Here is a 72,089-nt window from a genome sequence, read left to right on the forward strand (position 1 = left end):
CCGGTGTGCTTAGAGAGAGAGAGAGAGACAGTGTCATTTCATTTGAGTTAGCTAGATTAGGCAGGACAGTCAGTCAGTTAGCTGCACTTAAAGTGTATTGTGTATATATATGCATCCCAGGTGTTGCATATATATATATATATATACACTGTATTCAGTTTAGCTAGATCCGTTCCTGTTATCTTCTAGACTATTTACATTTAGTGCAGTGCGTCCTGCTCACAGTGTTCAGCTAGATCCGTTCCTGTTATATTCCTACTGACAGGCAGGCTTGTCTTGTTACAGTATTTTGAAGAAAATTACTGGTGTTCTTTTGATCTTATTAGTACCACAGTCAGGCAGCTAGACTATTTACATTTAGTGCAGTGCGTCCTGCTCACAGTGTTCAGCTAGATCCGTTCCTGTTATCTTCTTACTGACAGGCAGGCTTGTCTTGTTACAGTATTTTAAAGAATATTACTGGTGTTCTTTTGATCCTATTAGTACCACAGTCAGGCAGCTAGACTATTTACAGTTAGTGCAGTGCGTCCTGCCCACAGTGTTCTGCTAAACCTACAAGTAAGTGGGGTGCATCCTGCTCACAGTGTTCAGCTAAACCTACAAGTTAGTGGGGTGCATCCACCTCACAGTGTTCAGCTAAACCTACAAGCTAGTGGGGTGCGTCCTGCTCACAGTGTTCAGCTAGATCCGTTTCTGTTATCTTCTTACTGACAGGCAGGCTTGTCTTGTTACAGTAAATACAGCTACCTGAAGAAAATTGCTGGTGTTCTTTTGATCCTATTAGTACCACAGTCAGGCAGCTAGACTATTTACAGTTAGTGCAGTGCGTCCTGCCCACAGTGTTCTGCTAAACCTACAAGTAAGTGGGGTGCATCCTGCTCACAGTGTTCAGCTAAACCTACAAGTTAGTGGGGTGCATCCACCTCACAGTGTTCAGCTAAACCTACAAGCTAGTGGGGTGCGTCCTGCTCACAGTGTTCAGCTAGATCCGTTTCTGTTATCTTCTTACTGACAGGCAGGCTTGTCTTGTTACAGTAAATACAGCTACCTGAAGAAAATTGCTGGTGTTCTTTTGATCCTATTAGTACCACAGTCAGGCAGCTAGACTATTTACAGTTAGTGCAGTGCGTCCTGCTCACAGTGTTCTGCTAAACCTACAAGTTAGTGGGGTGCGTTCTGCTCACAGTGTTCAGCTAAACCTACAAGTTAGTGGGGTGCGTCCACCTCACAGTGTTCAGCTAAACCTACAAGCTAGTGGGGTGCGTCCTGCTCACAGTGTTCAGCTAGATCCGTTCCTGTTATCTTCTTACTGACAGGCAGGCTTGTCTTGTTACAGTAAATACAGCTACCTGAAGAAAATTGCTGGTGTTCTTTTGATCCTATTAGTACCACAGTCAGGCAGCTAGACTATTTACAGTTAGTGCAGTGCGTCCTGCTCACAGTGTTCTGCTAAACCTACAAGTTAGTGGGGTGCGTCCTGCTCACAGTGTTCAGCTAAACCTACAAGTTAGTGGGGTGCGTCCACCTCACAGTGTTCAGCTAAACCTACAAGCTAGTGGGGTGCGTCCTGCTCACAGTGTTCAGCTAGATCCGTTCCTGTTATCTTCTTACTGACAGGCAGGCTTGTCTTGTTACAGTATTTTAAAGAAAATTGCTGGTGTTCTTTTGATCCTATTAGTACCACAGTCAGGCAGCTAGACTATTTACAGTTAGTGCAGTGCGTCCTGCTCACAGTGTTCTGCTAAACCTACAAGTTAGTGGGGTGCATCCTGCTCACAGTGTTCAGCTAAACCTACAAGTTAGTGGGGTGCGTCCACCTCACAGTGTTCAGCTAAACCTACAAGCTAGTGGGGTGCGTCCTGCTCACAGTGTTCAGCTAGATCTGTTCCTGTTATCTTCTTAATGACAGGCAGGCTTGTCTTGTTACAGTATTTTAAAGAAAATTACTGATGTTCTTTTGATCCTATTAGTACCACAGTCAGACAGCTAGACTATTTACAGTTAGTGCAGTGCGTCCTGCTCACAGTGTTCTGCTAAACCTACAAGTTAGTGGGGTGCGTCCTGCTCACAGTGTTCAGCTAAACCTACAAGTTAGTGGGGTGCGTCCACCTCACAGTGTTCAGCTAAACCTACAAGCTAGTGGGGTGCGTCCTGCTCACAGTGTTCAGCTAGATCCGTTTCTGTTATCTTCTTACTGACAGGCAGGCTTGTCTTGTTACAGTAAATACAGCTAATTGAAGAAAATTGCTGGTGTTCTTTTGATCCTATTAGTACCACAGTCAGGCAGCTAGACTATTTACAGTTAGTGCAGTGCGTCCTGCTCACAGTGTTCTGCTAAACCTACAAGTTAGTGGGGTGCGTCCACCTCACAGTGTTCAGCTAAAGCTACCTGTAGAAGGTTGGTGGTGTTCTCATACTACAGGCAGGCAGTTGATTTTGCTAGCTGCAGTATCAGTACATATATATATATATATATATATATATATCTATCCCAGCTTAGTGCAGCTACAGGCCATTAGTATGTCTGGAAGGCCAAGAAGGAGAGGCAGACAGTCACAAGCCAATAAGAGAGGGCAAGCAGGCTCTGTGTCTAGTGCTGGTCGTGGAGACGGTGCATCCTCATCAGCACGTGGCCATGGGACACGCTTGGCCTTTTTTTCGGCAGCTGGCCATGTTGAGCCGCAACATGCGGAAGACTTGGTCGAGTGGATGACCAAGCCGTCCTCATCCTCATCCTCTCTCACCCATGCCCAGGGTACTTTGTCTGGCAAAGCAGCGGCCTCTTCCCTCGGCTCAATGTCATCAGTGACTCCTTCCCTAGCCCCACCATGTCCTCCTGAGGAGTCCCTCGAACTGTTTGACCACAGTGTTGGGTACATGCTCCAGGAGGATGCCCAGCGTTTGGAAGGCTCTGATGATGATACTGAGCTCGATGAAGGCAGTAACACGAGCACGGACAGAGGGGGTGCCCAAGAAGGACAGCAATCTGGCAGTCATGCTCCCCCTGCTGCAGCATACTGCCAGGTTTGCTCCAGTGATGAGGAGGGAGGGGATGATGAGGTCACTGACTCAACGTGGGTGCCTGATAGGAGAGAGGAGGAGGAGGAGGAGGCGGCACATCACCAACGAGGCAGGATGCCCTCCAGGGGCCAGCCTAAGGGCAGCACATTGACTGCATCACACCCCAAAGCTCCACATGTGCAGGGCGCTGCAGTCTCTGCGCGTTATTCAAAAAGTTCTTTGGTGTGGGCCTTTTTTGAGACGAGTGCATCAGATCGCACCGCTGCTATTTGCAACATATGTCTCAAGCGTATCTCGCGTGGCCAAAACATCTCCCGCTTGGGTACCACATGCTTGACCAGACATATGTTGACCTGCCATGCAGTTCGTTGGCAAGCGTATATAAAAGACCCACACCAAAGAACAAAGAGGACCTCTGCTTGCTCCTCATCAGCTGAGATTTCCAACCCCACTAGACCTTCAGTCCTCTCTGAGACCTGCACTGAGAGGAATGAAGGTGTAGAATTAGGTGTGTCACAGCCACGTACTTGTGGGCAATCTGATTTTGGTACACCGACGTCAGATTGTACCAGGCAAATTTCCCTGCCCCAGCTGCTGCACCGCCAAAAGAAGTTTGCTCCCAGCCATCCACATGCCCAACGGTTGAATGCTAGCTTGGCAAAATTGCTAGCACTTCAACTGCTGCCTTTTCAGTTGGTAGACTCTGCCCCCTTCCGTGAGTTTGTGGAATGTGCGGTTCCTCAGTGGCAGGTACCCAAACGCCACTTTTTCTCACGGAAGGCGATTCCGGCTCTCTACCAGCATGTGGAAGGCAATGTCCATGCCTCGCTGGACAGGGCGGTCAGCGGTAAGGTGCATATTACCGCTGACTCATGGTCCAGCAGGCATGGACAGGGACGTTACCTAAGTTTCACGGCGCATTGGGTGACTCTGCTGGCAGCTGGGAAGGATGCAGGACAAGGTGCAGTAGTGTTGGAGGTTGTTCCGCCACCACGCCTCCAAAATGCTAATGATTGTGACACACCTCTCTCCTCCACCCCCTCCTCTTCTTCTTCTTCCATGGCCTCTTCCTCAGAACCAGCGGTGCTCCGTAGTCGTTCAAGGGGCTACGCAAGTACGCAGGCCAAAAGATGCCATGCGGTGCTTGAGCTGGTGTGCTTGGGGGACAGGAGCCACACTGGGGCAGAGGTTCTGTCAGCTCTGCAGGGGCAGGTTCAGAGGTGGTTGACGCCACGCCAACTTAAGGCAGGAATGGTGGTTTGCGACAATGGCACCAACCTCCTCTCTGCCCTCCGACAGGGACAAATGACCCATGTGCCCTGTTTGGCTCACGTCCTTAACTTGGTGGTGCAGCGGTTCTTGGGCAGGTACCCGGGCTTACAGGATGTCCTGAGGCAGGCCAGGAAAGTCTGTGTGCATTTCCGCCGGTCATATAATGCCAGTGCTCGGCTGACGGACCTCCAAAAGGAGTTTAACCTGCCCAAGAACCGCCTAATCTGTGACATGCCCACCAGGTGGAACTCAACGTTGGCCATGCTGCAGCGGCTGCACACGCAGCAGAGGGCCATCAATGAGTACCTGTGCGACTATGGCACCAGGACAGGGTCAGGGGAGCTTGTTTTTTTTTCCCCACGCCAGTGGGCCATGATCAGGGATGCATGCACTGTCCTGTCACCATTTGAGGAGGCCATGAGGATGGTGAGCAGTGACAGTGCATGCATCAGTGACACTGTCCCCCTTGTCCACCTGTTGGAGCACACGCTGCGTGGAATAATGGACAGGGCACTTGAGGCAGAACAGAGGCAGGAAGAGGAGGACTTCCTTAGCTCTCAAGGCCCCCTTTATCCAGACAGTGTTCCTGCGTGCCCGCCGATCACACAGGAAGAGGACGAGGAGGAAGAGGAGGAGGAGGAGGAAGAAGATTGTGTCAGTATGGAGGTGGAGCCTGGCACTCAGCATCAGCAGCAGTCTTTAAGGGATCAGTCCCAAGAAACACATGGACTTGTACGTGGCTGGGAGGAGGTGGCTGCGGACCATGTCGTCCTTAGTGACCCAGAGGACTCCGGACCGAATGCCTCAGCAAACCTACGCTGCATGGCCTCCCTGATCCTGCAAAGCCTGCGTAAGGATCCTCGTATTCGTGGTATCAAGGAGAAGGACCAATACTGGCTGGCAACCCTCCTTGATCCACGTTACAAGGGTAAGGTTGCGGACCTTATCTTGCCATCGCAGAGAGAGCAGAGGATGAAACATCTTCGGGAGGCCTTGCAGAAAGGTCTGTGCAATGCGTTCCCAGAGACTGGGAGGTTACAAACTCCTGTTTCTGGACAACGTGTTGCTGAGGCTTCGGTCAGTCAAAGAAGGAGCGGTGGAGAAGGTGGCCGTCTGACCGATGCATTCAGACAATTTTTTGGTCCGCAGCCCCAAGGTATGATCGGTTCCAGCAACCATCGCCAGCGTCTGTTTTACATGGTGCAGGAATACCTAGGGGCAAGATCAGACTTGGACACCTTTCCCACCGAAAATCCTCTGGGTTACTGGGTCTTGAGGATGGATCACTGGCCAGAGCTTGCACAGTATGCAATTGAGCTACTGGCCTGTCCTGCATCCAGCGTTCTTTCGGAACGCACATTCAGTGCTGCTGGAGGCGTGGTAACCGATCACAGGGTGCGTCTGTCCACTGACTCGGTCGATCGACTGACCTTCATAAAAATGAATGAGTCTTGGATCACTACCAGCTACCAAGCACCTGATGCTGATGTAACCGAATAATTTTTTTTGAAATCTCAGATCCCTTCAAAGACTGCCTATGCTGATGCTGAGTGACTATCCCTGAGTAATTATCCTCTTCCTCCTCAATCATCACGCTGATAGCTTGTAAGAACATTTTTGGTTCTGGGTGCCACCACCAGTGCCTAAGGCACAATTTTTCAGCCCCTGTTTAACAGGGGCGTGTAATTACGATTTTTGATGTAATACTTTGCAGCAGGGCTCGTTCCTGCATTCCAACTAGAGTGTCTGTGAGGGGTTGCAGTGTTGTGGCACCAGCACCAGTGCCTAAGGCCTAATTTTTCAGCTCCTGTTCAACAGGGGCATGTAATTACAATTCTTGATCTAATATTTCACAGCAGAGCCCTGTGAGGGCTTACAGTGTTGTGGCCACAGCAACACCTAAGGCCCAAATTTCTGCTGAGTATATAGGGCAGGACCCTACTTTCAAACAACTAACTTACAAACGACTCCTACTTGCAAACGGAAGGAGACAACAGGAAGTGAGAATAAATCTACCCCTAGGAAGGGAAATTCTCTCCTGTAAGAGTTAATATGGGAAAAACATTTCTCCTTTCCACTGATGCTTTCCAATCCATTGGGACAAAAAGTGAGGTGAAATCTTCTGAAGAGGAGGAAAGACAGCAAAACAAATGTCACAGGGGTGATAACCCTTCCCTATGTTTTCCAAAAAGCTTAAAAAAGATTTTTTGGCTGGAGCTAAACACGTTAAAAATGTACCCGTTCAAAATTACAAAGAGATTCTACTTAACAACAAACCTACAGCCTGTATACTGCTGTTCAGAGTATATAGGGCCTGGTGGCCCCACACCTTTCCTTATTTTAATTTGGGTGCGGGGTTCCCCTTAATATCCATACAAGACCCAAAGGGCCTGGTAATGGACTGGGGGGTACCCATGCCGTTTGTCTCACTGATTTTCATCCATATTGCCAGGACCCGACATTACATTAAACCCGCAAGCAGTTTTAAATGAGATTTTTTCCTTTAAAAATGACATTTGGTGCAGCGACTGTTCTAAACACGGGAAACACGCGTCACTTTACAGGCATACTATAGACACCCCTCAGGTACGATATTTAAAGGAATATTTCACTTTTTTTTTTTTTACTTTAAGCATCATTAAAATCACTGCTCCCGAAAAAACGGCCGTTTTTAAAAGTTTTTTTTGCATTGATACATGTCCCCTGGGGTAGGACCCGGGTCCCCAAACCCTTTTTAGGACAATACCATGCAAATTAGCCTTTAAAATGAGCACTTTTGATTTCGAACGTTCGAGTCCCATAGACGTCAATGGGGTTCTAACGTTCGTGCGAACTTTCGGTCCGTTCGCAGGTTCTGGTGCGAACCGAACCGGGGGGTGTTCGGCTCATCCCCAGTAATCACTATACCATCGTTGGTGTTTATGCTCCTGAGTCCTGATATTCGCCAGGGAACGTTTCTCCGTAAGTTGTTTGCTCGTTTACATAAGATCAGGAGTGGCAATTTTATAGTATGTGGTGATTTTAATTTGGTTGTGGATCAGAATCTAGACACGTCCGCCACTACAGAGGTTCAGCCCTCTTCATTACATTTTCTGTTATTCGCAGAATATATGTATGATGCATAGTGTTGTCTGCCTGCATCCCAGAAAGATTACACATACTATTTGCCCAGGCACAACTCTTATTCATGTATCGGTCTCTTCCTAGTGGACAAATGGCTCCTACAAAAAGTCACTGCCTCTGACATCTCGGATATCACATGGTCAGACCATGCTCCTGTTTCTATCACGATATCAGAGTAAAATAGTTGCCTACCTAAGTGTATTTAGCGTTGTAACAATATAATTCTGACTGACACTTAGACTGGCAATGTGCTCCTTCAGCAGCTCCAGGATTTTTTTAAGCTAAACCCCTTGTCTGATGCCTTTACTGTGTGGAATGCCCATAAGGTATACATGCATGGCATCCTGATATAAATAGGTGCTAAGGAGAAGAAACTTAAAGCTGCTAAATTACAGCAGGTGTTAACTTCTATCCACTCATTGGAAACCCAGAACAAAGAATCCCCTAACCCTATCTTAGCAAACAAGCTTGGAAATTTAAGGTTAGAGCTGTGCACCCTCCTTAACAGCAATCATGATCGGCTAATGCAACTAAACTAAACTAAACTAAAGCTCAATTATTACTCCCAACACAATAGAGCCAGAAAATGTTTAGCGACTGTAATGGAAATTTGTACGTTCTGTATATAATTGTATTGTATTTTGTATGTATTGCACACTGCCCTCACTGTGCACGGCACTAATAATGTTTTCAGTAAATGTTTACATTCTTTCGAGTCCTGATTAGAATTAGCCTGCCTATGTAACGCCCCTTGTTACCATAAATGTACAATTGTAATATTAATGCGATACCTACGTAATCATGTGCATAAAAACTTTCAATTGCGTCATAATAAGGCAGAACAGTAATTTGCAAAGATGCTGAACGTATCTTTTGTGTCTGTTCCCTACTGCAGTAGTTATTATTAATTTGGAACCACTAATCAATATGAGGATAGGAGTTGCCTATCATCAATTTAACCGAGTCATGCATGGCGAGCCAGCCAGGAGGGGATTCCAGGTGACCCTGAGTATCCGAAACGAGGAGCTTGAGACGATCCGGGAATTTCTGATAATCAGCCGGCTGAGGTAAGCCTTTTGCTTACATTTGAGTTATCAGACTTCCTTGATCGGTAAGGCATTTTTGGGACAAAGGGTACCTATTTTACTCCCCTTAATCGAACTGTATTGATTGGTGGTTATATGTTATGTTGTCCCTGTCTATTGTCCATTGGAGTGTTATAGATAAGAAAGGGAAGAATAGTACTGTTCACAGGTATATGTAGTACATCTGCTAGATAAAGTAGTTTAGAGGCAAGAGGGTATAGGCACAAGTAGAGAAGAGAGAAGACTGGCCAGTCATTATGGGCATTGAATTAAGTAAGGGAATGAAGGGTAAGAGACCCTCAAAAATGCCCAGCGCAAGAGAAGCGCTATATATGAACCGAAGGTGTGGTTCCGCCTATACTGAGCCCCTATATTAATGGTTAAAGTGGACAGAGATCCACAATAGGTAATTGGGTTACCAAGGTCCACAGGGACTAAGAATAATGCAGAGTAAACAGCTAGAGAAACAAGTTATCTATGTGAGCAGGATGGATCAAGGGTGACATTAACACTAGACAGAAAGGGACATTTTCATGTTAAGTTGTGGGATGAATTTGGGGTCAGGCACTACAACTAGTAAAAGTCAGAAACAGAGAAATGAGAGGTAAAACAGAATACTTTATATGTTGTCAGAGAGGGAAGATGGGATGAGCACTGTGGCTCCCCATCGGATCATAGAATCATAGAATCATAGAAGCTAGATATAAAAGTTATTTAAACAAAATAAGGAAAGCAGAATTTAGGCAGGGAAATATTAAAGAGTTAAAAGAAAGTGAGAGAATGATATGCACATGTTGTGTACAAATGGGAAAAATGTATGTGCGAATGCTGGGACCTTTAGTTCTATTGCTTGTGTGTGCCATGTACGCAGATGTGACCCCCTCCTTTGTGCTCTCCTGAAAGAAATGTGGCTGGGATGAGAGGTTAGTGATAAGCTGGAAGGACTCCATGCCAATTTCTGTTTTTTAGACAAAACATTTATAACAAAATGTGCCGGGTTAACGAATCTAATGGTAAACAATGTGATCACAATTATTTTGAATCTGTTTTCCAAACATGGTAAAATGAAGGTTACATTTAACCGTGTATTACACAAATTGAATATCCTTTGATAGTGGAAACAGTGCATTTAAAAAAGGGAAATTAAGTAAAATTAAGTAGTAATGAGTATTCATTTCTAATGAGTTTAACAATTTTATTAATAATATAGATATATTGAAACTGGTTTAGACAAACTTTGGTTGGAAATGAAATCCAGGTTATTGGGGAAATTTGTAAAAATGGGATTAGTTTAGATTAAGATAACAATTTTGTAATTTTACATTTATTCAATAAGCCCTTATTGAGAGAAAAAAAAGATTAAGATGAGGTTGTTATTTTGAATAAAACTGCCATAATATTTAACAAAGCCAAGATGGATGGAATACATAAGAAGTTCTTCTACAAAAATTATATTGTAAGGTTTTTGATGATAACTTGATGTGCGGTCCATGATGTAAGAGTAATAATAAATAAAATTTAAATATAACAGACCCATCACATCAAGTCCACACACCCTGTTAGGATAGATGCCGCCTGCAGCCAGTTGTTTTATAGTTTTTGATGCTTTCTGGTCCATCATACAGATTCTTGGTCCTTTTGTTTTTATTTATTTTTATTTTTGAAATCCAAAGCAGAATGTGTGGATTGTGAAATGATGTGCCCATTTTTCTTGTAAGTGCAGTGGTATAAGCAGAAGAATATTTTGGATTTATGGGCATCTCTCCATGACCGCAGGGTATTGTTATCATTTATTATAATATTGCCAGGAAGAAGTTGTCTTTTGAAACATGAAACTGGAGTTCTTACACAAATAGCATGATAGAAAACAAGCCATTGTAATATATTCATGCAAGCTGGACCCAGTAATGAAGGGTTCATCCTGATATATCAGAGCTGTAGCTTTTATGCAAAGGTGCTATTAGACAAAGTTAGATATTGTTTTGGTGAATGGTCCGACATTCTGCGCAGCAAATATACAGATAACTAAATGTTTGTCTAATGAAAGGTTTAAAATATGAGTTTGTTTATGTACAAATCTAACAATGAAAAATGCGTACATTTATACAAAAGAAAGGAAAAACCACATGTGTTAAATTGATGATGTGGGAATCAGCTGCTGTGAGCCCAGTGCAGGACACACTCCCTGAAGACCCAGATATTACATTTTTTGTAGATTTGAGTATGCAGTTTATCACCCAGAAGGATACTCTGTATTCAAAGTCATTGGATCCTTTTTCCCCAGCTCAAGAAGCAGAGCTCCATGTTTTAGCAAAGCCTGTGAGCTATAAAAAGAGTGTATATTTATATAGATAGTCGAGATATAGAGAGCTTTTGGTTCCATTTGAAGGGCCAGAAGTTTGTTTTTACTTCGGCAGGTAAACCAATAAAGCATGCCAAGTTAATTTGATTGGCTGTTTTCAGCCTTCCAGCTTCTTGCTGAGGTAGCCATATTAACTTTCACACATGGAAGCAGACCAGGTGACTCTAAGGATGCTGCATTTACAGCCCCGGACACTTGATGGGTCTGTGCAACTCACAGATTCCACCCTAGTTCTGGCCCAGTATAGCTGGGATTAATAATTCAACTTTAAGGACCCCAGAACGAGAAGAACAAGTGGTCCACAAGGGGCAACTTCTTATGAAACAGGACTTTGGAAAAGGTGATCATTTATGTCTGCCAGCCACTCTTTTCCCTCCAGATTGACACATGGACCGTGTCATGAGTCACAAGAAGTTATGGCTGCCTTAGTAAATGAGCGTGGGATAGAGCCAGGGTTCTCCACAGTTGTTTTTATAACATACCACTTCTTGTTTTACCTGTTACCAAAGGTGTTACCAAAAGCTGAACATCCCTTCCAGAGATTACATAAAAGATATATCCAGATGTCCAAGTCAGGATCTTACAAATATGCATTTTGTCTGTATGGACATGTTTTTTGGATGTCCAGTGGCAAATGCTACTGCAAAGGCCACAGTAAAAAGTGTTATCAGAAGTAGTTTGTAAGTACAGAGTGCCAGAAAGTACAGAGAGTAACAGAGGAAATCATTTTTTATAGGAGAGTCCTTACTAGAAGTTTTGCGGTTTTATTTTTACACCCCCTACTGTCTACAATGTAGCGGACAAAGTAGAGTAAGAAACTAGAAAACTTTTGCCTGAATGTTTTCTTATATTTTATGAAGCCCCTAAGGGGGATGTTGGACTCTCTCCCTATGGGATTTGGTTTGGGAGTGTGTTACTCACTTGCTAATATTTTGTCTCAGCAGCTGAAGTCCTCCATTCGGATCTCACAGAGAATGTTGCTGATCTTTTAAGGTTTTTTGACAAACTCATTTATGTGTTTTCTCCCCAATTCCAGATCCTAAAAGTTTGGAAGGATCTAAAACTAAAGCCAGGTGACTTTTGGATTGTTAAGAGACATTTATATATATAAGGAAATGTTTGGAGACTCAATACAGCATCTATTTCATGTACAGTTTTTGCAAAACTTGAAGGAAAAGTCACCTGGATCCACACCAGACACTGCAAAAATGACTTAATTAAAGAAATCTCTGTGTTTGATTTGTTTCCCTCTTGTCATCACAGTCTAGGGTACTTTTTGATTCAATTACTTTAATTGTAAGGGATATATATATTTGAAAAGTAGTTTAGCCATGTTGAAGTCATATTTTGTCTTTTGTATGTCTTCCATTATATGTAGAATTGTCTGTGTTTACATATGCTGATAAGTCAGCATGTCCACAATTCAGCTAGAAGGCCATTCTGGCCACAGGAGTGTACAGCCAGTACTCTGTAATTATGTCTTATCAATCATTTGTTTTTCACAATGAAAAGTCATTTTGTAATGAAAAAGTTGCTCAGCTATTATTTTCTCCACAATGGAGTTTTTTGCCTCTTTGGCCAGGACTACCTCCACCTAAGCGTGTGGAGGTTCCAGGTTAAAGGTGATAGCAGGTATGGTTAGTGATCAAAATATTGATCAAAAGAGGGGAGACTGTAATGGAAATTTGTACGTTCTGTATATAATTGTATTGTATTTTGTATGTATTGCACACTGCCCTCACTGTGCACGGCACTAATAATGTTTTCAGTAAATGTTTACATTCTTTCGAGTCCTGATTAGAATTAGCCTGCCTATGTAACGCCCCTTGTTACCATAAATGTACAATTGTAATATTAATGCGATACCTACGTAATCATGTGCATAAAAACCTTCAATTGCGTCATAATAAGGCAGAACAGTAATTTGCAAAGATGCTGAACGTATCTTTTGTGTCTGTTCCCTACTGCAGTAGTTATTATTAATTTGGAACCACTAATCAATATGAGGATAGGAGTTGCCTATCATCAATTTAACCGAGTCACCTCCCATCTCAAAGCACAGTGAACTAAATTTAAAATCCCATACCTATTTCATCCTACCACTCGCCACAGAGCGACTAATCCTCAAGACATGGAAAACACCTTTTGCAGATTATTATACTTCACTGTATGACCTTAACCACATCAATACCAGGCACTTAGACACCTTCCTGCCCAAGCCAATTTTCAGCTTTCAGCATTGTTGCAATTGGGCACTGATAGGTGGCCACTGATGGGCACTGATAAGTGGCACTGATGGACATTGATGGGTGGCACTGGTGACACTGATGGGTGGCATTGCTGGGCATTACTGATGTCATTTGTTACATAATGGTGCCAGTCAGTGCCCATTTGTGGGCACTGATTGGCACAGATTGGGCATTCATTTGCACATGTGGATGGCCATGGGGTACATACCTGGCCATCCACATGTTGCCCTCTTCCCTGGTGGTCCTGGGGGCTTCCCTGGTGGTCTAGTGTGGGCATCCATGGGGGGCTGTGCTGATAAGCAATCAGCGCAGACCCCCCCTGTCAGGAGAGCCACCGATCAGCTCTCCTCTACTCGCATCTGTCAGACGTGAGTGAAGAAAAGTCGATCAGTGGCTTTTCCTGTTTACATCGTGATCAGCCGTGATTGGATATGGCTGATCTCGTGGTAAAGAGCCTCCGATGGAGGCTCAATACCGAGATTGGTGTAGCGGTTTGTCAGACTGACACACTGCACCACCGATCGCCGCAATGTGCACCCCCATGGGCGCAGGGCAGCTGTTATCCTGCAGGGTGTCATTTTGCTATAGGCCGGAAAGTAATTAAAGACGATTCTGCTACCCCCAAAGAACAGTACCTGCAATTGCTGCTTTCTTAGATAATATTCAGCTTCCTGTTTCATCTCCCCTTGACCTTCAAAAACTTAACCGCCCATTCTTGAATCAGCAAATACTCAATGCTATTAAGTCCCTTCCAAAAGAGAAATCCCCTTGATTCTACTTGATTCTATGGATTCTCTAATGAGTACTACCAAATCTTTGGAGAATGCCTAGCCCCACACTTATCAAGGCTGTATAAGGCTGCTGCAGAGAAAATTTCCTTCCCATCGGAGATGCTGAAGGTGCACACCGTTGCTCTCCCTAAACCAGGGAAAGAACCTGACACTCCAGCTAATTTTAGGCCCATTTCCCTTCTTAACTCTGATGTCAAGCTGTATGCCAAGATCTTAGCCCGCCGTTTGACGGTCATTTTATCAAAATTGGTACAAGCGGATCAATTAGGCTTCATTGCAGGAAGACAAACATCTGACACTACCAGGAGAATCTTGAACATTATAAATTATGCGGGGAGAAGTCGGATGCCTTCCCTTCTTCTGTCTATAGATGCAGAGAAGGCGTTCAATGGAGTTCACTGGGGATTTATGCATAAAGTTATTAACGAATTTGGTTTTCAGGATACGAGTCTCATGGCTTTACTAGCCCTCTACCCCTCTTCCTCAGCCCAGGTTTTCACTTCCAGCATTTTGTCTAAGCCATTCACTTTAACAAACAGCACTAGGCAAGGTTGCCCTCTGTCCCCTTCGATATTCAATTTGATGATTGAACCCCTGGCGGTGAGTATCCGCTCTCATCCAAACATTACGAGTTTCGATATGGTGCATAGAACACACACCATCAACTTATTTGCGGATGATGTTATTTTAATGCTACTACTCCTGAGACATCACTCCCTCAAGCCCACTTCCTGCTGCTGGAATTTAGTTCAGTATGCTACTACAAGGTTAACTGTAGTAAGTCCCTAATCCTAAATTTGGGCACACCTCACCAAAGAGTCTCATCACTGCAAGGTCAGTTTCTATATACCTGGACATCCAACAGTATCCCCTATCTGGGAAACCAAATCACACCTTCATTTGCCTCAATTGCAGAAGCAAACTATAGACCCCTTCTGGTTAAATTAGACAAAGAGCAAAACAACATGAAACACGTAGAGCTGTCTTGGGTAGGTAGATTAGCAGCCTTTTAGATGCTCATTTTACCCCAAATTTTATACCTATTCCAAATGCTCCATATCCCCACCCCACAATCTTATTTAACATCCCTTGCCTCCCTCCTAAAAAAGTTCATTTGGCAAGGGAAAAAAGCTAGGTGCTCTCAGTCTTTACTCACCAAACATAAGTCAGTTAGAGGTATGGGTTTGGTTGATATTGTCGACTACCATACCACAACACATTTTATACAACTAAAATTCAGATTTTCCCCTTGTGAGACACCACTGTGGGTCGAGATTAAATGTTACCTTACAAAAACCAACACTTTAAGTAACTTACTACTGGCAGATCTTTGGAAGCCTCTTCCCAAGAATAAGCTACCTTTTACAACCAGAGAATCCATTCTAACGGATACCTTTCCATCCAAATGCCCAAACATGGGGAAACAATATATTTTCTTATCAGTGTTCTGGGACTTATAATTCAGCATCTTCATACTCCAAATTGGGAACACTATGGGGTCCATTGGGCTGAAGATCTCCTCACCGACGGTAAACCAGATGACCCGGAGATTCTCATAAGGAAGTATCACCTACCCAAAACATCATACTTCACATTAGGCATTTCCTACTCTCTTCGCCTTTATCATCAGTAATATTACACCACAAAGTCTGGCAATTCCTAACTTCTAGAAAAGAACCCCAAAAGGGCACTTCACTGATTTATAATTTACAAAATAAAAGGTCCATCTTTGCTAAGAGTAGATCCATGACCAAATGGGAGACAGATCTCAACATGTCCTTCTCTACCTCAAAGTGGCTATGAGCAATATACTCAATGTATTGCATTACTCATTGTGTTAATCACAGAGTGCTGGCTCTAAAGATCAGTGTAAGATGGTACCTTGCACCCTATTAATTGGCAAATTTCTACCCTGATTGTTTATCTTTATGCTGGAGAGGGTGCGGCCTTACTAGTAACCTAATGCACCTATTATGGTACTGTAAGAATGTTTGCAGCTTCTGGAGAAAAATCTTTAAAAAAAAACTTTCAGAAATTTCTGGTATTTTGACTGCCCCCAATCCTGGTCTAGCTATCCTGAACCTGGGAATTGATCATTTTCCTGTTCACTACCGTTTGGTTATAGCTAATCTTCTTTTGTCAGCCAAACTGACCATCACACGAAATTAGAAAAAAAAAATAGCTCCCAATCCGTCAAAGGTTGTGCATTCTACACAATTGTACTATTCGTATGAGAGCATAGCAATCCATTTAAATCATTTGTTTGCTTTTCAGAAAGCATGGAAACCATGGCTTGAATGGTATAAACCTTAAATTCTTGCCCTACTTTGTAACAATGTTAGCTTCCTTCAGCTTAAATGTTATCTGGTACGTCTTGTGACATTGTATCACTGTTTTGAGACTTCTGCTGTGTCTTTGTTTGCTTGTTTTCTTTTAGTTCTTGTTACTTGTTTTTCTTTTCTCTCGGCCTCTAATGTACTCCGATACCACATATGTGTACAACTATGTGCTGACATGTTCTCTGTGTACTGCGGATATGTATGTGTTAACATTGTAAATGGAATCTGTACTCTATTATTTTTCAATAAAAATATAGCATGAGTTCCATTTCTTATTATGCAGTGCTTATAGTGTGTTTTTGCACATTATTTTAATGCAATCTGGACCTCCGGCTGCAGTGTGAAGTGAAATATTTAGTAGTGGTATTCACACCACTGCTAAATGTGACAGTTTAACTCTGGGTTGGTTATTAATAAGCTGACACCCGCTGACATCCTAGGAGCCATCCCTGATGACAGCAGAATGTAAACAGAAGAGCCAACAGTAAAACATAAAAGAAAAGAGGGGAGCAGTCCCCCCAAAATCCATACCAGGCCCTTATCTGTGCATGCAGTCTGGCAGGCCAGAAAAGAGGGAAAGACCCCCCTCCTGAACCATACCAGGCCACATGACCTCAACACTGGGGGGTGCTGTGATGATGGGGGGACGGCCACCCATTATTCTCTTTAACACCTTGTCCCCATGTTGATGAGGACAAGAGCCACTTCCCCACAACTCTGGCCCATGTATGGTCAATGACATCAAATCCCCTTGTGACATCATTGACCCTGACTCATCAATTTACTTGTCAGTCGGTGGGAGCCAAGTGCCATGAGTGACTTTTTTTGTAAAAAAAAAAATATGTAAAAAAAATGTGTTTGAGCTTAGGGATGCACACCCTAATGAAATAGGCTGTGCACACCTATGATGGTCTGCCACCCCCACCGCTTGTGTGCAACTTTGATTGCTCTACATAGGGAATTTATTCCTCTTGTGGGACTTTAAAGGGAAAAGGCTACTCTTGTAGTAATTGTAAGTATACAATATTTATTATTTATTAGAAAATGTGTAGATATACAAAATGTACAATGCAAAAGGGGAATTTAACCGAGATATACTTATAAAGAAAGAAAAGAAGTTTCTGAGGGACTCCAAGGCCTTCCAGGAATTCAAAGCCTATAACTGGAAGAATACAAATTTCAGAAATAGATCCAACTTTAAACAAAAATCCAATATGAATGACCCTGACCTCTCTGACGCATCATCAGAATCCTCAGCCTCTTCTAGAAGGCCACCCAACTATAGTAGATCTAGAAACTCCAAAAGGAATTCCCAAGGTAATGGCTCCCAAGAAAAATCCCACAAAAAAAGTATCACTGAACCATCAACATTACCAACACCTTGGTATGACACCCCCGTTCCTGACAGTGCTCCCCCCTCCCACAATGTTCCAATCTGACTCTAATACCTTGCTTCCTAGAATTTCATTATCAGGTACAAAGGCATTACCACTTAATGTCCCTCTGGATGATCGCAGTAGTGGGTCTACCCTGAACGCCGAGCCTCTATGAAATACGGATCAGGTAAGGACCGAACATTCTTTACTTACCGATCCTGCAATGAAGAACCTTAATGTCATTAATTTATCTGCATACACCTTATCTAGCCTACAAGTACAAGTTTTGGCTAGGGGTTTAAGCTTCTGTCCTACCCAAGATATAGACCAGTTTGAGGTAATCAAAGACCTCCAACTCTTTGCAAGAAAGCTTATTCTGAAACAAATGTACACCAAGGAGGTACCCGCCAAACCGGACTTTGAACCGTATGAGCTTGAGGCATTAGACACCCTTGTGGAGCTCCTTGAGGAAAATGACACACCTAATATGATAGACCGTATAGGCCTTGAGCAGTTGCTTGGTCTGTTTGATCAATTAGATCTTCCAACCCCTCCACCCTCTACTGTGAAAAAGAAGTCTGACAAATTTCCTAATTTAAACACAAACCCCAATGTGTTGGCATTTGTCAAACTTGCAAGCAGAGATATATGCAAAATCAAGTCACCTGATGCCAGAAATGACAACCGGTCCAGGGCTGAGCGTGAAGCTCTCAGCTCACTTAAAGATCACCCCACAATAACCATCAAACCCTACAATAAAGGGGGTAATATTGTGGTGATGGACAATGAGTTCTATGTGGAAATGTGTACCCAAATACTCAGCAACCAGGACTGGTACTGTAAGATACTGGCAACCAGAATTGAAAGATTCCACAAGGAATTCTACAGTCTGGTTGACCGTGCCTATACTGAGAGAATTCTCAATAAGATTGAATGGGATTTCATACACACACAGCACCCCCATACACCAACTTTCTACTCTTTGCCCAAGCTGCATAAAAGCATGACACGTCCATCAGGGAGACCCATCATTTCTGGGAATGGCTCCCAAACTGAGAAACTCAGCAAGTTTGTGGATGGATATTTACGCCTCAAACTCCCAAGTTACATTCAGGACACCCCACATCTATTACAAAATATAGATGGGCTATGTATTCCCCCAAATCTGTACTTGTGGCTGTGGATGTTGCAGCTCTATACAGCTTGATACCACATGCAAAAGTCTCTCTTGTATACGTCACATGATATTCCAAAACAGCCGACATGAACCAAAGACCAACAAATTCCTGTTGGCTACTTTGGAATTCATACTATCCCACAACTATTTTACCTTCAATGTATCCCACTACCTCCAGGTACAGGGTGTGGCGATGGGGACCTCTTGTGCCCCATCATACGCCAACCTGTACCTGGGGGAGTGGGAACAAATGATACATCAATCCGCACCCCTTGCCCAATACATGGAGAACGTCATCATGTGGTTTCGCTACATTGACAATGTCCTCCTGGTGTGGAATGGACCTACTGATTAACTGCCAGCCTTTCTTGAACAACTGAACATTAACACCTTCAATTTGTAATTTACTATGACTTGGGACAAGAAATCGATCACATTCCTTGATGTAACAATCTACAAAGATACCAACGGATCCCTAACGACTAGTCTATTCAGAAAACCTTTAGCAGGCAATTCAATACTTCATGTCAGCAGTTTTCACCCCCAATCTCTCATTTCCTCAATCCCCTATAGTCAATACTTATGCACTAGGAGGAATTGCACCGATGACATAGTTTTAAAAAAAAGAGGCCAACACACTGAGATCATGATTACAGGCATGGGGATACTCAAACACGTGCCTTAAGAAAGCATACAAGCGAGTATGTGCAAGAACCTGTGGTGATGTACTCTACAAGCCTTCATCTAAAAGGAAAAAATCCAATCCCATCTCCATCATCACCAAATTTTCCAACCAGCATTTAGCTATTAAATGGGTTATAACTAAATACCGGGACATGCTGACGATGGACCCATTGACCCATTTGTACCAGCCACTAAGGATGAGCCGAACACCCCCTGCAGTTTGGTTTGCACGAGAAAATGCGAACGGACCGAAACTTCGCACGAATGTTAGAACCCCATTGAAGTCTATGGGACTCGAATGTTCAAAATCAAAAGTGCTAATTTTAAAGGCTAATTTGCATGGTATTTTCCTAAAAAGGGTTTGGGGACCTGGGTCCTGCCCCAGGGGACATGTATCAATGCAAAAAAAGTTTTAAAAACGTCTGTTTTTTCAGGAGCAGTGATTTTAGTGATGCTTAAAGTGAAAGATTAAAAGTGTAATATTCCTTTAAATATCGTACCTGGGGGGTGTCTATAGTCTGCCTGTAAAGTGGCACGTGTTTCCTGTGCTTAGAACAGTACCTGCACAAAAACATTTTTAAAGGAATAAAAGTAATTTAAAACTGCTTTAATGTAATGTTGGGTCCCGGTAATATGGATGAAAATCAGTGAGACAAACGGCATGGGTACCCCCCAGTCCATTACCAGGCCCTTTGGGTCTTGTATGGATATTAAAGGGAACCCCGCACCCAAATTTAAAAAAAAAAGGTGTGTGGCCCCAGGCCCTCTGAACAGCAGTATACAGGAAGTGCAAACAAGACAGGGACTGTAGGTTTGTTGTTAAGTAGAATCTGTTTGTAATTTTGAACTGGTACATTTTTAAAGCTAATAGCTACAGCCAAAAAATCTATTTTAAGCTTTTTGGAAAACATAGGGAAGGGTTATCACCCCTGTGACATTTGTTTTGCTGTCTGTGCTCCTCTTCAGAAGATTTCACCTCACTTTCTGTCCCAATGACAAATGTTTTTTGAAAATTTGGGATTTTTAGTGAAACAAGGATTGGTGATAAAGAATCAGTGGAAAGGAGAAACGTTTTTCCCATATTAACTCTTACAGGAGAGAATTTCCCTTCCTAGGGATAAATTTCATCTCACTTCCTGTTGTCTCCTTCCGTTTGCAAGTAGGAGTCGTTTGTAAGTTGGATGTTTGAAAGTAGGGGCCTGCCCTATATAGTCTGCAGAAATTGTGGCCTTAGGTGTTGGTGTTGCCACAACACTGTAAGCCCTCACTGGGCCCTGCTGTGAAATATTAGATCAAGAATTGTAATTACATGTCCCTGTTGAACAGGGACAGAAAAATTGGGCCTTAGGCACTGGTGCCACAAAACTGCAACCCCTCACAAAAACTCTAGTTGAAGCGCAGGAACGAGCCCTGCTGCAAAGTATTGTATCAAAAATTGTAACTACACGCCCCTGTTAAACAGGGGCTGAAAAATTGGGCCATAGCCACTGGTGGCGGCGCCCAGAACCAAAAATATTTTTACAAGCTATCAGCATGATCATTGAGGAGGAAGAGGATAGTCATTCAGCATCAGCATAGGGAGTCTTGAAGGAATCTGACATTTAAAAAAAAATTATTCGGTTACATCAGCATCAGGTGCTTGGTATCTGATGGTGATGCAAGACTGATTCATTTTTATGAAGGTCAGTCGATCGACCGAGTCGGTGGACAGGCGCACCCTGTGATCGGTTACAAAGCCTCCAGCAGCACTGAATGTGCATTCCGAAAGAACGCTGGATGCAGGACAGGCCAGTAGCTCAATTACATACTGTGCAAGCGCTGGCCAGTGATCCATCCTTAAGACCCAGTAACCCAGAGGATTTTCGGTGGCAAAGGTGTCCAAGTCAGATCTTGCCCCTAGGTATTCCTGCACCATGTAAAACAGACGCTGGCGATGGTTGCTGGAATCGATCATACCTTGGGGCTGCGGACTAGAAAATTGTCTGAACGCATCGGTCAGACGGCCACCTTCTCCACTGCTCCTTCTTTGACTGACCGAAGCCTCAGCAACACGTTGTCCAGGAACAGGAGTTTGTAACCTCCCAGTCTCTGGGAACGCGTTGCACAGACCTTTCTGCAAGGCCTTCCAAAGATGTTTCATCTTCTGATTCCTCTGCGATGGCAAGATAAGGTCCGCAACCTTACCCTTGTAACGTGGATCAAGGAGGGTTGCCAGCCAGTAACGATCCCTCTCCTTGATACCACGAATACAAGGATTCTTCCGCAGGCTTTGCAGGATCAGGGAGGCCATGCAGCGTAAGTTTGCTGAGGCATTTGGTCCGGAGTCCTCTGGGTCACTAAGGATGACATGATCCGCAGCCACCTCCTCCCAGCCACGTACAAGTCCATGGGTTTCTTGGGACTGTAAATGATCCCTTAAAGACTGCTGCTGATGCTGAGCGCCAGGCTCCACCTCCATGCTGACACAATCCTCCTCCACCTCCTCCTCATCCTCTTCCTGTGTGATTGGCGGGCAGGCAGGAACACTGTCTGGATAAAGGGAGCCTTGAGTGCCAAGAAAGTCCTCCTCTTCCTGCCTCTGTTCTGCCTCAACTGCCCTGTCCATTATTCCACGCAGCGTGTGCTCCAACAGGTGGACAAGGGGGACAGTGTCACTGATGCATGCAATGTCACTGCTCACCATTCTCGTGGCCTCCTCAAATGGTGACAGGACAGTGCATGCATCCCTGATCATGGCCCACTGGCGTGGGGAAAAAAAACCCTTTCCTGGTGTCATAGTCGCACAGTTCTCATTGATGGCCCTCTGCTGCATGTGCAGCCACTGCATGTGCAGCCGCTGCAGCATGGCCAATGTTGAGTTGCACCTGGTGGGCATGTCACAGATTAGGCAGTTCTTGGGCAGGTTAAATCCCTTTTGGAGGTCAGCCAGCCGAGAATTGGCATTATACAACCGGCGGAAATGCACACAGACTTTCCTGGCCTGCCTCAGGACATCCTGTAAGCCCGGGTACCTGCACAAGAACCGCTGCACCACCAAATTAAGGACGTGAGCCAAACAGGGCACATGGGTCAGTTGTCCCTGTCGGAGGGCGGAGAGGAGGTTGGTGCCATTGTCACAAACCACCATTCCTAGCTTAAGCTGACATTGCGTCAACCACCTCTGAACCTTCCCCTGCAGAGCTGACAGAATCTCTGCCCCGGTGTGGCTCCTGTCCCCCAAGCACACCAGCTCAAGAATCGCATGGCATCTTTTGGCCTGCGTACTTGCGTAGCCCCTTGAACACCTACGGAGCATCGCTGGTTCTGAGTACAAAGCACGGGAAGAGGCCATGGAGGAAGAAGAAGAAGAGGGGGTGGAGGAGAGAGATGTGTCAGAATCACCAGTGGTAGCATTTTGGAGGTGTGGTAGCGGAACAACCTCCAACACTACTGCACCTTGTCCTGCATCCTTCCCAGCTGCCAGCAGAGTCATCCAATGCGCTGTAAAACTTCCCTGTCCATGCCTGCTGGACCATGAGTCAGTGGTAATATGCACCTTACCACTGACCGCCCCTGTCCAGCGAGGCCAAGACATTGCCTTCCACATGCCGGTAGAGAGCCGGAATTCCGTGAGAAAAGGTGGCATTTGGGAACCTGCCACTGAGGAACCACACATTCCACAAACTCACGTAAGGGGGCAGAGTCTACCAACTGAAAAGGTAGCAGTTGAAGTGCTAGCAATTTTGCCAAGCTAGCATTCAACCGCTGGGCATGTGGATGGCTGGGAGTGAACTTCTTTCTTTGGTGCAGCAGCTGGGGCAGGGAAATTTGCCTGGTATAATCTGACGTCGGTGTACCGATAGCAGATTGCCCACAAGTACTTGGCTGTGACACACCTAATTCTACACCATCATTCCTCTCAGAGAGGACTGAAGGTATAGTGGGGTTGGAGATCCCAGCTGATGAGGAGCAAGAAGAGGTCCTCTTTGTTCTTTGGTGTGGGTCTTTTAGTTATGCTTGCCAATGAACTGCATGGCAGGTCAATATATGTCTGGTCAAGCATGTGGTGCCCAAGCGGGAGATGTTTTGGCCACGCGAGATACGCTTGAGATATATGTTGCAGATAGCAGCAGTGCGATCTGATGCACTTGTCTCAAAAAAGGCCGACACCAAAGAACTTTTGGAATAACATGCAGAGACAGCAGCGCCCTGCACATGCGGAGCTCTGCGGTGTAACGCAGTCAGTGTGCTGCCCTTAAGATGGCCCATGGATGGCATCCTGACTCGTTGGTGATGTGCCTTCTCCTCCTCTCTCCTATCAGGCACCCACGTTGAGTCAGTGACCTCATCACCCCCTCCCTCCTCATCACTGGCAGTATGCTGCAGCAGGGAGGACACGTCTGCCAGATTGCTGTCCTTCTTGGGTACCCCCTCTGTCTGGGCTCACGTTACTGCCTTCCTCTAGCTGAGTACCATCATCCGAGCCTTCAAAACGCTGGGCATCCTCCTGGAGCATGTACCCAACACTGTGGTCAAACAGTCTGGGGGACTCCTCAGGAGGACACTGTGGGGCTAGGGAAGGATTGACTGATGCCTTTGAGCCAAGGGAAGAGCCCGTGTTGGCAGCTGCTTTGCCAGACAAAGTACCCTGAGCCTGGAAGAGCAAGGATGTGGAGGATGAGGATGGCTTGGTCATCCACTCGACCAAGTCTTCTGCATGTTGCGGCTCTACACAGGCCAGCTGCCGAAAAAAAGGCCAAGCATGTCCCACGGCCACGTGCTGATGAGGATGCACCGTGTCTATGACCAGCACTGTTGCCTCTAGACACAGAGCCTGCTTGCCCTCTTTTATTGGCTTGTGACTGTCTGCCTCTCCTTGTTGGAATTCCAGACATACTAATGGCCTGCAGTGAGATGTAGCTGCACAAAACTGGGATGTATATATATATATATATATATATATATATATATATATATATATATATATATATATATACCGATTATACTGCAGCTAGCAGAATCAACTGCCTGCCTGTAGTATTATTAGTATGAGAACACCTGCACTTGTCTTCAGGTAGCTATACCATAGGTGCAACTGTGCAGGGTACACAGTACACTAACTGGAAATACTTCAAGAGCCTGCCTGTGCAATTAATAGGATCAGAAGAAGCCAACAAGCACCTGTCTTCAGGTAGCTATACTGTAGGTGCAACTGTGCAGGGTACACAGTACACTAACTGGAAATACTTCAAGAGCCTGCCTGTGCTATTACGATCAGAAGAAGCACACAAGCACTTGGCTTCAGGTAGCTATACTGTAGGTGCAACTGTGCAGGGTTACACAGTACACTAACTGTAAATACTTCAAGAGCCTGCCTGTGCTAGTAATAGGATTAGAAGAAGCCAACAAGCACCTGTCTTCAGGTAGCTATACTGTAGGTGCAACTGTGCAGGGTACACACTACACTAACTGGAAATACTTCAAGAGCCTGCCTGTGCTATTAATAGGATCACAAGAAGCACACAAGCACCTGTCTTCAGGTAGCTATACTGTAGGTGCAACTGTGCAGGGTACACAGTACACTAACTGGAAATACTTCAAGAGCCTGCCTGTGGTATTAATAGGATCAGAAGAAGCACACAAGCACATGTCTTCAGGTATCTATACTGTAGGTGCAACTGTGCAGGGTACACACTACACTAACTGGAAATACTTCAAGAGCCTGCCTGTGCTATTAATAGGATCAGAAGAAGCACGCAAGCATCTGTCTTCAGGTAGCTATACTGTAGGTGCAACTGTGCAGGGTACACAGTACACTAACTGTAAATACTTCAAGAGCCTGCCTGTGCTATTAATAGGATCAGAAGAAGCACACAAGCACTTGGCTTTAGGTAGCTATACTGTAGGTGCAACTGTGCAGGGTTACACAGTACACTAACTGTAAATACTTCAAGAGCCTGCCTATGCTATTAATAGGATCAGAAGAAGCCAACAAGCATCTGTCTTCAGGTAGTTATACTGTAGGTGCAACTGTGCAGGGTACACAGTACACTAACTGGAAATACTTCAAGAGCCTGCCTGTGCTATTAGTAGGATCAGAAGAAGCACACAAGCACCTGTCTTCAGGTAGCTATACTGTAGGTGCAACTGTGCAGGGTACACAGTAAACTAACTGTAAATACTTCAAGAGCCTGCCTGTGCTATTAATAAGTTCAGAAGCAGCACACAAGCACTTGGCTTCAGGTAACTATACTGTAGGTGCAACTGTGCAGGGTTACACAGTACACTAACTGTAAATACTTCAAGAGCCTGCCTGTGCTATTAATAGGATCAGAAGAAGCACACAGGCACCTGTCTTCAGGTAGCTATACTGTAGGTGCAACTGTGCAGGGTACACAGTACACTAACTGGAAATACTTCAAGAGCCTGCCTGTGCTATTAATAAGATCAGAAGAAGCACACAAGCACTTGGCTTCAGGTAACTATACTGTAGGTGCAACTGTGCAGGGTTACACAGTACACTAACTGTAAATACTTCAAGAGCCTGCCTGTGCTATTAATAGGATCAGAAGAAGCCAACAAGCACCTGTCTTTAGGTAGCTATACTGTAGGTGCAACTGTGCAGGGTACACACTACACTAACTGGAAATACTTCAAGATCCTGTCTGTGCTATTAATAGGATCAGAAGAAGCACACAAGCACCTGTCTTCAGGTAGCTATACTGTAGGTGCAACTGTGCAGGGTACACAGTACACTAACTGAAAATACTGTAAAAACACCTGCCGGCATGTCAGTATATTAGGAAGAGAATAATAGGAACGGATCTAAACTGAATACAGTGTATATATATATATATATATATATATATATATATATATATAACACCTGGGATGCATATATATACACAATACACTGTAAGTGCAGCTAACTGACTCGACCTGCCTACTCTATCTAACTTAAATCAAATGACACTGTCTCTATGTCTATCTATCTCTCTCCACCGCAACACACTACACAAGGCCACCACGCAGGTGGCCTTATATAATGTGGGGCGTATACTAAACCCCCTGAGCCATAATTTAGCCAAAGCCTCCCTGGCTTTGGCCAATTACTGCTCTCTGTACACACGGCGCTGTGATTGGCCAAGCATGCGGGTCATAGTGCATGCTTGGCCAATTGTCAGCCAGCAATGCACTGCGATGCCACAGTGAATTATGGGCAGTGATGTGCCACTCAAATTTGGTGCGAACGGCCCATAATGTTCATAATTTGACGAACGGCTGAACACACGATATTCGAGTCAAACATGTGTTCGACTCGAACACAAAGCTCATCCCTACCAGCCACCCCTGCATTCACTTACGGACGATCTGGTTCTCTTCGAGACCAGCTGATCTGCAGCAAATATAAAGGAGGGGGCAAATGCAACCCATGCAAGAACAAGGGGACTTTCACTTGCGGTGGTTGCAACTACTGCAGATTTTTGAATACCTTCACAAACATCATCCTGCCTAACGGTGAAAAATTCAAACCTAGGCACAATGCCAATTGCCAGACATTCGGGGTAGTTTATCTCCTCATATGCGAATGCAATAATTTCTATGTAGGAAAGACTATGCAGGAATTCTGGCGTAGGGCTTACAGACACATCACATCAATGAAAACCTGCAACCCAATCTTACCACTTGGTAGACATGTTACCAGAGTGCATGAAGGCACATACCCAAAATTCTCATTTCTAATCATTGATCGCGTGCATAATGGGATGCGAGGAGGAGATGTAAATAAAACACTACTACAATTAGAGCAGAGGTGGATTTTTAGATTAAAAGCCACCCAGCCCCCAGGACTCAATGGATGTATATCCTATAGACCTTTTTTGGAAGGCTTCTCTTCAGGGGGTTCTGAATGAGTGGCCCCCTTAAACACATTCTCTCTCTTCCCCAATTGAGCAATCAGCATCCCTTCTCACATTCTGCATTAATAGTGGATTTATGGACACTATAATAGTCCCAGTGCCTCATAGCTTCTCTATACAATGCTTCAATGTACATAATGTACATAGGTTTTTTTTTTTTTATTATGTAATACCGCTATATGCATGCAGGGACCCTTTTCTATGTCCTTATGCATGCACTAGTTTTACTTGTAACCATGTTTATAGCTGTTTTTCTTTTTGTATGTCAAGTTCCTGACACTTTGCTGTATGTGCCTTCCATACTGTACTGCAACGCTATGCTCTGGATCCTGGTGGCAGGGCCCACCTTGCTTGCCCTCAAGACTTCCCCACTCGGTGCAGGGGAGCTGTCCTGTGCACTATTTTAGCACAGGCAGCTTCCCATACAGCGAAAGAGCATGGACGGTTTCCAGCCTGTGGCTCTTCCGGGTTCTGCGCCGCTAGCCACTGATGCAGGTCTATGTCCCCGCCCCGGCACGTCCAGCGTCATCACGCCGAGCATCTCCTGTCATTGTGCCGGGAAGTGTTTCACACACACCAGCCGTTATCACCATCCCCATGCACATTGCATGGAATGGGGGCAGATTCGCATGCCAATGGCTCAGGGGGTGTACACATTATTCCCCAGCCACTCCCTGCTGTACCTGCGGGATTGGTTGTTAGCCCCATGTCATACCATATTTAACTTGGCCACTTCACTATTTTGTCTCCTGCTTCCGGTCATCCAACAGAATGGTCATTTGCTTATTGCACTCACCTCTTCCCGGAGACACCCACAGGTAACCTTTTTTCTATATATGGTATATATGCCTGTCATGGGATATTGCTGAGTATGGGGTTCTGCCCTATACTTATATCTACAATTGCCTTCATATACCTCCCTCCACCTGAAACAATTACTACACATATTCCTTTTCATCTAGGTTCCCAGCGTTTCCCTTGGACCCCGGTCAAGGCTCCTGCACTGCAGCACTTAGTGCACCTGGCCTGTTGTGCCCTCTGGTGCAAGCCAGGCCAGCTCAGTGCCTCTCCACACTACTTCTGAACCAGGATACCTCAGCAGGTACCACCAACACCATCTTTTTGGTCTTTCACTTAGCCATCCTTATTCAGGGTTCCCCCTGCCAATATGTAGGCATGGGTACTACTATTATATTATCATATATACATTTATATGCCCTGCTATGTGTCTTGAGACCTACCTGGGGACAGGGGTAAAAAACCTCCCTCCTCCCTCCATATACCCATTTACATTTAACTTATCCTCCCCTATTTTAGGTTAAACACCTGGCTCCATTGGACCTCTGTGAAGACTCCTGCATTGCGGTGCTCCCTTGCGCCCCATCGTCTGCACCTCTATGGTGCAAGGCAGATCAGTCTATTGCCCCATCTTGTATTACTCCTGAATGAGAACACCTTAGCAGGTATCACTTTGTCACTACAGTTTACCTTCCCTGTGTCATTATTTTTGGCCCTCTCTGTAGTATGCATGGGGACCTCACCCCATGTGGCCCTATGTATTGTGGGTCTACATAGCCCAGTACAAATTTATACTTTTCACTTCCACAGTGATCGTTGTCTTGCTCCCTGGACATAGACCACACCTAAGGGATTCTTATGCCCTCTGCTGGGGAATGTCCTTCTAGGGTTTTTGCTAAAAGTGCCCTGCCTACCGGCTCCAGATCGGGCGTTGCTGTGGAACAGTGGCACTCTGCTCCCCCCTCCCCTACAAGGTTTTTAAAGTAAATGCAAGAATACATGATGTCTTTAAGCAATACTGGTAAGTACTTATTTAGATACATTTTTAACTTGGATGGTATTACTGTCTGCTACCTTTACATTATTTCTCATGACTGTCTTTTCAATTATAGCCTTTTTTTATTGTGCTGGTCTCAAATTATATCCCCTGAAGAAGAGTAACACTCAAAATGCATTGGGTATTCCCCGTATATGTTCCACATGCTATTGAGTATGTGTTTGTAACCTTTGTATTGTATTGTATATTCGTTGTTGATGCATCCTGTATATCTTATATGAAATTCCCCTTTTGCATTGTAGATTTTGTATATCTACACCTTTTCTAATACATAATAAATATTGTATACTTACAATTACTACAAGAGTAGCCTTTTCCCTTTAAAGTCCCACAAGAGGAATAAATTCCCTATGTATAGACTATTTGAGATGTGGGTTAGTCCTACACTCTAGACCAGCCTAGCACCCTCTTCTTAGTTTCATAACCTTGATTGCTGAGTCTTTCATACAAAGCAGATCAATCACAGAGTAGGGCACAAGGCCAATGAAATTGGCCCCGTACTATGGGATCGCTGTGATAAATCAGAGTTGTTACAAAAGCAAACAAAGGCTTCGTGCTGAAGTCACCACACTGTTTCATTTTACACACAGCCACCTACAGTGTCTTTAAACATTAGCCACACCAGGATTAAGTGTCACTAAAGAAGTGCAGCCAGCCACAGTGTCTTTGATTGATAGCCACTGCAGTCCCAGGGTCACCACCAGTGTAGCCATCAACAGTGTCTCTGATTGCTAGCTCCACCAGTCACATTATTACCAGACCAGTGCAGCCAGCCAATGTCTTTGATTGCTCTCATATCTGTCAGTGATGACAGACCAGTGCAGCCAGCAACAGTGTTCCAAGTCACAGTCAAACCAGTGTTAGTGACACCAGACCATTATACACAAGCAGCTGCATTCCTAATTGCCATCAGATAAATGTACACCAGCAACAGCGTTCATGATTGCTGCCACACCGGTGTAGGTGTCAAAAGCCCAAGGTGAGCTAGAATCCTAATCACAAGCCACATCACCAGTCCAAAATGAGCCAGCAACAATGTCACCAGACCAGTGTGAGCCAGCAACAGTGTTCCGGATCACAGCTATAGCAGTGGAGGTGTCAACAGCTCAGTGTACATCAGCAACAGTGTTCCTGGTCACGAATTACATCAGCCAACATGTTGCCAGACAAGCATGAGTCAAATCCAGTGTAGGTGTCACAAGCCCTTTGAGCCAGCAACAGTATTTCTGATTGTCACCACACCAGTGTAGGTGTCACCAACTTAGTGTAAGCCATAAACAGTGTTCTTAATTGCTAACCACATCAGTAAAGCATCAACAGACAAGTATGAGACAGCCGAAGTGTTCCTAATCACTGGTCACATCAGTAATCGTGTTGTCAGAAAAGTGTGAGCCATCAACAGTGTTCATGGTCACTGTCACACCAATGTAGGTGTCCCCAGCTCAGTGTAGTCCAGCATCAGTGTTCCTAATCACTAGCCAAATCAGTTATAGTGTTGCTACAGCAATGTAAGTCAGCAACAGTGTTCCTGATCACTAGCCCCACCAGCTTGGGTTCACCAGCCCTTTTGTATACCAACAACAGTGTTCCCAATCACTAGCCACATCAGTCAAAGTGTTGCTAGACAAGTATAAGCCAGCAACAGTGTTGCTGATTGTCACCACATCAGTGCGGTGTTCCACATTGTTCCTGATCACTGCCACACCAAAGTGTCCCCAGCACAATGCAATCTAACATCAGTATTCCTAATCACTAGCAAAATCAATGAAAGTGTTGTTACAGCAGTGTAAGCCAGCAACAGTGTTCATGATCACTAGCCACACAAGTGAAGGTGTCACCAGAACATAATATTTATAATCTCTAGATGCATCATTTAAAGTGTCACCAGACAAGTGTGAGCCAGAATCAGCATTTCTGATCACTGCCACACCAGTGTAGGTGTCACGCCACCAGCACAATGTAAACCAGCAACTGTGTTACTTATTGATCGTTACATTAGTCACAGCATTGCCAACACACCAGTGTGAGCCAGAAACAGTGTTCCTTATTGCTGCCTCAACAGTTCTAGACCAGTGCAGCCAGCAATAGCATTCCTGATTGCCACCACACCAGTCAGTGTCACTAAACCAGCAAAAGCCTACAACAGTGTCCTGAAATGCCAAAAATTTAACCATGCCTTAAAATTTTCCCACTATAATGCCCTTATCTTTTATACTCTGCATTAAAGATTACTCACTTAGAATACCATTAACAATATGCCATTCGGACTCTGGGGTGTTAGATCGGAAATACAAGTAAGGCACCCCACCAGCCTTACAAAGGAGGGATTAAAAACTAGATCCTTATCTGCATCTTTTTCTTTGGAAAAGTCTGAAGAAGGTTGGTTGACCTGAGAAAACTCTGAGACCAGTTATTGGTTTTGGAAGGAAAACTGGACCTTGTCAGAGTAAATCACTCTTGCACAAGGTAAGTTCAAACAACTAATTTTGAGTGTTTTGACCACATGCCTAATGAATTGTGACAACTGTGTTCAACATCATCTTAACTGCTTGAACAAAACATGATTCATACCGTCATGCTTATTTGCATCTTCTTTGGAAGAGTCTGAGGAGGGTTGATAAGCCTGGGAAGGCTCTAAAACTAGTTAACTGGTTCTGGAAGGAAAACTGGCTGTTGTCAGAATAGATAATCCCTGCACAGATTGAGTGTAAACAGCTCCTTTAGAGTGTCTTGACTATGTGCTTAATGAAATGTGACAACCTTTTAGTCATCTTCATCATTGACTGCTTGAACTAAACATGATTTATGCAGTCAAGTTTATCCGCACCTTCCTTTTTGGAAGAGTCCAAAGAAGGCGGTTTGCCTGTGAAGCAGATGGGAAGAAACCGAAGGAACGCAAAAAACATTGAGCTTGTTCAATGACTATTAAGCAGCAGTGCAGTGCCTCGTCCACAAGCAAGCTCAGTATCTCAGTAATAATAAGGCAAGTGCCCATGCCAGCCATGATATGAGAGTTATTCACACCTCATAAGCCACCCCACAGATCAGCAGAGGGGCTCCCTGATAGAGGATGCATTTAGCAGATGAACACAGGAACCTCATTCCAGCAGAACAGGATGGACAGCTAAAAGTTTATTCAGGCCAGATAGGAGACATGTCACTTCATTGGGTGAGCGGAAACAACTCCTTTAGAGTGTAATGTGTTTAACCACTTCAGCCCTAGAAAGATTTACCCCCTTAATGACCAGGCAATTTTTTGCGATACTTTACTGTGTCGATTTAACTGACAATTGCGCGGGCATGCGATGCTGTACCTAAACAAAATTGATGTCCTTTTTCCCCACAAATAGAGCTTTTTTTTGGTGGTATTTGATCACCTCTACGTGTTTTATTTTTTGCGCTATAAACAAACAAAGAGTGACAATTTTGATAAAAAAACATTTTTTTTTTACTTTTTGCTATAATACATATCCAAAAAAAATATATAAAAAAAGTATTCATCAGTTTAGGCTGATACATATTCTTCTACATATTTTTGGTAAAAAAAATGCATTAGGCAAATATTGATTGGTTTGCACAAAACTTATCGTGTCTATAAACTTTTAATTTTTTAAATTGTTTTTACTGGGGACCAGTGACATTATTACATTGATCAGTTCTATAAAAATGCACTGATCAATGTAAAAATGACACTGGCAGGGAAGGGGTTAACAGTAGGGGGCGATCAAGGGGTTAAATGGGTTCCCTCAGCGTATTCTAACTGTAGTGGGAATGGGCTGGCAGGGACATGACAGAGATCACTGTTCCCGATCATCAAGTCCGCCCAACGTGCAGGCACGCTCCCTCAGCCTGCCCGCTTAGCCACCGTACAGCTACAGCAATTTGCGCAGGAAAGCCGACCTGCCGACATATAATGACGGCGGCTGGTCAGCAAGTGGTTAATAAATGTGACAGCCTATTAGGGCTGTCATCTTTATTCTTAGCTGCTTGAACCAGCAGGATTCATACAGTCATGTTCATCCACAGGTTTCTCTTTGGAAGAGTCTGAAGAGGATTGTTTACCTGGGAAGGCTAGGAAACTGCTCTTTGCAAGAATAGGTAACCCCTTCATAGGGTGAAAACACTCCTTTAGAGTGTATTGACACTGTGATTAACCACTTGCAGACTGTCCTATAGCAGTTTTACTGCTACAGGGTGGCCACACTGTACAGGAATACATATATATACACATATGCACTTCCGGGTATCAGGCCTGAGTGCGCACTGCTGGCGGCTCTCTCCCACTGAGATTCTACACCGCGGGAGCTAATTAGCAGGTCCCTCAGACCCAATGATCATTCAGTACACCAGCAGAAGAGTGATCGGCCTATGTAAACAAGGCAGATAGCAGTTCTGTCAGTAAGGAAGGCATGGATCCTGTATTCCTGAAAAGCAGGGACACGGATATATGCTTTCCCTTAGTAAAATCACCTCCCACACTACAGTAAAACACAATCTAGGCACACAGTTAACCCCTTGATCACCCCTGATGTTGAACCCTTCCCAACTAGTGTCATTAGTACAGTGACAGTGCATATTTTTAGCACTGATCACTGTATTGGTGTCACTGGTCCGCAAAAAAGTGTCAAAAGTGTAAGTTAGTGTCTAATTTGTCCACCGCAATATCACAATCCTGCTATAAGTCGCTGATCACCTTCATTACTAAAAAAAATGTTTAAAAAAATTCCATAAATATATCCCATAGTTTGTAGACACTATAACATTTGTGAAAACCAATCAATATATGCTTATTGGGATTTACTAAAAATTTGTAGCAGAATACATATTGGCCTAAAAAGATAAAAAATTAGACTTAAAAATAAAAATAAAAATTCAGATATGTTTTATAACAGAAAGTAAAAAGTCAGTAGTTTTTTACAATTGTCTGTGGCAAAAAATTTTAAATGCAGAGGTGACCATATACCACCAAAAGAAAGCTCTATTTGTACAAAAAAAATGTATTTGGATACAGTGTCGCACGACCTCGCATTTTTCAGTTAAAGTGACGCAGTGTGATATAGCAAAAAATGGCCTGGTCAGGAAGGGGGGTAAATCTTCCGCAGCTAAATTGATTATTGAATGTGACAACCTGTAAGCTGTTGTTATCTTTATCCTTGGTTGCTTGAACAAAGCAGTATTCTAAAGTCTCATACACACGATCGGACTTCAAACAAACTTTTCCGTGGATTTCTGTCCAAAGGGCGAGGGCCATGAACTTGGTATGCATACACATGGCAGGACTTTTTCAGCCAACTTTCACCAAATCACATGGTTTTTCAGCTCTTTACCGCCACCCTTTGGTCAATTTCTGTATTAATATATAATGAAAAACTCAAGCGCTGAAATGAAAATAAATAATAAATCGTGATGATCAAATTAATACATTGTGATAGAAACTGAAAATTAAGCTGCAATCAATCGTGAGTGTTCAGACACCATATGTGAAGTATTAATGAAAATTATTAATGCGCTCTAATTTAATCAACTTGTGTGCAACTCACTAAAAAAATGCTATGAATAAATCCAAACATCAAAAATTATGTAGTAATCCGAAAATATGATTAGTGAGAGCGTGATAATTTCAATACTCATCAACTAACACTTTAATGAGTAGTGCATAATAAAAAATATTATAAATAAAATATAAATAAAATGTGGTTGGAAAAGAAAAAACTGATTGGAAGGGAGAGGAAAAATAAGATGGAATAATCCTCTAGCAAAAACAGTATTCACCTATTAGTCCATCAATCAATTGCAAATGCATTGAAAGGGTTAAGTTGATTTCCAGCCTGATAGTTAGCCTACAAACATAAATGCCTTCAAAGTGTCTTTTCCAAGTTAAGAGTAAATATTTGATGGCTTGCTCTTGGTTTCACTTTCTTATAATCTCAATACAGACTATTCATGTGGAGAGAAAATAAAAGTATCTTTGCGCAATGATCAGATAAGAAACACAGAAGAGAGATAACCACAAAGCGATACACTCACATAACCTCGCAAGCGTTAAGGCATGAATGGAAAACAGTCAGACACTGCAAACGTGACTCCTCCAAAGCCGCTGCTGCTCTTCTCGTAACTCATAACAGCAAAGCTTGTCACTGGCTCCTCCCACGCGTTACGTCACAGACCACGTGACTTTCTCAAGGATATCCCTAAGATGCCATAGTCTCTGTATTTATGTATAACGGCATCCTGGTTACTCTAGTGACAGCGTTTTTTTCACAGGATCATCATACCGCTCCATTAAGCCAAACAACTCATAAATAGTATATACATCAGTCTCCACATAATTTTATTCATACAATATTTAAATTGATTTTAAAACTTAAATTAAAAATAAGATATAGATAAAAACATTACTACATATGTAACAAACTCCCTCTAGTGTTACACAATCATATTACATCTAAATGCAAAACAAGAACTGATCATTGGATCTATATGCGTTTGGCAAATCCATTTGCAATAATTAAATAAGCATGAGTAACTTTAAAATCTAGATAAAAATCATTATATATATACATGTATAAACAGCACATATAATAAATTTCATACACATTAAATATAGTATCAGGGATAATCTATATGCATATATATCCTGATCACAAGGAGCAGGCCATTAAATGACCCTAACTAAATTAAATAAAATGTTTATATTAATATGAGTCCAACGGACTTGTGTACACATGATCGGAAAGTCAGACAACAAACATTTGTTGGCGGAAAAAATTTGAAAACCTGCTAGCCAACATTTGTTGGCGGAAAGTCCGACAACAAATGTTCGATGGAGCATACACACGGTCGGACTTTCCTTCAACAAGCTCACATCCAACATTTGTTGTCGGAAAATACGATCTTGTGTAAGGGGCATAAGTGTGTATTGTCCACATGTTTAATAAATGTGACAACCTGTTAGGTGTCATAATCTTTTTCCCTGGCTGTTTGAACAAGGCAGGATTCGTACAGGGCTTTGCCTGCCAAGGCGTGAGCAGCATAGGTCCAATTTAGGCAGTGCGTGATGCATGCCAATCTGGAGGCACTAAATGACAAAGAACTCATAGTTCACTTCCCATACTGAACAAAATACTGTTACCTAAATGATGCCCCTTACCTTCTTTGCAAACTACTCGCTATCAGAATGAGTTGACACTCATGGCTTAGGATTATAAGCAAATGGCTTTGCAGCAAACTGGTAAAAAGAGATACAAGGAAGTAACAGCACACAGTTTTACTGCAGGCTGCACAAGGACCTGTCCCAGTAAAAATTAAATCCCTGACAAACAGGGATAGTGAGCAAGTCTAAAGAAGACTACTATTAGAATAAATATATTAGATTATATTACATTTACAATGCTACTCAAGTCATCTGGTAACTTAAAGATATTAAAAGTTATCTATTTACTTCAAATTACAGCCCTGCAGATTAATAAAGTAGTTAAAAAACAAAACCAGTGCAATAGGAATTTGCTTATTTGATAACAAACCCCTAAAGGGTTAACTACTGCTAAAGGGAGGCTGATACTGCAGCTTCCCAGACCAGAGCCCTAAGGTTCTAAGATTGGTTAATCAAACCCTGCCTTGCCAGAAAGCAGGACATGATGAAAAGTTTTGTTCAGGACAGAAACAAAAGGTGCGACTCTATAACAGATTACAATAATATTCTGCAATGTACATAGATCACCCAAGGGTATAGTAGATATCATTGTTGCACTTTTTTTAACACAAGTGGAGTTACATTTCAAATAGCCCACATGCATCCAGGCAGATGCCTTCATTCCACCCCAAGCTGCTGTGGAACTCAAAAATCATCAGAGCTGCCATAAGGGGATCCATACAATCTAAAGAAATATCACTGAATGAAAGTAAGATGCAGCATGCACCACGGAGACAAATAAAAAAGCATTACAAGCAGAATAACAAACAAGACAGCTACACAGCCATGGTGTCACCCTTGGGAACAGCCGTGCATTTAGCAGGGCATCAATTCCAAATTCCAGCCACAACACGCACGCAAGAAGCCTATTTAAAGGGTCTGCACCTGGGGAGCAACAGGTGGTCGGACACAAGCTTATTGCAGGCAGGTAAAGGGAGCTGCTTGGTCCTGCAAGCTGAGGAGGAAAAGAAAGGAACACTGACTTGGGAGAGGGAGTCAAATATATGACATAGATCCTGCAGGTTGGGGTATGGGCAGGGCATACCCAATGGCAGGCTGACATGGAGCCACCAGTAAGTTATTTTTTAAACATGTGTGCAAAAAACCCCAAAACAGCTCTGTCGGTAAAAAGGTTAAAACCAAAACACAACATTGAAGATATTGTAGCTTGTCAGTCCTTGTTGTGGTGGCAACATTATTGTCTTTTTCAAACCTATTTGCTTTATTTTCCACTGGTAATCCCGTGAATTACACACCTCCTGTCCCTGGGCAGCTACGACACCTCCCACTGTATCTATGGAGAGAGCCATGGTTGTTACCCTAGGCTGCTATCCTGATATAAATCACAAATATATCATTATATCTTTAGTTCTATTACATGAGGGGCAGGATAATTGGTAGTTTAAAGAAGATAACTTGGAATGAAGATAATTTTCGGTGCAGCTAACAGGAAGTGACAAGGACACTGAATTTTAGTCAAGATCATTAAGCATTTTCTATACTTGCTGAAAATGTTTTTGGCTAACGCAGTCACCACATCCTAAGAACTACAAGCTGAAATATATTACATTATTGTTTTTCAGTTTAGATTCTAAATGTTTGTAAAGTCTAGATTTTTTTTTATTTTATTAACTACTTTCAGGCCGTAGGACACCATATGATGTCCTGGACTTTGAGTGGATATATTGGAATAATGCCTTCAGTTACAGACATCATCCCGCTATCTCTTTTTTAAGCCAGTGATGCTCTGCAGTGTAAAAGCAATCCTAGCAGCTAATTAGCTACTGAATCCCTTTTACAAGCAGTGGGAGCGGTCACCCCGCCACTCTCCGTTGCCTTCCTGCCCTCTCCTCTCTGATTATGGAGCCCAAGACTGAAGTGGCACTCCTAGCAGCTAATTAGTCGCTGAATTGATTTTACAAGCAGTGGGAAGGATGCCCCCCCAGCTGCCTACCGTTGCCTTCCTGGGCTCTCTTATCCAGTCAGGGAGCCTGAGACTGAATTTGGCACTATTTCTGGCTTACCATAGAGCTGAACGGGGATATTTATCTCTATGGTATTAGAAATCAGAAGCGAAAAGTATTTTGTCACTTCTGGTTTTCCTTGATGTAAACAAAGACTCTTTCAGTAAAGATTACTTGTCACTGCTTTTTTGTTATCATAAGGGATGTTTACAATAAAATACAATAAAAGTGATAAAAAAATGAAAGCGACAGTGTACAAATTAAAAAAAACAAAACAAATATTAATAACAAAAAATTCAATAGCCCCCGTCTCCCCGTGCTTGGGTGAAAAGACGAACGGTTCTGCACACATATGTAAATGGTGTTCAGACCACACATGTGAGATATCGCTGCTAACATTATTGCGAATAATTCTAGCATCTGACCAGTAACCTGGACAGGCTTTTAAAGCATTCTCTATAGAGATTTTTAGGTACCGTAGTTTGGCACCCCCCTACAGGCGTACACACTTTTAAAATGTGGCATATTAGGTATCTATTTACTCAGCGTAACATAATCTTTTACACTTTACAAAAAATGGGTATTATATTGTATTTGTGCGCACTAAAACTCCTTAAATTGTATTTCTTCTCAAAAAATAATGTGTGAAAAACCGCTTTGAAAATACAATGCCCTGTCCCTCTGGTCCCTCAGCCCTGTCTCCCTGGTCCAGTGGCTCCTGCTACTGCCTGAGTTCCTGTGTGACGAGGAAGAGAGGGGAAAAAAGGCTGCAGCCCGGCACAGCGCTGGATTCCTGGCAGGCTCAGATAAGTGTTTAGAGAGGTAAGAGAGGGAAATAGTTAGTGATGGTTTTTTACCTTAAAGGGATTGCAAAGTCTTGTATTTTTCTATAAAATTAACAAACATGTTATACTTACCTGCTCTGTTGCAGTGGATTTGCACAGAGCAGCCCAGATCCACCTCTTCTCAGGTGCCTCTTCTGTGCTCCTGGCCCCTCTCTCCTGTCAAGTGCCCCCACAGCTATCAGCTTGCTATGGGGGCACCCAAGCCGAGTCACAGCTCCCTGTGTCCATTCAGACATGAAGTAATGGCCTGGCCCCGCTCCCTCTCCCTCCTGATCAGGAGGGAGAGTCTTGGATGGCCGAGACACTTGTGGACATCACTGGACAGAGATGGGGCTCAGGTAAGTATTAGGGGAGCCAAGAGGGCTGCTGCACACAGAAGGCTTTTTATCTTAATGCATAGAATGCATTAAGAAAAGAAAACTCTCTGACTTTACAACCCTTTTAATGCACAGAATGCATTAAGGTAAAAAACACTCAGCCTTTAGAACAACTTTAATGTCCAGATTTTTGATAGATTTTGTGTTTTATTTATAGTGATGTTTGTGTTTATTTGATTTTAATGCATTTGTTCTCACTAAACAATCTAATATTATCTAATATACTCTTTAAAATAAAGAATGTTAATAAATAGGGATGACTTGAACTGCCCTGGTTCAGTTTCTAGCATTGATCAGCGAACGTGTGTGTGTGTGTGCGTGCGTGTGTGCGTGCGTGCGTGCGTGCGTGTGTGCGTGTGTGCGTGTGTGTGTGTGTGCGTGTGTGTGGAGGGGGGGTTCTAATCTGCCTGCAAAGTGGCATATCCCTGTGGTGTGCAGAAACTGCTGCAGCAGCACTGATATATACAAAGGAAAAAGTGTTTAAAATTGGCAGAAAATGACGTTTAACTGCTGGTTTCTTTAAAAAAATACAGAACAGTGCAGACCCCTTCAGGAAGCTGGCAATTAAAATAATTTAAACGCCTGCAAAAACTCAGACAAAAAAACAAACCAAAAAAAAGCATAGGGTCAATTTTTGTGTGAATGCGGAGTTCTGCCAACAGGGAACTTAGTGGAATCTGGAAACTCTTCTAAAAATTAGGGGGGGGGGGCACAGATACCACACCCCTACATGATGAGCATGGGGGAAAAAAAGATGTAGTCTATAAATAAACATCTATATCTTTGACAAGTCGTTTAATAAAAAAAAAAAATCCTTAAAAAAAAAAATCAATCTTAAATCCATTATCAATCAATGCCGACCACTGACTGGCCAAAAAAAAAAAAGACAACCCAGCGACGGCTGCTAAAACCAATGGTACTATTAGCTGAATGACAGCTCGCTATCATCAGGTTTATAAAGGAATGGGTTGAGATAGTGGTGATATTATTGGCCAAATATGGCCATGTGGCTATATTTAGGCTCCATTCCCCATCTATTTGCTTATGTGGCTGGGGATTCCTGGCCATGTAAGGTAATAGTCCGAGTGACTTCAGTGGTTTGTAAGGATGTAGTGGGTTCAATGAAGCTGTTGCTTCATTAACAATTATTGACTGTAAAGAGATAGTGATGACATTGTTGCCCATCATTGTCACTGTTATCTCTGACCCTTTGCTTCTGTGGCCAGGGAATGGTCATGTAAGGCAGTATGCCATGATTTCAGCGGTTCCTAGGGACATGGCAGGTGCAAGCACCCTCTGCCTCCTTAGGAACCAGTGACAGTAAGCTGTCATTTTTGAAAGTGGTAGAGATACTATTTCTATGAATGATGCTTGGTTCCTTCTGAACAGGGGGCTGGATTTGGTAACCATCAATATCAATGTTTTTCTCTGCAACACCCCATGCCTAAGGCTGAGTTCACACTATTGTGAACCCCACATCCAATTCGCATTGCAGGAGATTGTGAACTGGGGCTGGATGGGCAAAAGTATTGCTGTTTATCAGAAGACCTGAACAGCCAAAATTTGGTCTGAACCTAGGTAATCTGAGGTAGATAATTTGCTTTCAAAAGTCTGAGAAGAGATAAATTCACAGTCTCTTTACAACTAGGTGCCAACACAACTGAGCATGCTCAGACCTGCAAACTACTGTCATTTTAACTCCCATGGCTTTTTTACCAAGAAGTATAGTAAATACCAAAATGAGCATTGGGTTAAAGAGCGTTTTTTGGGTGGGAGTGAAAATGAGAGTTATGTAGCCCAATGCAAGTTTCAGGCATTGATTCTAATGGTACAATTGTAACTTTCCCAAATAAATCCTTTTCATGTTGAGATGAAATGTATCTTTCTCTCAAAGAAATGGTCTTTGCAACAATGTTGTTTCTTTTTCATCTATTTTGTTTTTAAGAAATGTGTAATGTTTTTATGCTTTGGTAAAATATATTTTTCTCTGTCACTTTCACTTGTTGCTCTCCCTCTCACAAAAATCTTTACCCAAACTCACACAGGTGTCTTTATAAACCACAAACAATACTATTGCTGATGCAAATTTAAAATGAGTCTCAATTTTGTGTGTTTTTTATTATTGCCAAATAATCATAATTTGAGCACAAACAATGTGATGTGTACCAACATCACAAATACAAATATAATTCCCAATCCCAAAACAGGTCGTTCACTGGCTCTCTGGCCTTCCACAGTACATCTGCATTGATTAACTTCCTGCACCCCTGGGACTTAGGACAGTTTGACACCACAGAGATGCAGCCAAAAAACATGGAACAGAATGGTGGCTCACAGTTTAGAGCTTCAGCCTTGCAACACTGAGGTTCTTGGTTTGATTCCCAATCCTGCTAGCTGGCTAGAGGTTTATATGTTGTGGTGTTAAACTTTCTTACTTTTTTATCAGTTCTCACATTTTTGATGGGTTTCACATAATGGAACCCCAAGACATCACATTATAAATCAAGCAAGTGTGGGTTTGCACCAAATCTAGAACTGGGGTGTTTTGGCCAAGGTATGGATATATATATATATACGTCTGGTGTGATGCAACACACATATTTTAACCACTTGCTGACCAGCCACAGTACCTGTACGTTGGCTCATGCAGGCGTAGTTGCGGAGGGGTGCAAGCCGCTGGTGGCATGCTCTCGCTCCCGCTGCATGCTGCAGGAGCATGCCCATGGGTCATGCGGACTTGATGTCCACCGATGTCCTGCGATTGCCTAGTACAGAGGCAGAACAGGGATCTGCCAGTGTAAAAAAGCAGATCCCCATTCTGACAGGGGACATGTCAGAGATCTTCTGTTCCCAGTGATTGGGAACAGTGATCTCTGTCATGTCCCAGTGAGCCCATCCCCACTACAGTTAGAACACACCCAGGGAACACACTTAACCCCTTGATAGCTCCCTAGTGTTAACCCCTTCCCTGACAGTGTCATTTTTACATTGATCAGTGCATTTTCATAGCATTGATCAAAGTAATAATTTAACTGGTCCCCAAAAAGTGTCATTGGGGTCAAATTTGTCTGCAACGACAGGTACAAATGTGTGCAGACTAATCCCCTGCTTTTAACGCATACTGTTAGACAGGTTATTTGGTTGTCTGCAGGCTGGTGGTAAGTCAAGCTTGGTTTTTTCCCTTGGATTTATCCTTGGCATTGTTTGTACCTGTTGTTAGCCTTCCAATGCTTCTTACTGTGATAGCCAGCTATAGATGTGAGCAAGTGGCGTCTTTTTTGTATCGCTGTCGTGTTTTTTGGTCAGGCAATGCACTGACACCTTTGCAGCAATTGTGCTATATGCTGGGTGTTCAGTGTGCCCCTGTTCCTTTAAGAAGGGGTGGGTCCCCTTTAGTCCACCTGCTGTCATCTATCCATCAAAATGTATGTCACTGCAGGGACACTTATAAATTAGTGTTAGGTACCACAAATACCAGGGTGCCTTGACGAGGCTCTGTGGCTTACGCATGCATTTGCAAATGTGTGCAGACTAAACCCCTGCTTTTAATGCATACTGTTAGACAGGTTATTTAGTTGTCTGCAGGCTGGTGGTAAGTTAAGCTTGGTTTTTCCCTTAGCCTTGTTTATACTAGTTAGTGGTATTGTATTTGAGATTTATCTATCTATCTATCTATCTACAAGGGCCTCATCCCTGCAACCCTTGCCTGGAGGTTGTGAGGGTCTGCGGGGGGCTTATTGGAATCTGGAAGATCCCGCCCCCCATGCGAATAGATCTCGGGTACATTGTACCCCTACCCATTCACCAAAAAAGTGTCAAAAAAGTAAAAATGACACGAGGCAGTTTTCTACAATTCCTTTAATCATTTTTTAAAAAAGTGTCCCACGATGTCTATCCATCTTCAATCACGGAGCCGACGAACCCGAAAAAAAAAAAAAGCTCCATCTCGATAGGGGTGTCTTTTCACAGTGACAGCTGTTATATAGGCAAGGGGCAGGGACACCTGGTGATGTAATCGGGTGACCGCGGCCCCTTATGATGACATGCGATGTCAGAGGGAGGCAGAGTCACCCAATTATGTCACTGGGTGGCTTCGCCCTTGTGTATATAACAGCTGTCACTGTGACGAGACAGCAGTTGGTGGGGCACCTCCCATCAAGGCAGGGTTTTTTTTTCTATTTTTCGGGTCGTCGTGTTAAACAATGGATGAACATCGCGGGACACTTTTTTTAAATAAATGGAATTGACAAAAACTGTCTCCTGTCATTTTTACTTTTTTGACACTTTTTTGGTGAATGGGTAGGGGTACAATGTACCTGATACCCATTCACATGGGGGGGCAGGATCTGGGGGCCCCCTTGTTAAAGGGGGCTTCCAGATTCCCATAAGCCCCACTCCCAGTTCAGACCCCCACAACCATCGGGCAAGGATTGTGGGGATGAGACCCTTGTCCCCATGAACACAGTAACAAGGTGCTGTGGGGGGGACCCCAAAGCACCCTCCCCATGTTGAGGGCATATGGCCTGGTATAGTTCAGGCGTGCTCTCGTCCCCTCCTTTTCCTGCGGCCTGCCAGGTTACATGCTCAGATAAGGGTCTGGTATGGATTTTGGGGGGACCCCCACGCCATTTTTTTTTACATTTTGGCATGGAGTTCCTCTTAATATCCATACCAGACCCGAAGGGCCTGGTAAGGACTGGGGAGGGACCCTCACCATTTTTTTCAATGGTTTTTTATGCATATTGCATCCGGCAATACATTACAGCCGCAAGCAATTTTGAATTCAATTTTTTTCCTTTAGAAATGTCATTTTACTGCGGTACTGTTATAAACATGGGAAAGATGCACTATTTTACAGGCAGACTAAGGGGACCCCCAGGCATAATATTTAGAGGAATATTTCATTTTTATTGTTTCACTTTAAGCATAAAATCACTGCTCCTGAAAAATCGGCCATTTTGAAAACTCTTTTTTGCATTGATAATGTCCCCTGGGGCAGTACCCGAGTCCCCGAGTCCCCATACACTTTTTTATGGCAAAAACTTGCATAAAAACCTTTAAAATGAACATTTTTGATTTTTCATGTTTGTGTCCCATAGACTTTAATGGTGTTCACATGTTCGCACAAATTTTTTGTCCGTTCGCATGTTCTGGTACGAACCGAACATGGGGGTGTTCGGCCCATCCCTAGTAACAGCACTTGAGTCCACCTCAAGAGACAAAATCAATTACACTGGTGGGTGTGTCCTTTACTGGGTGGGTGGAGCTGGGCAAGCTTGTTAGGTTATTTAAAGGCCAGCATTTGTGGCGGCTGTTTGGCCTAAGAACAGGCTAGAATTTTTCTTTGCAATGTGTATATTGGGTTAAATAGATGTGGGTTTTTGGGGTTTGCATAATTCCTAACCCTGCACACCCCACTAAGGCTGTTTGATGTTGGCTTCTAAATTTCACATGTTAGACTTAAAACTGCTATGTAATGTTTGAGATAAAAAGGAATGTTCCTGCTAATTCATTCCTGCTGCGTGTGTGTCAATGTAGTTTGTGCCTTTTGTATTTTGTCTTTTTTTGCTTATAATAATTCTGTCATGTAACTTTTTTGGGGTTTAAGGTGAGGACCCGTGGTCAGAAAAAAGGTTAGTCGTGCTTGTTAGCTTGATTTGTATCCCTGCATTTCTAATGTGATTTGTTTAATGAGTAAAATTTTTTGTGTCCTACCCTTGTAGATTGTAAGCTCCTTTGAGCAGGGCCCTTCTAACTATTTTCAGCTGAATCATCATTTCCGTGCCTTTTTTTTTTTGTTTGGCCCAAGTACATTAATGTAACAAATGTTTATACTAATGTTGAAATAAAAAGTTGATTGGTTTTCGCTTTGTTTGACTTTGGCAGACTCAAAATATATATTTTATAAGTGAAAACAATTCATACCCCTTCAAATCTGTATTAAATCTAGTTGCAAAAAAAAACCTGCTCCAAGGCCGAAATTCGGGGATCTACTAATTATTTTGTGGACTAGGTAAGCCATGAAATATGTCAACTAAATGTGAATTCTCTCTAAGCACCAAATTTAAAAAATTGGCAAAAAATACCCCAAAAACTATTGTTTAAAAAAATTTGGTGTGGGGTTCCCCCTAAGATCCTTACCAGAAAGGGCCTGGTATGGATTTTAAGGGGAACTCCATGCCAAATAAAAAAAATGGCATGGGGTCCCCCCAAAATCCATACCAGACCCTTATCCGAGCAAGTAGCCTGGCAGGCCAGGAAAGTGGATGGGGGCTAGGGCCTCTTCGAACAGCCCTGACCTGTGGTTGTCAGGGTCTGCGGGCGGGGGGCTTATCAGAATCTGGAAGCCCCCTTTAACAAGGGGGCCCCCACATCCTACCCCCCATGTGAATGGGTATCAGGTACATTGTACCCCTACCCGTTCACCAAAAAAAGCAGTGAAATGTAAAAAAAAAGCTGGTTTTTGACAAGTCCTTTATTTTTAAAATAGCTCCAAGCCGTTTTCTTCCCCAAGCTATCTCTCCCGCTGTAATCTAATCCTGCTGCTGTCTTCTCCATCCGTCATCTTCTCCTCGAGCCATCTCTCCTACTGCTGTCTCACCTGCCGCTATCTTCTCCTGCTGCTGTCTTCCCCATCCGCCGTCTTCTCTTACTGCTGTATTCTTCTGCACCTCTGGTTGCCACCAATAAACAAAACGGCTCGGGGAGAAGATGGCGGGTGGAGAAGATGGAGGGTGGAGAAGACAGCATCAGGAGAACATGGCGGCAGGAGAGACGACTCGGTGAGAAGACGGCAGATGGAGAAGACAGTGACAAGAGAAGATGGTGGTGGGAGGGACAGCAGCAGGAGAAGATGGGGCGGGAGAGATGGCTCGGAGAAGAAGACGGCTCGGAGCTATTTATATAATAAAGGACTTAAATTGATGCTGAATTGATGAAACTATGATTGATGAAACTATGATATATCCAACCAATACCCATTCACATAGGAGGCAGGATCTGGGGGTCCTGTTGTTAAGATTCTGATAAGCCCCTGGCACCCCAGACCCCGACAACCACTAGCCAGGGTTGTCTGGAAGAGGCCCTTGTCTCCATCAACATGGGGACAAGTTGCTTTGGGGGGACCCCAAAGCACCCTCCCCATGTTGAGGGCATGTGGCCTGGTATGGTTCAGGATGGGGGCTCTCGCTCGCCCCCCCTTATCCTGACCATCAGGCTGCATGATTAGATAATGATCTGGTATGGTTTTTTGGGGGGACTCCATGGCAATTTTTTTTACATTTTGCTATATACTGTGAAAACGAAGCACAAAGCTTACATCTTAATCAGCGGTAGGGATGGGCTTTATGTTTGACTCGAACATTGGCTGTTCGCCATTTCGCTCAACAGCGATTTAGGGTGTTTGCGGCAAATTCGAAAGCCACGGAACACCCTTTAAAATCTATGGGAGAAATCAAATGTGCTAATTTTAAAGGCTTATATGCATGATATTGTCATAAAAAGTGTTTGGGGACCTAGGTCATGCCCCAGGGGACATGTATCAATGCAAAAAGAAGTTTTAAAAATGGCCGTTTTTTTGGGAGTAGTGATTTTAATAATGCTTAAAGTGAAAAATAAAAGTGTAATATTCCTTTAAATTTCATACCTGGGGGGTGTCTATAGTAGGGGGGTGTCTATAGTATAGTATAGCCCATGTTTCTTGTCCCCCCTCTTTTCCTGCGGCCTGCCAGGTTGTGTGCTCAGATAAGGGTCTGGTATGGATTTTTGGGGGACCCCACTCCATTTTTTTCATCTTGGCATGTGGTTCCCCTTAAAATCCATACCAGACCCTTCAGGTCTGGTATGGATTTTGAGGGGGACCCCCACGTCATTTGTTTTATTTTGGCGTGGGGTTCCCCTTAATATCCATACCAGACCTGAAGGGCCTGGTATGGAATTTAGGGGGACCCCCACAATTTTTTTTTATTTTGGTTCAGGGTTCCCCTGTGGGGAAATCCCATGCCGTTTTTATCAATGAACTTTTATGTGTATTGTCGGACCGACAATTCATTAATAGCCGTGAGTAGTTTTAAATTACTTTTTTTCCTTTGAAATGTCATTTTGCTGTCAGACTGTTCTAAACACGGGAAATATGCGCCCCTTTACAGGCATACTATAGACACCCCCCAGGTACAAAATTTAAAGGAATATTACACTTTTATTGTTTCACTTTAAGCATTATTAAAATCACTGCTCCCGAAAAAATGGCCGTTTTTAAAACTTCTTTTTGCATTGATACATTTCCCCTGGGACAGGACCCAGGTCCCCAAACACTTTTTATGACAATAACTTGCATATAAGCCTTTAAAATGAGCACTTTTGATTATTCATGTTCGTGTCCCATAGACTTTAATGGTGTTCGCGTGTTCGAACAATTTTTTTGCCTGTTCGCAAGTTCTGCTGCAAACCGAACTGGGTGTTTGGCTCATCCCTATTCATCGGCATATGCTGACAATAGGCGAATGCCTAATAGCAAATGCCACATGAGCATGGTTGGTACCATAATATTTATGCCTCAAATGCAAAACTTTATTGTATAGAATGAAAATAATCAAACATTAGTATTTTTATTTTCTACATATGATTGTGCTCAGCTCTGTAGCTTAGTGGTATGCCCTGCTATGTTCAAGCCATGGGTTTGAATCCCACCGATGGTATCATGTGCATTGTACTCAGCAGCATAGTTAGCCAACGCACATCAGTTTTAACTTTTCCATTGCATGCAATGGTATGTAATTATTCAATAATATTATGGTGTGGAATTCCAAAAAATATGACTATTCAAAAATCAAGGAAAAAAAATGGCATAAGTCCCCCCCAGTACATACCAGGACCTTCGGGTCTGATGTGGAGTATAAGGGGAACCCCATGGAAAATAAAAAAAAAATCCTCTCCAAAATCCATACCAGACGCATATCTGAGCATGCAGCCTGGAGGTCAGGAAAAGGGGGGGATGAGCGAACACCCTCCCTCCTGAACCATACCAGGCCACATGCCCTCAGCATAGGGAGGGTGCTTTGGGGTCCCCCAAAGAACCTAGTCCCCATATTGATGTGGAAAAGAGCCTCTTCCAGACAACCCTGGCCATTGGTTGTCGGATCTATGGGTGGGGGTTTATCGGAATCTGCCAGCCCCCCTTAAGAAGGGGGCCCCCAGATCCCACCCCCCTATGTAAATGAGTATGGGGTACAAAAATTACCCTCCTCCGATGCTGCGGCCAGCCAATCTGTCCGCTTACATAGCACAGATTTCATATATTACTTTGGGGCGTGGCCACAGGATGATGTCATCCGGGGACCCCACCCCCTTGTTAATTCACAGACCCATCATGCTGCAGGCGGTGAAGTCACAAGGGGAGGGGTCTCGGAATGACATCATCCGCCCCATAGCAGCATCGGAGGAGGTTCATTGTTTGAATCTTCAGCAGGAGCGGCGGTGGAGGAAGAAGAACGGAGGACAAAGCAGGGGAAGAAGAGGCTGGTAGAAGTAGGAGAAGACCAGAGGAAGACGGGAAGAAGGAGAAGACTGGAGGAAGAAGCAGAGAAGAAGAAGACATTTTTAATAAAGAAACTTTCAAAAAACAGCTATTGTCTTTTGTCACATTACATTACTTTTTTTGGTGACTGGGTACCCGATCCTTATTCACATGGGGGGGCGGGATCTGGGGGTGCCCTTGTTAAAGAGGGCTTCCAGATTCCAATAAGCCCCCTACCTGCACACTCCGACAACCACCGGACAAGGGTTGTCCAGAAGAGGCTCTTGTCCCCATCAACATGGGGACCCCAAAGCACCCCCCATGTTGAGGGTATGTGTAAGCTGGTAGAGACATATCCAAAGAGACTTGCAGCTGCAATTGCAGCAAAAAGTTGTTGTACAAAGTATTGTCTCAGGGGGCTGAATACAAATGAACATCACACTTTTCAGATATGTATTTGTAAAAAAATTTGAAAACCATTTATCATTTTCCTTGCACTTCACAATTATATGTGGCTTTGTGTTGGTCTATCACATAAAATCCCAATAAAATACATTTACGTTTTTGATTGTAACATCACAAAATGTGGAAAATTTCAAGGGGTATGAATACTTTTTCAAGGTACTGTATCTCAGCTCAATAGTGTTGTCATTGCCAGATTGTTTCACAAAGACTCAGAAGGCTGAAATACTTTGAAGTTGAAAAGGTTGCAAGATCTAAGAATTTATTAACATGCTATTATATAATAAGCCAATTTTATAAGTATCATTTGTCTGCTCTGGCCACTCTGCATTGCCGCTGTGCTAGGGGGCAGTGTTTTTTTGTGTTGTACTAACTTTATTTGAAGTGTACAAAGCGTACACTTTATTCACTGCATTGTTGGGTGGCGCAATGAGCTGCACTGCCTGACATTGCAGTTTGATTCAGGCTGTTGCCCTTTGATAAAATGCAGTATGTTTGCCTTTTATCGCAGCACGCTGCAGCACTGCTCGAGGCTGCATTGCAGTGTGAATGGGACACATAGGAAACAATTGTTTCCTGTGTGTCCCTGAGGCGACAGCGGTTTTGCAATGCAGTAAAACATTTTCCACCACATATAGTGTGAATCGTCCCTTAAACACTTGCCTCACTCCTGGATTGATCCAGCGTTGTGCCAGGCTGCAGTCTTCTCTCATCTCTTCTCTTCTTCATCTCTTCCCTGTGTGAAGCTGGAATTCCGCCAGCAAAAGACCGATGGAGCATACATACGGTCGCATTTTCCGACAAAAAGTTCTCATCTGAGTTTTGCAGGCAGCATTTTCGATAATGTGTACGTGGCATAACTCATCATTGGAAGACTGCTGACCCAATTCTGTTAGAAGAGGTGGTCGCCTTGGTGCATAATCATGGTTCCTATGTGCATGTCCGTGTCTTCAGAAGGTAGACTACTGTCCACTAGTAAACTATGGTCACAGTGGCTTGAATGGTACCAGCTTAAAGTCTCTGGTGCACTACAACTGCTATACTGCAAAAGCCCTGTTTTAAGTATTCCTTATGACATGCAAAGTTTTTCTCATTGAGCAATATTTCTGTTTTGTAATGCCAGTTTATGTTATTGCACTATATGTATACTGTATTTTACTCTCATGGCAACCAATTCCCTGTACCTTGCTTTATGCTTTTTCTGTATTGTTTGAAATGTAATAAAAATGATTGAAACACAAAACACAAAGTATTTGAATATTTTATTTCATAATGAATTTAATGTGGAAATTACTAAAATGTTTACTTTAGTGCACTAAACAATTTTGCATGTTTAAGATTTATTTATACTTTAAACATCACCAGATTTCATTAGCACATATCAGATGGTAAAATCTTGAGCAGTATATGATAAGGTAAAAAAATCTAACCCAATTTCCATTTTTTCTAGAAACTCAAATATAAATGTAGAAAAACTTGTAATGCTGCAACCAGCCAGACTTCTCTTTACTGAAGCCATGGCACTGAAAGATAAATTCTTTTTGGTGTGTACTTTGGATTTATTGAAATCCTAACTGAGCCTTGTGCTTTAGTTGCTCTAACATGCCAGTTAAGGAATTTTTAATAATTTTTGTAGGCGGTTCTTCTCTAAAAGGTAAAATCGTTTGAACTGCATGTTACCTAAAAATACATATTAGGTATTTCATCAATTTTGTAACTTCGTTTCACACATTTTTTGAAGTTTAGTGTTTCTAACAGCATAATTGACACAATTTCAGTGCAGAAAATTCAAATGGCAAAACTGAAATACTTGAAAGACATGTTGTGTATTTGTGATCTCTATTGGTATGTAAACGCTTCAGTTACTCTGACTGTCCGAGTGCTATAAGTGCAAAATTCAGCTGCGTCTTCATTTTAATAACTTGCCAAACAAGTGGATTTATGTAACCTCATAATCCACAAGATATTCGTTATTTTTTTTCCAAACTCTCCAAGTTCATTATTTGCTCAGTAAGGCACAATGTTTCAGAAATACTAGATGGCTGAAACCATGAATAAAACTTTTCAAAAGATCTGAACTTTTAGTTTGCTGTCCTGAGGTCTCATTAAATTTTCATGACTAACTCTTAAGTAAAGGGTTATACTTGCCCTTGCTTTTATACTTCCTATGTTTTTTGTAATATTATCACTAGATCGATGAAAATTACACCTTTTATTTTGTAGATTCCATAATACTGATTTTGTTTTCAAATGTTTTTGGACCAGATAAAAATGAATAACTCATTTTATTATAACAACCTTTCCTATAGGGGTTAAAATGCAAAAGAACAATTTAATAATTCTACTTTATAATAAGAACTGCACAATCTACCAACTCAGAGAACCCATATGTGTGTTTTTTTGTGTTCAATTTATTCATTTATTTTAAAATTGCATTTTAATTCACTGGGTTTGTCACTTCAGTTGTTTCAAAGCAATTGTTTCTCACTGAGATGGGGCTCAGCTACACATAAGACTTTAATTGTTTCTAAAAATAAAATGTAACTCCTTATTATTAATTGGTGTGAGTGCTATCAATATATTGCAAAGGAGACAATTATCAACAAAGTGATACTGCTGAATAAAGATTAAATGATAACTACATATTCATTATAATCTATGGATATGTATTTTTCTTTAAATAAAATTGCCAATAGGATGAAATTACTTCTCATGTAAAATGTCCTAAAATCTTCCACCTCTCTGTTCACATACTAATTTGCTGTACATAAACTATTTCTTAAGGTTGCTTATTAAGCCCTGTAGGAAGGTTGCAGTTCACACTGTTTAAAACTGAAGTTATACTCAGGAAAGATTATCCATCATCATTAAATAGTTTCAAAGGCTGAAAGGGCAGATAAACTATATGGGCCAAAGTATGTGAAAACCCCACCAAATGATTCAGTAGTTCCAGTAAAGGGTACTGTTAATGTTACAGCAGCCAAAAGACATTTTAGACAATTGAACACTTTCAATCTTGTTTTGGGGACTCTTTTTCTTCTCCACTCCAGTATAATTGTGCCCATCTACAAAGCAAGGTCCATAAAGATTTGGTTTGACATGCTTTGTAGTGGGGGAACTTGAGCGGCCTGCACAGCGAAATAAGAACACATGTTCCTTTTTTTGGGGGGGGGGGGTTAACTGTATGTTAATGTCCATGGTTTTGGAATGGGATGTCTGACAAGCTCAACAAGATCAGGTGTTCACAAACTTTTGGCTATTGTGCACATGGAACAGGTAGCAGACAGAGCCCCCCTGCCCCAAAGCATCCCCCATGCTGAGGGCATGTTCCCTGGTATGGTTCAGGAGAGGGGGGAGCTCGCAAAGCTTTGCCCAATCAGGGCTTGGAATGCACTGCGCAGCATACAGTGCATTGTGGAGCACTTTTTGGGCGAACAGCCCACCGAGTGCCCTACAAATTCGAGTGTTCACCAAACGGGCGAACAGACAATGTTCGGGCCGAATTTTTGCTCGGCTCGAACTGTTCACTCAAATCTACAGGTGACCACTGCACCAACATCTGTAAAACCTCAGTCAGGGTTTTCGTATCTGCTTCTGTAGCAGTGGCTAACTGTTCAAACAGCCTTTGCGTTTGCCCTTGTACAGCACCAATTTGTTGGCACAGCATCTTTTTTTGCTTCTGTGCAATAGCATTGGCTTGCTGTTGTGCAGTGTTTTCTTGCTTCTGTGCAGCATTAGATAACACCAACTGTTTGAGATTCCTTCCATGTTTAGCCACTACAGAAACTTTTAAATAGCATTTCCTTGCTAAAAGTGCCCGCATCCTCCACCATATATGAGCAGGGAACAGGTAACAGGTACAAATCTCATGGGATAAGCAGTCTCTCCTGCACAGATACCAAATCCAAGGAGGTAGTGCCAAAACAGTGCAGTGTTTACTTGTGATATTTACAAGTCTATATACAGGTGCTGTACAGTGTCTCAGAAAACAAACAGGAACAATAATAACAAAACAAAAACCTAGCCATATCTCGGCACTAATTATACACAAATACAAGCACTAACTAACAGGCTGAGCAAGCCTACAGCGTGTGAGCTTTCACATACAGACGGGACTTTTCTGATTCCCAGGCCTAGAGCACTGGCTGGCTGTCTCAGGTGAGTATAAATTGGCCCAGAAGAGAGGACCAAGACCCAAACTGAACCATAGATTAAAGATCCCTGAATGTAAATGAGAGGAGCCTGGGAGATATAGCAACCCCAAATAAGACTTTTCCTGGCTCTCTCTGGGATGCTCTGCTACACTATATATTGCATTCATATTTATAGTTCACAGAGCAATTGCAAATATATGGTAAATGGCATGTTTACTTGAGCCCGTAGGTGTCAATAAAACCAGAACGAAGAGGCTTGTCAGAGGTACTAACCCAATTTGTACTATGCCATTTAAATGGTAGAACTGATTGAAATAGTCTTTGGTGCAAGAATTCACAGCTTCCAGATTGTTCTCTTATTGCATGTCCTGTGATTTCAGGATCAGTTTCTCTATAATTGTTTTTTCTCAAGCATGGATGAAATTTACAAGCAGTTCAGTAAATGTATGTAGAGTAGTGCATATTGTTTTTAGTCACAGAATTGAATAACCACTTTGAGGAGATAAAACAGACAGAAAACTAGCATGCTTATTTGGAGGATAATTTACTAATGATGTAATTTGGTTGGTGCAATTGTGCCCCATCCCTATCCCTGGGAATGGTAACACTCTTCTTACCCGCTTCTCTTCTCCCTGATTGGAGTAAAAGGAAGGCAAATGTCAACAAGATTTATAAATTAGAAAATCTTAATTCCAGAGGTAAAAACTGGAAAGGTGAAAAATAGTACTTCCAGTTGCCAAACACAACTATGGAAACCCCAGGTGTGAGAGGAATGACAGAGGTACCAAAATTGGGATAAAAAGACCCACCTGACCCGATGTAAAATGTAGACACATTCCTTAGTAGAATAAGGAGTAGGAGGACCTTATAGCGATAGAAGACACAAAGGAGTATTATTTGGATGTTCTACACAAACAGTAAACTAGGACCTCTCCGTACACATTAAAAAAAAAAAAAAAATGATGTAATTTGATTACTTAAGCCAGTCAGTTTGTGTTTTCTTCAAATATTTATTTATGTGCAGTAGAATAAAAATTCTTCCTGTTACAAATTTATGATTAAAAATATAGTTTCCTGGGGTAATTCAACACATTACTTATTTAACAAAATGGCCAAAGAGGGGGGCTGCATATTCAGTGCTATAAATACAGTATGTCACAAAAGTGAGTACACCCCTCACATTTGTGTAAATATTTTATTCTAACTTTTCATGTGACAACACTGAAGAAATGTCACTTTGCTACAATGTAAAGTAGTGAGTGTACAGCTTGTATAACAGTGTAAATTTGCTGTCCCCTCAAAATAACTCAACACACAGCCATTAATGTCTAAACCACTGGCAACAAAAGTGAGTACACCCCTAAGTGAAAATGTCCAAACTGGGACCAAAGTGTCAATATTTTGTGTGGCCGCCATTATTTTCCAGCACTGCCTTAACCCTCTTGGGCATGGAGTTCACCAGAGCTTCACAGGTTGTCACTGGAGTCCTCTTCCACTCCTCCATGACGGAGCTGGTGGAGGTTAGAAACCTTGCGCTCCTCCACCTTCTGTTTCAGGATGCCCCACAGATGCTCAATAGTGTTTTGGTCTGGAGACATACTTGGCCAGTCCATCACCTTTACCCTCAGCTTCTTTAGCAAGGCAGTGGTTGACTAAAAGGTGTGTTTGGGATCGTTATCATGTTGGAATACTGCCCTGCAGCCCAGTCTCCGAAGGGAGGGGGATCATGCTCTGCTTCAGTATGTCACAGTACATTTTGACATTCATGGTTCCCTCAATGACCAGTAGCTCCCCAGTGCCAGCAGTACTCATGCAGCCCCAGACCATGACACTCCCACCACCATGCTTAACTGTAGGCAAGACACACTTGTCTTTGTAGTCCTCACCTGGTTGCCGCCACACACGCTTGACACCATCTGAACCAAATAAGTTTATCTAGGTCTCATCAGACCACAGGACATGTATCCAGTAATCCATGTCCTTAGTCTGTTTGTCTTTGGAAAACTGTTTGCAGGCTTTTTTGTGCATCATCTTTAGAAGAGGCTTCCATGCAGACCAATTTGATGCAGTGTGTGGTGTATGGTCTGAGCACTGATAGGCTGACCCCCACCCCTTAAACCTCTGCAGCAATGCTGGCAGCACTCATAAATCTATTTCCCAAAGACAACCACTGGATATGACACTGAGCACGTGCACTCAACTTCTTTGGTCGACCATGGCAAAGCCTGTTCCGTGTGGAACCTGTCCTGTTAAAGACTGTATGGTCTTGGCCACTGTGCTGCAGCTCAGTTTCAGAGTCTTGGCAATCTTATTATAGCCTAGGCCATCTTTATGTAGAGCAACAATTCTTTTTTTCAGATCCTCAGAGAGCTCTTTGCCATGAGGTGCCATGTTGAACTACCAGTGACCAGTATGAGAGAGTGAGAGCGATAACACCAAATTTAACACACCTGCTCCCCATTCACCTGAGACCTTGTAACACCAGAGAGTCACATGACACTGGGGAGGGAAAATGGCTAATTGGGCCCAATTTGAACATTTTCACTTAGGGGTGTACTCACTTTTGTTGCCAGCAGTTTAGACATTAATGGCTGTGTGTTGAGTTATTTTGAGGGGACAGAAAATGTACACTGTTATACAAGCTGTACACTCACTACTTTACATTGTAGCAAAGTGTCATTTATTCAGTGTTGTCACATGAAAAGATAGAATAAAATATTTACAAAAATGTGAGGGGCATACTAACTTTTGTGAGATACTGTATATATTTATTATTAGAAACAAAGTGTTCAAAATATTATATAACATACAATAATGCCTGAAGGTAAAGCAAACGCTAATGCCAGAATGCAGTTTTGTTATATGTTAGTTAAACAGCATTGGGTCATTTACTATATCGCTGCATATAGCAAATATATTGCCACAAATTAGCGCTAGTTGGCGCTAATCGCGGTAATTAGCACTAATTAGCACTAAAGCAGTATTCACTATAGCGCTAGTGAGAAAATACTCCCAAAATTGAATTTACTATAGTTCCCTGAAACCAAATAGTGCCCAAACCTTCACTCTGCTAAAACCTGGAGAATTGCACATGGAAATATTGTTTAGAGCATGATATAATTGCCTAAATAGTACTGACATATGTGGTATATTATTTAAAGATAATCTGCTTTTAAACTGCGTGAAAAAAGTGATTTCCACATTGAAATATCTTTAAAAGTCTGAGATAAGATAAATTCCCCGTTTTTGTAGGTGCCAGCACAACTGAGCATGCTCAGATCTGCAAATAGCTCTCATTATAGCTTCAGTGTCTTTTTTATGTAGCGGGGACATATTTTTGATCAAACTTAATGTTAATGTTATATCTTATCCTCTGGCGCCATCTAGAGGCCAAAGTGCAAAAGGAGTGATTCTTTATTTTCTTTTCATTTTTCAAGTTGACTTGGAAGTTTTTGTTTACATCTGGACATAAACTTAACCCACCCACAGATTATAAAAGGGCTGGGAGTGGCCATCTTAGTTCTCTTGGACACGCATGGCCAGCCTGGGAGGATCTGTGTGAGGTCTCCAGTACAGTGCAGCCTACCTCCACGAAACAGCGATCCAAGCAGCGGAATTGTGACATCCCACAGAGTTGGACTGACGACAGGGCAAGACTGGGAAGGAGCCAGAGGAGCTTGTCATAGTCATCTGGAAGTTCTGGAGCGTGTTGAGGACAGGAGCGGAGCATCACAGCATTGCCGGCTAGAGGAAGAACCTTGCACATCAGAGCGGAGTCTCCTGACAGCATTGTCCTGGTTGGGTGAGAGGGCTGAGGCCCACAAGTTTCTTGACGCACTTTCATACATCAGTTTACACAGGACAGAGTTGCTGGGACCCATAGTCCCACAAGCAAAATCAAGAGGATTCAACACTAAGTCACTGCATCAAAGTTAGTTATAGCTCTGCTGCATCAGGACTTTGCTTTGTATATCAGGTTACTCTGTTAAGGAATCATTAACCCTTGGATTGCAAAATTACCTTGTTGGTAGCAGAAGAAAAGAAGAGAAAGAAGGACTGTTAAGTAACACATAAGGCCTTGGGTTATTTTGCTATATCAGGGTGGTGTAATATTATAGGAGGGAGCTCCCTAGTGTTGTATTATACTTGATCAAGTTAGTCATTTGATTTAGTACAGCTTAAAGCATGCAGGAAATAGGACAGTGCTTAGAGTGAGATACACTCACTCTGACGGTATCCTATTTGCTTTGATATACCTCTCATATATTACTTCAGACATTATACACTTGTATTGTCCCTTTGTAAAGTTTAGTTGTCTGTCAGACTATGTGGGTCTGACAGTACAACCATTGTAGTTTAACCCTTCTAATACAACTACAGTAAATACGGTTATTATTTAAGTACAACTGTGTGAGTGTTGTTTTACTCTTCATCACCAGCCAAGAGGAGGGTAAGGTAACTACAAACAGGTATATTATATTGAGTATTGTGAACTTGCCTTTGTGATTTTGTTCTAACTGCACACTATTACACCACAGCTGTGTCAGGGGGACTGAGATATTCAGAGGGGTATAAAGCAGAGTACAGGCCCAAATAAATCAGCAGCTCCTTTGGGGGTTAGTGCTACACGTGGGAGCATCGTCCGGGATTACTGTTACTCTGCAAGCAAGCCCACCCCCTGGCACCAGTATGGACCCGTCCACTGTGGTTCAGTGGTGCGCAGCGGAAGGCGCCCGCTCAGCAGCGAGCGTAGCGATTGAGCTCCCTGGTGAGGACTGGGAAAAAGAACAGATCAATCAAATTCTGAAGACATTATCACCAGATAGAAAAGCATGGGTGATTGCCGTCAAGCCAGATGAAGAGACTTCCCGTACTTATGCACTGTTGGAGTGGAGAGAGGGAGTACCAGAGAGCTTCAGGGGTGGAAGTGCACAGATGGGAAACAAAACAAGGTTTTACAAGGTACATCCAAAAGTCTCAGATGGGGATCCCATCAGTGCCCCCCACTATTACACAACTAGAGGAACGATCCCTCCTCCAGTGCCCCTGGCCATGATCGGGCCAGAACTCCTTGCAGCTTTGGGAGACTTTGTGTCAAAGTGCCAGAAGAACAACACAGTATGCATAGAAGCTGGGTACAGGAAGCTGAGAATTTTTTCAGGAGAACAGCCTGTGCCGGCTGGAGAAGAGGAATTTGATGTATGGATAGAGCAGGCCATGCAGGCTCTGGAAGAGTGGGAACTGCCAGAAGCCCAAAAGAAACAGCGCATCAGTGAAAGTCTGCGAGGAGCTGCTGCAGAGGCTGTCAGGAACCTGAGGTTCAGTAATACCACCTGTACAGCCTACGATTACTTGGTGACTTCATGACAAAGGCCTGAAGCTCTCCTTGGAGAAGTGTCATTTCTACCAACCCTCAGTGAACTACTTGGGACACATCGTATCTGCTGAAGGAGTGGCAACAGACCCACAGAAATTGGAGGCCGTTACCTCCTGGCCTAGACCAACTAACGTGACTGAACTTAGATCCTTTCTAGGATTCTGTTCTTATTACAGGTGGTTTGTGGAAGGGTTTGCTAAGATAGCCCACCCACTCACCGAGCTGTTGAAGAATCAAGAAGGAATTGGCTCAGATTCAGAAGGTTTGGGGAAGCCAAAAGAAGGCCCCAGAAAGAAGAAAGAGTCCATCCAAGAAGAATGGATTTCACAGTGTGAAGAGGCTTTCAGACAGTTGAAATGGAGCCTTACCACTGCTCCGGTTCTAGCCTATGCAGACCCTACTAAATCCTATGAATTGCATGTGGATTCCAGCCGAGACGGGCTGGGCAGAGTGCTTTACCAGGAGCATAATGGACAACAAAGGCCCATAGCCTACGTGAGCAGAAGTCTAGTTCCCGCTGAGCAGAACTACCCCACTCACAAATTGGAATTCCTGGCCATAAAATGGGCTGTGGTAGATAAACTCAAGGATTACTTGTATGGTGCAGAGTTCGTGGTTAAGACAGACAATAACCCACTCACTTACCTACTTACCACAGCAAAGTTGGATGCTACGGGCCATAGGTGGTTGGCTGCACTTTCAGCATTCACATTCAGCTTGAAATACAGTCCAGGAATAGGAAATAGAGATGCAGATGCATTATCAAGATGACCTCACTGTTCCCAGGGTCAAGAAGAAGAATGGACTCAGCTCACCCCAGAAGGAGTGAGGGCCCTTTGTGATGGAGCACAATGGCAAAGTGAAGGTGGGGCTAGAGCTGAAGAAGTGGGAGTGTCCGCTGCTGGGGTACCCAAGTGTTACTGTAATGTCGCTCAGATTGCAGAGGAAGGTTTACCAAAGCTGTCCAAGAGGGATCTTCAATTAGACCAACAGGGTCTAATTTGTACCAATTTGTAGCCTGGCACTGAAGGCTTTGGAGGGAGAAAACCCTGACCTACTTCTCAAGAGCACTGAAAAGGAAGCTTGAGTTCTACACAGAGTGGGACCGGCTACAGCTCAAACAAGGGGTGGTCTACCAAAGGGGCCCCTCTGACAATGGCGAAGAAAAGTGGCAACTGTTCTTACCGAAGAAATACGGAGAGAAGGTATTGATTGCTCTACATGACCACCACGGCCATATGAGGGCAGAAAGAACTTTCTAGCTGGTGAAGGACAGGTTTTATTGGCCCTATATGAGAATTGAAGTGGAGGGATATTGTCATTCATGTCTCCGATATATACAGAGGAAGACTTTGCCTCAGAAAGCTGCCCCAATGGGTCATTTGGAGAGCCAAGGACCGATGGAGTTGGTCTGTATAGATTTCCTGTGTGTGGAATCTGACTTAAGTGAAAAAGGGAACATTCTTGTAGTGACAGATCACTTCACCTGATATACTCAGGCTTATCCCACTAAAGATCAACAGGCTTCTACAGTGGCAAAAGTTTCGGTAGAGAAGTTCTTTGTCCATTATGGTCTGCCACAGTGAATTCATTCCGATCAAGGGAGAGATTTCGAAAGTACCCTGATTCAAAAGTTGTTGGAACTTTTAGGTATTCGGAAATCTAGAACCACTCCATACCATCCACAGGGTGATCCTCAGCTAAAGAGATTTAACAGGACTCTTTTAAATATGTTGGGAACCCTGACATCGGAGCAGAAACCACACTGGAGCAGGCACAACACTGCACTAGTACATGTATATAACAGTACAAAATGTGATGTAACAGGGTATTCCCCCTACCGACTAATGTTTTGAAGAGAAGCTAGACTACCAGTGGACTTGGCCTTTGGAACCAATCTGGTTTATACCTCAGCAATTTCTCACAAAGGATATGTGGATTGGTTGAGGAACAATTTGAAGACTACTTATGAAAAAGCTCAAGTCACATCAGAGTGCAGAGGATCCAGAAACAAAAAGAACTTTGATGTCAAAGTGAGGGTTCAAGATTTGCAACCTGGCGACCGAGTCCTGTTAAAGAATCTGGGTATACCGGGAAAGCACAAGCTGGCGGACAGATGGAAGTCACAGCCCTTCGTTATATGTAAACGACTCCCAGGGCTTCCAGTATATGAGATTCGGCCAGAAGGAAGTTCTGAGCCAATAAAGACTTGGCATCGTAATCACCTCCTACCTCTAACGGAAGCAGTTAGGATAAGTCCAGAGGCAGATCTACCCTCTACATCTAATGCTGTGCCTCGACCAGTGACTAGGTCTCAGCCTGGATCCACAATCACTGAGGATGACGAGGGAGAGGAGATGGAGATAAGTTGGCTGTGGCCATCTGAAACACTAGAAGTTGAATCAGGTGTTTCACCTCAGCCAAGAAATGGAAATGAAGGTACTTTTAGACCTGACGCCCCAGAATTTGTGTCGCTGTCTGAATACCCTGAGAAAAACTTGTCTCTCACTGGCATTGTTGGAGAGGAGTCTGAAATGGAGGAAGGCAATAATTGCCCAGAAGTGGTGACTATATCTGAATACAGATCAACAGGAGGTCTAGAGGAGTCTCAAACTCCTCTGCTGCGAACAGACACTAAGGACTTTTCTGTTGGTGTTGAGTCCGATGTACAGGAAAATAAAGGAATTGACGAAAATGCCAATTTGCCTGAGACGCCAAAAGTACAGAGAACAAAGAGAGTGATTCACCCACCAAGAAGGTTGACTTATAATACTTTGGGTGAATGCTCCGAAGAGTCTCAAATTACTGCCAGAAGAAATGTTGAGATGCCTGGCCCTTCTATTATTGAGTCAGAAAGAAGCAACCCTATCTCACCCCTTGACACAGTTGTACCGGACACGATGGTGTTAGCTATGGGTACACAGAGCAGTCTCCCATCACAAGATAATTGGTGGGAGGCTCCTCTGTCAAGTTTGTGTTGTAAACTGAGCCACTTGAGTTTGGATTCTGATCAATAAGATGTGACTTGTTTATTATCCTACTAACTTGTTTTCTGCGCATGTAACTGATGGCATGTAACAGGCAAACAAATGTTTGATGGAACAAGATTCTACACCTCTTTGGGGACCAAGAGTTCAAGCAGGGGGAGTGTGTAGCGGGGACAAATTTTTGATCAAACTTAATGTTAATGGTATATCACGTCGTTTTTTTTTTTTTATTTTAAATTTTGGTTCGGGGTTCCCCTGCGGGGAATTTCCATGCCGTTTTTTTCAATGAACTTTTATGTGTATTGTCGGACCAGCAATTCATTAATAGCTGCGAGTAGTTTTAAATTACTTTTTTTCCTTTGAAATGTCATTTTGCTGTCAGACTGTTCTAAACATGGGAAACATGCGCCCCTTTACAGGCATACTATAGACAACCCCCAGGTATGAAATTTAAAGGAATATTACACTTTTACTGTTTTACTTTAAGCATTATTAAAATCACTGCTCCTGAAAAAACGGCCGTTTTTAAAACTTTTTTTGCATTGATCCATGTCCCCTGGGGCAGGACCCGGGTCCCCAAACACTTTTTATGACAATAACTTGCATATGATTCAAGCAAAAAATAGCTGCACTATATAAATTGAAGAGTAAATGTATATAAAACAATTCAATCACATCTAAATAAAATTAATATTATACACACACTGTAACGTGACCACCAGTGACAAATGTGGAAAATTAAATAATGAAAAACATGGGTAAATAAATGAAGTCAGTCCACTCCAAAGGGTTAAAGGAAAAAGGTTCACTAGCAGAACAATCCTCCAAATGCTGGTTTAACAAACGTCCAGACGATATAAATCGTGCAACTACAGCACCTAGAAGAACGTGATGACAGGAGGGTGCCTCCACCATTGCAAATACTGCCGCTTACCAGCTCCAAAGATCTCTTTTTAAAGGAGATCATGCATGCCTGTGGCTTTCTACCCCAGCCTCGGGTCTTTGAATCTGGATGGCTCCTTAGGTTCTCCCCACAGGGTATCTTCTATGAAGCACTCATCCCCATAAAAGGATATACAAAAAAAGGCCAACAAATGAGCAGCACCTCGCCAAGTCCATGTAGATGGAGATGATCTACATGGACTTGGCGAGGTGCAACTCATTTTTTGCCTGTTCACATGTTCTGGTGCGAACCGAACAGGGGGGTGTTCAGCTCATCCCTACTCACCATCCTTGTGGCCTCCTCAAATGATGACAGGACAGTGCATGCATCTTTGATCAGTAGCCACTGGCGTGGTGAAAAGAAACCAAGCTCCCCTGACTCTGTCCTGGTGCCATACTCGCACAGGTACTCATCTGCTGTGTGTGCAGCCGCTGCAGCATTGCCAATGTTGAGTTCCACCTGGTGGGCATGTCACAAATGAGGCGGTTGGCGGGCAGGTTGCATTCCCTTTGAATGTCAGCCAGCCGAGCACTGGCATTGTATGACCGGCAGAAATTACCACAGACTTTTCTGGCCTGCCTCAGGAGATCATGTAAGCCTGGGTACCTGCTCAAGAACCGCTGCACCACCAAATTCAGGATGTGTGCCAAACATGGAACAATGTTCAAGTGTACCTGTCGAAGGGCGGAGAAAATTCAGGGGTTACATAGTTACATATAGTTACATAGTTAGTCAGGTTGAAAAAAGACACAAGACCATCCAGTTCAACCTTAAAAACAATAAATAAGTGAAAAAAAAAATATCGTACAATTTTATACCCTCAGTTGATCCAGTGGAAGGGAAAAAACCCCAGCAGAGAATGCTCCAATTTGCTATAGCAGGGGAAAAAATTCCTTCCTGATCCCCCAAGAGGCAATCGAATTTTCCCTGGATCAACTTTACCTATAAATGTAAGTACCCAGTTATATTATGTACATTTAGGAAAGTATCCAGGCCTTTCTTAAAGCAATCTACTGAGCTGGCCAGAACCACCTCTGGCGGGAGTCTATTCCACATTTTCACAGCTTTTACTGTGAAGAAACCTTTGCGTATTTGGAGATGAAATCTCTTTTCCTCTAGACGTAAAGAGTGCCCCCGTGTCCTCTGGGTTGACCGTAAAGGGAATATCTCAACACCAAGTTCACTATATGGACCCCTTATATATTTGAACATGTTGATCATATCCCCCCCTATTCTCCTCTTCTCAAGAGTGAATAAATTCAGTTCTTCTAATCTTTCCGCATAGCTGAGCTCCTCCATGCCTCTTATCAGTTTGGTTGCCCTTCTCTGCATTTTCTCCAGTTCTCCGATATCCTTTTTGAGAACTGGTGCTCAAAACTGAACTGCATATTCCAGATGAGGTCTTACTAATGATTTGAACAAGGGCAAAATTATATCTCTCTCTCTAGAGTCCATACCTCTCTTAATACAAGAAAGGACTTTGCTCGCTTTGGAAACCGCAGCTTGGCATTGAATGCTATTATTGAGCTTATGATCTACCAAAACCCCCAGATCCTTCTCCACCACAGATTCCACCAGTTGTACTCCCCTAGCATGTATGATGCATGCATATTCTTAGCCCACAAGTGCATAACTTTACATTTCTCAACGTTAACCTCCTGACATCCGGCCGTAGCCGAATGACGGCTTCAGTGCGGATGTCAATTCCCGGGAGGCCGTCATATGACATCCTCCCCTTTCCTCGCTCCCCGTGCATGCTCACGAGCGTGCAACGGGGAAATTCTGTGTTGGCCATGTCCCTTGGACACAGCCAATCACAGATCGCTGTAAACAGCCAATCACAGCGGCCGTTTACAGCGCGATCGCTGCCTCCAATGAGAGATGATCTCAAATGTAAACATTTGAGATCATCTCTCATTGCCGGCTCTCTCTCCTCACACAGAGACAGCGTGTGAGGAGAGAGAGATCTGTCAGCGATCTGTGAGTGTGATTTACTGTGCCTACAGTGCCCACAGTGCCCATCATAACAGTGCCCCATCAGTACAGTGCCCCATCAGTACAGTGCCAATCGGTGCCCACCTGTGCCAATCGGTGCCCACCTGTCTGCCCAGCGGTGATCAGTGTCCAGCTACACATCTGCACAATCAGTGACCACCTGTGCCACCTCATCAGTGCCCACCTGTGCCACCTCATCAGTGCCCACCTGTGCCACCTCATCAGTGCCCACCTGTGCCAATCAGTGCCCATCTGTGCTGCCTCAGTGCACATCTGTGCTGCCTCAGTGCACATCTGTGCAATTAGTGCCCATCTGTGCTGCTCCATCTGTGCCGCCCCATCTGTGCTGCTCCATCTGTGCCGCTCCATCTGTGCCACCCCATCTGTGCCGCTCCATCTGTGCCGCCCCATCTGTGCCGTCCCATCAGTGCCCAGCTGTGCCACCTCATCAGTGCACATCTGTGCAATCTCAGTGCACATCTGTTCCACCTCATCAGTGCCCACCTGTGCCGCCTCATCAGTGCCCACCTGTGCCGCCTCATCAGTGCCCACCTGTGCCACCTCATCAGTGCACATCTGCACATCTGTTCCACCTCATTAGTGCACATCTGTTCCACCTCATCACTGCACATCTGTTCCACCTCATCAGTGCCCCTCTGTGCCACCTCAGTGCCCATCTGTGCTCATCAGTGCCGCCACATCAGTGCCCATCAGTGCAGGCTTAGCAACCATGGCCAAAAGAAGCTTTTCCGCCGAGGAGGCGTACCAAATACTGTCCCAGGCCGACGAGAGCAACGGAGAGCTCTCTTTTTTGGATTCCCTTTCCGGCTCCGATTCTGAGTCTGACATAAATTATGAGCCAGTCCTCAGTAGTGGAACACTGAGTGACTCAGAGGAGGAAGAGATTCAGCCCGCCAAACAAAGGCGTTCTGGTGGGGAGGCAGTGGCATCTACCAGCACGGCAGTCCCATCCACCAGCACGGCAGTCCCATCCACCAGCACGGCAGTCCCATCCACCAGCACGGCAGTCCCATCCACCAGCACGGCAGTGCTATCCACCAGCACCGCAGTGCCTCGGCAAGAAAGGCCAAGGACCCATGCCAGCCTTCCCTATGCCCTGCAGAACCCCTTGTGGCTTCCTCCTAATTCAGGAGAAGCCAACATTCCCCCTTTCACTGCCCAGCCAGGAGTCCAGGTGAACATAGAGAATTTTTCCTCAATAGATTTTTTAAATTTATTTTTTACCGAGGACATGCTGTCAAGTATTGTGGCCCAGTGCAACCTTTATGCACAGCAATTCATTACGAATAATCCAACGTCCTACTATGCCCGTCCCTACGAATGGAGAGACATAACGGTGGAAGAGTTGAAGGTTTTTTAGGGCTCACATGGGACTCACAAAAAAAAACACTTTGCTGTCCTATTGGTCAACCCACCCCCTCCAACACATGCCAGTATACTCCAAAGTAATGTCCAGAAACAGATACCTCATGATATTGAGGTTTCTTCATTTCAACGACAAAACCCAGTGCCCTCCCCGAAATGACCCAAACTATGATAGACTTTTCAAAATTCGGCCACTTTTAAATTATTTTTCTGCACTATTCCCCTGCTGTTTACCCGGACAAAAACATATGTGTGGACGAGTCCCTTGTTAAGTTTAGTGGCAGGCTTAAAATAAAGCAATATATTCCCAGTAAAAGGGCCCACTATGGGGTGAAGGTATACAAATTATGTGACCGAGTCACAGGTTACTTGTATGCCTTCAAAGTGTACGAAGGGAAGGACACCCAGCTGCAACCCCCTAATTGCCCAGACTACTTGGGATCAAGCGGGAAAATTGTTTGGGACCTCACATACCCCCTCCTGGAGAAAGGCTACCACCTGTACGTAGATAACTTCTACACATCTCTGCCCCTGTTCCACAACCTGCATCGGAAGAAGACGCCTGCATGTGGTAACATTAATAAGAACCGGAAGGGCTTTCCTCAAAGTCTGGTCAATAAAAAATTGAGAAAAGGAGAAACGGCGAGTCTACGAAACAACGAGATTTTGGCAGTGAAGTGGAGAGACAAAAGAGATGTGTACATGTTGTCTTCAATCCACGATGATACCTTCATTGAAATCCCCAGAAGAAATGGCCCCATACAGAAACCTAAATGCATCTTTGATTCTAATTTGTTTATGGGGGGAGTCGACTTGAATGACCAGATGCTGGAACCGTACCTTGCTACAAGACGGACATACCATTGGTATAAGAAAGTCGCAATTTATTTTTTTCATTTGGCCATCTACAATTCTTATGTCATTTATCGTAACTCCACCCAAAACCCCAAATGCTTCCTTGGCTACCAGGAGGAAGTTTTCCCTGCCCTTACATTCCCGAACGGCCCCCAGAAAATATCCGATCAGATGTTCTAAGTCGACTCTCCGAATGCCACTTTCCAGATAAGATCCCTCCCAAACCAACAGGCCAACGACGGCAAAAAAAATCTAAGGTGTGTACCAGAGCAGGATTCAGAAGAGACACATCTTATTATTGTGCACAATGTCCTTCTGAACCAGGCCTCTGCGTAGGTGAATGTTTTCGTCGTTACCATACTTCACTAAATTATTAGTGAAGTATGGTAAACGTAAGCCTCCGTTCCTGCAATTTACCCTCACACCCCTTATGCCACTGCCTCCTCTGTAACTGACCCTGGCTTGTTATTTGACCACGCTTCTGCCTAACGATTCTGTACATACCTCTGCCTGATCTGGAACTGACCCTGGACTATTATTCGACCATGCTTCTGCCTAACGATTCTGCACATACCTCTGCCTGATCTGGAACTGACCCTGGACTGTTATTCGACCATGCTTCTGCCTAACGATTCTGTACATACCTCTGCCTGATCTGGAACTGACCCTGGACTGTTTGACCATGATATTTGCCTGCCTCTTGGACTGATCTTGTACCCTGATACTGGACTAGTGGGATTCAACACAGGGGTCTCACATATGTGAGGGGCTCCAGAATTGTTTTTCTGGATGAAGAAAACATTTTTTTTTGTTTTCTCAATCCTAGATTAGGGTCTGGAGACTCGGAGGCTTCAAAGAGATTTGGGTGGGAGAAGCCTCTACCCCTGTCCCCATTCTGTCCTGAACGAGGCCCTACTTCTGCCTGTAGGACTTACTGCCATCATGCCTCTGCCTGTTGCACTGACCACACCGCATGGACCTGCCTACTACCAGGACCAATATTTTTGGCACTGCGGACAATATCTCTGCCTGCACTGACCCTGGACTTTATATGGACAGTAACCCTGCCTGCTGTCTGGACAATTGTGTTCGCCGCTGCTGACCAAGTCCCTGCCTGCTGCCTGGACCAGTGCTATCCTCCTGTGTACAACTGCGCTACTACAACCACAGGTAATCTTTTTTGTTTACGCTTTGCTCAGCATAATGTATTTTGGGGTGTAATTCTTGGTATGTGCATGCTATGTGTCCCTGGAACACCTGATGGTGTTCCTTGCATGTTGGATCTCTGTATGTGGCCAGGCTGTGTAGAAGTCTCACAAATGTGGTATCGCCATACTCAGGAGGAGTAGCAGAATGTATTTTGGGGTGTCATTTTTGCTATCTAAATGCTATGTGTTGGAAATATCTTATAAACGGACAACTTTGTGTAAAAAAAAATGCGTTTTCATTTTTTTCCACATTTTCCAAAAACTTCTGGAAAAAATAAACCATTCAAAAGACTCATTATGCCTCATAGATTATACGTTGGGGTGTTAGCTTTCCTAAATGGGGTCATTTTGTGGGTGTTTCCATTGTCCTGGTGCTCCAGGGCCTTCAAAAGTGTAATAGGTGGTTGAGAAATGTGATGTGTAATTTATGCTCCTAGAACACCTGATGGTGCTCCATGCATGTTGGGCCTCTGTATGTGGCCAGGCAGTGAAAAAGTCACACACATGTGGTATCCTAATACTCAGGAGGAGTAGCAGAATGTATTTTGGGGTGTCATTTGTGGTATACACATGCCATGTGAGAGAAATAAGCTATTACAATGACAATTTTGTGGGGAAAAAAAAAAAAAAAAATCTCAATTTTGCAAAGAATTGTGGAAAAAAAATACGACTTCAAATAACTCACCATGCCTCTAACTAAATACATTGAAATGTCTACTTTCCAAAAAGGGTTTATTTGGGGGGCATTTGTACTTTCCTGGCTTGTTAGGGTCTCAGGAAATGAGATAGGCCTCAGTACATCAGATGTGATAATTTTTTTATGATTTGCACCATAGCTTGTAGACTCTAAAACTTTCACACAGACCAAATAATTTCCACAAATTTTTGGTTATTTTTACCAAAGATATGTAGCAGTATAAATTGTGGCCAAAATTTATGAAGAAAAATTACGCATTTGCAAAATTTTATCACAGAAATCAGGAAAAATGTGTTTTTTCATAATTTTCGGTCTTTTTTCATTTATAGCGCAAAAAATAAAAAACCCAGAGGTGATCAAATACCACCAAAATAAAGCTCTATTTGTATGAAAAAAAGGACAAAAAAATCATTTGGGTACAGTGTTGCATGACTGAGTAATTGTCATTCAAAGTGTGAGAGCACTGAAAGCTAAAAATTGGTCTGGATAGGAGGGGGGTTTAAGTGCCTAGTAAGCAAGTGGTTAAACCTCATCTGCCACATAGTCACCCTATTAGACTGTGCATTGAGGTCGGCTTGTAAATTGGAGACATCCTGTAAGGACGTTATTCCACTGCATAGCTTGGTGTCATCTGCAAAGACAGAAATGTTACTTTCGATCCCAGACCCAATATCATTTATAAAGATATTAAAAAGTAAGGGTCCCAGCACTGAACCTTGGGGTACACCACTGATAACCTTAGACCATTCAGAGTAAGAATCATTAACCACTACTCTCTGAATTCTGTCTTTTAGCCAGTTTTCTATCCATTTCCAAACTGATATTTCCAAGCCTGTAGACTTTACCTTACACATGAGCCGCGTGTGGGGAACTGTGTTGAGTGCTTTTGCAAAATCCAAGTATACCACGTCCACAGCCACCCCTCTGTCCAAGGTTTTACTTACCTCTTCATAAAAAGAAATCAGGTTTGTCTGACAACTTCTGTCTTTCATGAATCCATGCTGTCTGTTGCTTGAAATGTTTTTTTTCAGCAAGAACTTGTCTACGTGGTCTTTTATTAAACGCTCCAGTATCTTCCCGACTATAGAAGTTAAACTAACAGGTCTATAGTTACTTGGTAAAGACTTTGATCCCTTTTTAAATATAGGCACAACGTTCACCCTGCGCCAATCCAGTGGTACTATTCCCGTCATTAATGAGTCCTTAAAAATTAGATACAATGGCTTTGAAATTACAGAGCTCAATTCTTTTAGGATCTGTGGGTGGATACCATCAGGTCCAGGTGCTTTATCCACCTTTATTCTGTCTAAATAATTCTGGACCATATCACTTTTGAGCCATTGTGGATCATTTGGGGCTGTGTCACTACCACCCCCATTATGGACATAAGCTCCCCCATGCTCCTTTGTATACACAGAGCTGAAGAAAGTATTTAATATATTTGCCTTCTCTTTGTCCCCAGTCACCCACTCTAGATTATTTTGTAAAGGGCCTACATGCTCAGACCTGGCGTTTTTACTATTAATATATTTGAAGAACTTTTTGGGGTTTGTCCTACTATCTTTTGCAATCTGTCGTTCGTTTTGAATTTTTGCATCCTTGAGTTCCTTTTTACATGTTCTGTTAAATTCTTTGTAACATTTAAACAATACTAGTGTTCCTTCATTTTTATATTTTTTAAAAGCTTTTTTCTTATTGTTTATAGCTTCTTTAACTTTGGCTGTGAGCCAAACATAGGTTTTGTTTTTAGGATTTTAAACTTATTGCCCATGGGAATATACTTTGCAGTGAGGTCCCAAACAGTCTTTTTGAAGAATTCCCATTTCTGGTCTGTGTTTATTAGGGATGAGCCGAACACCCCCGGTTCGGTTCGCACCAGAACCTGCGAATGGACCGAAAATTTGCACGAATGTTAGAACCCCATTGAAGTCTATGGGACTCGAACGTTCAAAATCAAAAGTGCTAATTTTAAAGGCTAATTTGCATGGTATTGTCCTAAAAAGGGTTTGGGGACCTGGGTCCTGCCCCAGGGGACATGTGTCAATGTAAAAAAAAGTTTTTTTTACATTGACATTTTTAAGCTATTTGGAAAACATAGGGAAGGGTTATCACCCCTGTGACATTTGTTTTGCTGTCTGTGCAGCTCTTCAGAAGATTTTACCTCATTTTCTGTCCCAATGACAAATGTTTTTTTAACAATTTGGGGTTTTTAGTGAAACAGGGATTGGTGATAAAGCATCATTGGAAAAGAGACACGTTTTTCCCATATTAACTCTTACAGGAGAGAATTTCCCTTCCTAGGGGTAGATTTCATCTCACTTCCTGTTGTCTCCTTCCGTTTGCAAGTAGGAGTCGTTTGTAAGTTGGATGTTTGAAAGTAGGGGCCTGTCCTATATACTCTGCAGAAATTGGGGCCTTAGGTGTTGGTGTTGCCACAACACTGTAAGCCCTCACAGTTACTCTTGGTGGGCGCAGGAACGGGCTCTGCTGTCAAATATTAGATCAAGAATTGTACTTACATGCCCCTGTTGAACAGGGTCAGAAAAATTGGGCCTTTGGTGGTGGTGGTGCTGGTGCCACAACACTGTAAGTCCTCACAGTTACTCTTGGTGGGCGCAGAAATGGGCCCTGCTATGAGATATTAGATCAAGAATTGTAATTACATGTCCTTGTTGAACAGGAGCAGAAAAATTGGGCCTTAGGCACTGGTGCCACAACACTGCAACCCCTCACAGATACTCTAGTTGGAGCACAGGAATGAGCCCTGCTGTAAATAATTGCATCAAAAATTGTAATTACATGCCCCTGTTAAACAGGGGCTGAAAATTGGGCCTTTGGCACTGGTGCTGGTGCCACAAAACTGCAACCTCTCACAGATACTCTAGTTGGAGCGCAGGAATG

Source organism: Aquarana catesbeiana, linkage group LG05 (assembly GCF_042186555.1).
Source record: "Aquarana catesbeiana isolate 2022-GZ linkage group LG05, ASM4218655v1, whole genome shotgun sequence".
Lineage (NCBI taxonomy): Eukaryota > Metazoa > Chordata > Amphibia > Anura > Ranidae > Aquarana > Aquarana catesbeiana.